Below are 71,255 nucleotides of genomic sequence, written 5' to 3'. Positions count from 1 at the left end.
GGGGATGCTGTGGGGAAGCAGGGGAGTGAGGGGAGGGAAGCCTGGTCCCAACTCACTTGGCATGGGCCTTCTCCAGCAGCACGCTCCAGAACTCACTGCCCTCTGCCAAGGGCACCAAGAGCAGCTCCCCGTTCTTGGTGGGCAGCCTGTCGTCCACCACCATGTCCACCCACTCCCAACACTGCCAGAACTGAGGGAAAGAGAGCACAAACATCCACCACTGATTTATTAAAAAAATATGGATATTGATCTAGTACTGATATCCAACTGTGACGGACAAAAACTCTCTAACAGTTTAAAGTTAGAAAGTGTGTGTTTGTTCGACGCCGGGCAGCATGTGGGATAGCTCCCAAATACACACTGCACCTTCCAGGTGATTACAGAGTCCTTTTATTCATACAAGTATTGAATACCCAAAATACAAATACATATTCATCATTTTGGTGCATCCTATTCCTCACTTCGTATGCTAATAATGTCAAAAGCTATTAAGCAGGTGTATTTGTCCCTTGAAATGGGTCGGTGGTCCCTTTCATGGGGAGGGGTCCCAAAATGAGGAAGTAAATGAAATCTTCCTTGTTCTGACCTTTCTACCTTTTCAATGCAAATATGACAAATGAACTCTTGGTAGAACTCCCATTCCTTGTCTTCAGTTGGTTTCAGAACAAAGGAGGCCCACAAATTGTCTTATGTTCCTAAAAGCTATTTGTCAGTTTCTATATTCTTCGTTATAAACCCAGCTAACTAAACATTGTGCTGACAAGCAATCAATTATTAGTTAACTACTATTTCTTAACTTCATCAAGGCCTACTCATTTATTTTAATTAACTCTAGTAAGGCTTACCTCTAACTAAAATCTTAGCTCCTCTGAAATCTCTAAATTCCTTAAATTTTACGTTTCATCACCACCCCATGCACTCCCATCACCAGCATGTTTATCTCTGAACATTGATTTCCCTGGGAAAAAACGATCCTGGTGTCCCAGCCAGCTTCACCCACCCTGTTCAGGGATGCACATACTCAGCTGGCTCTGCTCAGGGAGGAAGGACCACAGTGGCAGCCCCTGCTCCCAGATCTTTGATTAATGGCCTTGCTCCTTCCACCTCCCTTTTTAGATGTCTCCTTTTTTCTGTCTGGCTCTTTGACATCCCACAAAGCCATACCAGGAAACATCACACACGGATACATAGACAGCCACACTGGCTCCTGCCCAATAGCACAAAGGGGAAAAGGCTGTTTTCCCCATACCTGGAAGTGGAAAATTCCTGTATATTTATCCTGGAAGCTCTGGTCTTTGGGAACTACATGGGCCAGAATTTCTTCATTCAGGGTGAGAAAAGCAATGGCTGCCAAGAGCCAGCCTTCTGTAAAAAGAAAAGGAAACAAAAAAACAAGACAGCATTAATTATTCAAACTTTAGTTTTTGCACTGCATCATTCCCTCAGCTGGGATAGGATGATCCCTCCCATCACTTTATCTCTGAGACAGATCAAATACCCTCCAGATCCAGACAAGTGTTTCATCAAGACCAAAGTCATAAAAAAAAGTCAAAGCAGGCCTTTTCTGACCTACCACCACATGATCACCCATTCTGGCACTGTTTGAAAGAAAATTCAATATTCAGTTGAGTGCCTGTATGATAGGAAGAAGCACAGAGAAAAGGCAAAGAGCCTGTGGGTACACACAGGTACTTAGGGATGCAATTTCTCCTCAAAGGTGTTTTCTCAGGCATAGGTTGCATTCTTTTCCCTTCTCCATGTTTAATAAGCATGTCCTTTCACCTTACACATTTCTGGAGGCTCTTGCTCGAGGCCTCTCTCTTTAGTGCCATGTCTGGTCTCCAGCACAGTCACTGGAGAGCCAGGAAAGGCCTGAAGGCAGCCACTGTTTCCCAGTCCCACACACCTCCTCATCCTGCCCGGGATGGAGCCCTGCACACCACAGGCTGCCTGGACTGTGTTTTTCCACACCATCTCCTGCCACACAGAGAGAGGAAGACCCCAGCTCTATAAACATTAGACCTCTACTTTCTGCAATGCTTTTCAGAGCCTAAGAAAAAATCCCAAAAACAACAGACCAAAACAAAAACTTCAGAAGGCCAGAATAAAGGATAATCCAAATCCCAAGGGGCAGAATTTGGTGTCTGCAAATTTTCTGCACTAATAATCAGCTTGGCCTTATATGGATCACAGTTTCTTATAGTCCAGGTCAAAAGCAATTAAACAAATTTATGCACCGGGCCAAAGACTACTGAGCTAAAAGAAACCCTGCTCATTAGCTGAGCTGTTTGGTTACACATTCCCTGCCCAGAAGCTGCCATGCAGATGTGATGGGTCCATGTGCTCTGGATGCCCCATCTCTCCCTGCAGTACTCCCAGATGTTTTGAAGGGCTCAGCAACAGCAGTGACACTCCCCATGGGCACAGGTCTGTTGCTTTGTGATCAAGCCTTTTGGGGGATAAATGAGACTACAAAAGCTTCCTATAGAAAAGAAGCAGCATAACAAAAAATACAGGTTTCCAAAAGCACCCGACATCCTCCAATGCAATCTTCTCTACAACATCCTAAAATGTGATGGGACATGAACATTCAAAGTAAATGCAAAGTTCAAGTAAATGTAAGCTTAAGCAAATATATCAATACAAATGCTGGTGTCAGATAAGGCAGTGGAAAAAATTAAAAAAAAAAAAAAAAAGCGTTTCTACAGTGCATCTGCCAGCCCCATTGTGTAAAAGAGCAGAGATTCCATCCAGGCTCTTAGGAACTCAGTGGCTATACAGAGATAGGATCAAAAGCATCTAATTTTTAATCAACAATTGTCACACAAGACCAAAATCCTGCCCAGTTCATGAGAAGAAAGAAGAGTCATTGCAATATTTAGTTACAATGAAAGAGGAGATACAAACAAGAACACTGACAACTTCTGATTCAGATGTAGTCAGGAGGTACAAAAATACCAGCTGTGAGTCACTTCATATCCTCTGGTGATACCATACAGCCCCATGAGAACATCTGACTGGTCCAAAGACCACTAGAGCAGCAAATGTTTTCATCAATTTAAAAACAGTGTTTGGTATTAGCAACAGCAATTTCACAACTTGAAAATGAAGCTTCATATCTTTCATTCCTATGCTCTTGCTGCCACTGCATCTGTAGAGAAAAGCTGGAAAACCAGAAAGCAACTAAGTGACTCTAGAAACCAGCTAGAATACTACAGAAATGCCAGATGTTGAAATGGCATAACAGTAAACTTTAATTTTAATTTGAAGAACTTCTTACCAGAAAGTTTCACAATAAAAAAGAGATAACAGATGTCTGGCACATGTGTTTAAACACTGGGACATGCTTCATGCCAAAGCAGTCATGGTGTGAGACGTGGTATTGGATGGAGAGAGCACAGGAAGGAAGCTGGTGATGTGGTAACAACCCAAGGCACAACAGAGTCTGACCCACACCACCAATGATATTGGGACACAAGAACTGAGTTTATAATCTAATTATTTTTATTGTCATGGATTTTTTTATACAAATTGCATCTGGTTGTCAAAGCACTAACCTAAAAAATGTCTGAATGAAAACACAAGCATAAAATATAAGCTTCTCTGCCTGTCACATTTTTGGACATGAATCCACATATAGCAGCAGTGGGACTAGAAACTAAGAAGATGCAATGTGGTGAATATCTGAAAGCAAACAAACAGAATTTGGTTCCTTTGCCAAGTACAAAAGTACAGCAGGACAGCACAGTTCATATTATTAATGTTTCCTATGCGAGAGTTTCCCTTAACCACACTGTCTGTCCAATCCAAACCCCTCTCACTCACTACAGCAGTGGAGTAGGATCCTACTGCTTTCACTTCACTTCACTTCACTTCACTTCACTTCACTTCACTTCACTTCACTTCACTTCACTTCTCCTCATATCTCTGCAGACATCCTCCACCTAAAACCTTTCTGTCAGGCAAGGCAGGAGAGAGGCTTCCAGACTGGGATAGCTGTGCACTCTCAGCCAGGCTAAACCATTTGCTCCCCACTGTCCCCTGGCACTTCCCTGCAGCTCCCGGAGCTTCCCTGGAGAGCCCCACCGAGGGGTTGCCATTGCACAAACTGAGCAGAAGCCTTGGCAAAAGCAGAGGGCTCACAGGCTGGCCCATCCCTCCTGAAACACCCCAGTTTTGTGTTCCTCGAGAGCTGGCACCAGCAGGGTTGCCACACAACTTCTTTTCTCTCTACAACATCTCCCCAGGTTTCAGGAGATTCCTCCAGCCCAGCAGAACTCTCTCCCACTGGAGAAAGAGAAGTCCTGCTACACAAGGAAGTGCTCTTCCAAGCAGACTGTTAAAGGCAGAAATGAGTCAGGCTGCTCTCAGACACATGGGTTTGAATGTGAAAGGAGCAGGCCATGATCAGAAAAACCATCAGGAAATCAGTGTGTGCCACCCCTGCTTGGTGCGTTCAGAAAGGCCGAGCTCAGTAACCACACACACAGTCCCCACCTGCAAATGCCAAGGAAAGGTGAGAAAGGTCTGATTTGAAATGAATGGAGGTGGTAGGATGCAAAAGGAGGTATTAGAGTGAGTTACAGCTGTGTATAAACCATGTTGCCCTGGGGCAGCACCTGCATGGAAAACTCAGCTTTCTGCCCCACCTTACCTAGGGCCCCTTGGCAGATGTCCGTGAGAGTGGCTCCGCCAGCTATGAACTGGGGGTTGGGACACAGCTCCTGGGAACAAAACAGGCCTTGCATTACATGTAGCCACAGGTGAGGCAGGGAGCAAGGCCACACTTGCAGCAAATTAACCAAACCATTGACCTCGGCAGTTGAACATCACAGACACAGAGACGGAGCAGGGCAGGAGTGGGTGCAGGCACCAGACACACCAAGCACAGTGAGAACTGGAGCTGGTGACCAAAGCCAGCTCATTTCACAGGCTGTGCCAGGAGATGCACTGCATTTTCACACATGTGCACACACTCCTCTGCCATTACTTCTCCACCACTGATTACACCAAGGTCCTTCAGAAGTGCCTGGAGAGTCCACCTGACCCCATGGCTGCCATGGCTGGCGGGACTGCTTTGGGAATAAACGGTGGTTAACTCATGCCTCTGCTGGAGGAAAGAGTTATCAGAAGAGACAGCCCCAAGCGCTTACCCAGAGCGATTTGTCCACACGGAGAGTTCTGGACGGAGAGGAAAATTACTTTTCTGACTTGTTTGTTTTCCAGGCAGAGCGAGTCACGCTGCCAGGCTGTCCCCGGAGCAAAGGGGAGCCTGCGGTGCCCCGAGCATCCGCAGCTGCACCAGACGGGCGCGATTCTGCAGGAGGGGAGGGCTCGCACCGCGCTCGGCAGCCGAGCCCCGACCCGCCGCCCCCGCACCATCCAATCCACCCAAATTTAGGGGGTGAGGGAAGGAGGAAGCCGGGCGATACTGTGGAAAGATGCTACCGGGAATCCCCCGCTCCCCCGCCGTCCTACCGTGGTGTGCGCCAGACGATGCCCTGTGTCTTGTGCGAGCGGGGCCCCAGCTCCCGGCAGCCGAGGGCGGTGGGGCCGGCGGGGAAGGAGCGGTCCTGGAAGAGTCGCCCCTCCTGCAGGCGCTCCTGGAGCAGCGCCCCGAAACGCTGCTCCAGGTAGGGCACAGCGCGGCCGTGCCGCCACCGCCCGCTCCTTCGCCAGCGCCTCCGCCATCCCCGACATCCCTGCCATCCCTGGCACAGAACGGCTCGCCCGGCACAAAGCATCCCGGCCCGGTACATCCAGCCCCGCCTGTCATCCCTCCCCTCCGCCCGGCTGCTCAGCCCCGCCGCAGCCCCGGCTTGGCTCGAGTCGCTGTGTCCCGGCAGTCGCGGACGGAGAAGCTTCTCCTCCCGGCCCCTCCAGCTCGCTGCCCCGTGCAGGAGCATCTCTGCCTCACTGGGCGCCTCATCAGCTCCACACCTGCGCCATTCCTGGCTCGCCTATTGCCACGTGTACGCATCAATTCAAAAAAGTTGGTATTTTCCGTCTAAAAGCCAGTACTACCCATATCAATTCTCTAAGTTTAGGGGGAAAAAAAAAATCAAAACAAAAAAACCACCCAACAACCCCCCCCCCCCAAAAAAAAAAAAAAAAAACAAAAAACCAACAACAACCAACCAAACAAACAAAAACAAAAGAAGGGAAAACCTAATATGGCTCAAATCCCACTAAGGTACGTCTGTACCTGTGTTGTCACCTGGTTACAGCTGTGAACATCGCAGGTAACAGAGGTCACCTACAGCTCGATTTGCTGGTGCTCACCACAGCATACGTTTTGCCACTGCTGGTGTGGACCCACCTGCACTCCCCGCACAGCCCAAACCACAAACAGCGAGGTCCCCCCAAGCTTCCCCAAAACACACACACACATAGAGTGTGGGGGGAGAGAGTGTCTCTGTTTTGGCAGCGAGTTGCTGCCAAGAACGGCTGAAACACTGCTGCTGGCACCCGCATAGAACAGCAACTCTCTGAGGGAGAATTCAAACCATTTGTTTCATATTTTAATTCTGACTTAGGGTGTGCTGGCGCCAGGCAGTGTTCCCTGGGCTGCACACAGAGGCTGTGAGCCCTTCATGCTGCACCCACTGCCCACAGTGGCTGCCCAGCTGCCCTGGAAGGGCAGGCACCTCTTTCTGCAGAGTTTTTGAAGTCCTGGATGCATGAAAGACAACAGTGGTTTGGAGCCATCCTATCTGACTAAAATTAACACTATTGCTTGAAAAATGCTCAAAGAACCTAAAATTACTGGCAGTACCACTTGCTGAGATGTGATGGGAAGTTTTCCTTCATTGCTGGTACATGGTGCTCCAAACCATTGTGTACCACTGTCCATTTGCTTGCTAGTTTTGCACTTTCATAATTTATTATCCTTCTTCCTAAGCTCAGCACAGGTCCTACTTGCACAGTTCGTGGGAAGTCACTGCCATTAAACAGGAAAAAGAGCTAAGCATTGCCCATTCAGTTCCCAGTGTAGCAGAGGAGGCCCCCAAAATCTTTTTGAAGTTAGACATGAATGGTTGGAGCAGCACCCATTGTGTAGATCATGGCCATGCAAGAAGACAGCCCTGATCTCACCCAGTTGTCCAAACCTGGAAGGTACAGTCCAACTTTGCTGTGCTTTGAAGATACCTCCTGTCCCCTATAGGTCAGAAAGGTTCTCTTTATAAAGGGAATATTGGTATTTTTAGCAGCACATGGGAAATCAATCACACCTGGAAAGCTGGAAGCATATCCAGTAATGTTACATGCACTCAATTGAGGGTGTGCTTTTAGCCAAGGTCTCCAGCACGGCTGTGCTGAAGCTCGAGCAGGACACAGAGTGGCATTGGAGGAGGGTTTTGCTCAGCTGTTTAGATTTGTTAAGCACTGCTGAGCTGTCTCACAGGCAAGGCCATCTCCTGGACCAGGAGACAGCAGCACCTCCCCTCTCCACCTGGGAGTTTAACTGGCAGTGGGTGTGTTGCATCCTAACGTGAGGGATCTGGGAGCCGGAGAGCTGCTCAAAAAGTGTTTCTTTGGCTCCACACAGTGGCTCGAATCTGTACAGCTGCCACAGGTCAGACTTCTCTGGTTTTACAAGAGTCAGGGTTAAAGGAAAGCAGAGTTCAAAGCAATGGTGTTTACTCAGAGTTTTGGTTTGTGAACTCTTCTGCTCTAACTATTTTCCAGCAGATGCAGAAGTTTGGGCTGGGTTGAAAATTTGTCATATAATTACTTTGCTTTTCTTAGCTATCTCTTATGTGCCCCATAGATGATGCAGACCACACAGGGATCTGCTGGAGCTGAGAACCTCTGCTGGACAACAATCAAGACCAAGTGTGAGCAAGAACTCTTACGTGGCTGCTCTGCTCAGAGATACCACAGTTTTCTTAGAGTCTCTGTGGTACAATGAGGGTTGAGACTGAGCCAAACAAAAAATGAGATGAACAGAAGGGAACAAAGCCAGAAAGAAACTGAACCAGCAAGGATTCAATTAAGCAGGGGAAGAGTTACCTGGGCAATGTAGGTAAGGTGTATATTTGCCAGCCAGGCTTGTTAGACTGGTCCCAAACATATAGGGACCATGCTGTCCCATGTGGTTTATTGACAGGACAAAGATATATTGGTGTAATACAGAATTTATCTTGTTATCTGGAAAGTTGGCTGTCCCAGCAGCCATCTGAACAGCCCCTACACACCAAGTCCTCTGCAGCCAGGTAAGTCAACTGCTTCCACTGCCAGCCCAGCAGCAGATGTGGATGGGAGTCCACAGTTTGAGGGAAGTTCTTTTGAGCACTACGCCAGCCAATTCCTTCATTTTCTACATAGTCACACAATATGCCACTTTTCTTTAAAGAAAGAGGTAACTTCCATTTGACTGTGAGACCCATGTAATGCTCTTAAGTGAAAGCAGCAGTTCCACCAATAGTTACCCACTTCTGTCTCCCTAAAACCAAGCAATTTCAGAAGGATAAAGAAATCTGATTTCTTCTTAATCTTCCTGCACACCTGCAACTCTTCAAAGAAGTCACCAACTCCCATTTTGCAAGTGAGTGGTTTCAGCTGTTGCTGCAGCAGCTCATTCTGGCTCCTGATAAGGATCATCCAGCTCCCATTCACAGCATGGAGTTTCAGGCAGGATGGGCTTCTTCTTCCCTGTGCCCACACTCAGCAATTGTGAGTAACTCAGAGCTGCTGTGCTTTACATCATCCCTCCTCTCTCTTGCTCCTCTGTCCTTTCTCTGTACATGGATACTGGGGAACAAATGGCTAACAGCTCAGGAAGGGAGGAATGGGCCCGTGCACCTTCTGGGCTCCGGTTCTCCTTCCCAGGAACTGCCCCCTCCTCATTAGGATGAGGGTGGTTTCCCAGGGGAAGAGGCTTGCAGTAGCAGAAGTGATGTTTCATGAGGAAGGGAATTGCTTTCCTGTCTGAGGCTGGGATCTGGAGAGGTACTGAGCTTTCCTCAATGTCACAAGCTGGCTCCAGCCCTGGCCAGTTCAGTGGGAGGTGTCAGAAAGTTCTGGGTCATCCTGCAAAATCCAGCTATCCTTCCCAGCTTCCTTCCCAGCACTGAACCATCATTCTGGATCAGCCCAACTCATGTTGTGGAGCTCACATGTAGTGTGTAGACATTGCCTCTACAGGATATCATCTTCCTCCTCCTCAGGCACCAACAATTTCATGGCTTTTATAGGACAACCAAGAAGTATCAGAGCCAATTTTAGATGTGTTTCCCAATAGGGAAACTGCCAGGCTTCTTGTAGCAACCCTTCCCACCCCAAACATTCAGACAAAATACTGCAACCTCTAAAACAATAATTGAAGAGACAAACATTTAGGAACTTTCATAGCTCCCAATGGTCTTCCTGTTGATAGTCACTCCATTTTCACAGTAATAGGGTGGGTAGGAACCCATACATCTAGAATATGAGAAGATGAACTCTCAGAGTGAAACTGATCTGGTTTTGTGCTGCAGGGTCTACAGGACAGTGAAGCAGACTTAATCCTCATCAGCCAAGTGATGCAGTACAGGAGAGTCCTCCTTTTTCTCTTTAATGTACTATATCAGAAACATATCCGAAACTGCTGGGTAATTGGCAGTTATTTTCTTCTAAAGATTTCCCCATATACAGAACAGTCCTGACTGCATGGAATTTTCAGACTCTTCTTTGAAATTCAGGTGATGCATTTTTCTGGTTTAATTGGTTCTTCTTTATTCCCCCTCATTCTCTTACTATCATCAAGAAAGAGGGAAAGGGAAAGGAAAGCAGGAAGAGCCAGGCAAAAATATGCAAATCCCAGAGGCGACAAAAGTCAGAATAGTTGTTATAACTATTAACCCTAGAGGTTAATTCCACTTCAGCAGCAGTGTTTGAGTCATGGGGAACTTAAAACTTTTTCCTCCTATAATACAGCTGTCAGCTGTTGCTGTAGTCAACTAGTCATCATCATCTCCTTCATAGCCTCTAGATGGTGCTTGTGCATCACATTCTACACAAAATAAATCGTGCTGCTGCTACTCAATCTTTGAAATTGGATTTGAAGTGCTGTGACAAACCACTAGAATCAAATAGTTGTGGGCACACTGGATGGCCACCTGGTCCAAGCCTCCCCCAGAGAAAGGGTTGTCCTCAGCCTCTTTCCAAACATAAAAACTGAAATTCATTATTAAAATCTGATTGAATTATAGAATTATATCTTGTTCCAACCCCCCCACCATGGGCAGGGGCGCCTTTCACTAGAGCAAAGTGCCCAAAGGCTCATCCAGCCTGGCCTTGAACACTTCAGGGATGAGACCTCCACAGCTTCTCTGGGAAACCTGTTCCAGAGCATCACCATCCTCACAGTGAAGAATTTCTACTTAATGTTTCATCTGACCCTCCCATCTGTCAGTCTGAAGATACATTCCCCTTTGCTTTATCACTACAAACCCTGCAAAAATTCCCTCTCCAGCTTTCTGGTAGCTACCTTTAGGAACTGGAAGGTGCTCCAAGATCTTCCTGGAGCCTTTCCTTCTCTAGACTGCAAAACCCCTCTTCTCCCAGACTCTCTGCAGAGGGGAGGTGCTCCTACCTTTCATCTGGCTTTCCCTGTTACATTCTGGTGAGGCACAAGGGTTCATCCTGTTGAGCCTGCTCATCTCTACCTTCCAGGAGAAGAAACAAAATCTTGCCGTTTCAAGGAGGATCAAAGGGGCAGGCTTTGGTCCATAGCCCTGCACTTGCTGGCATGCCATGCCTTTTGCTGGCTTTGGCTTGGGCAGAGGCTTTTGTTTTTGTTTTTTTTCTTTCTCCATGTCATTTCACATCTGTCTTGCCCTGTATGTTCTCTGTTCCTCCTTGATTTTTCCCCTGATTTTGCAGCATTTCTGACTTTTGCTTTGGCATCTCTTGCTCCTTTGCACTGCACCTCATTAGCTCCCAGACAATTTTCTTCTGCTCACCGCATTTCCCAATTTCCTTTTTTTTCCTTTTTTTTTTTTTTTTTGCAACAAAACGAAATCTTGTGATTTCACTGAGGCAAATTTGACCTAGTTTCATCCATAGCCCTGCACTTGCTGGCATTCTATGCCTTTGGATGGATTTCACTTTGTTGAATTTTTTTTTTTCAGTATACATGCCATATCACTCCTATCTTCTCCTCAGTGTTCTCTCTTCCTTCTTGATTTTTTTCCCCGATATTTCAAGGTTTGTGATGTTAGTTTTGTCACGTTCTGGTCCTTTTCCCTATCCCTCATTTTTCAAACCATTTTCTTGTAATCAAGAAATATCCCAATTTTCTTTTTTTTTTTTTTTTCCAATTGCATTTCATTTGATCATATCTCCTTTCCCGAGTGTCTCTAAGTCCTTCTTTTCTGTTTCCAAGATTTCATTTCCATTCCTGAAAGGGTGTACCCGAGTCACAGATTTGCATGCAGAGAAGAATTCTCACTTTCTTGAATGTAGGGGGAAAGAGCAGGACTGGATGCAAACCCCCGCTTCCTCTTAGCACAACTGTGTCCTCAAACTAACTGTGCAAGTTAACTGCAGGTTTTTTCATTAAAGCTTTTTACAAAACCTGGATGGACACCTGTATTTCCCATTTGGCAAATTTCTTTGGCTCTTTGGGCTTTATGGGTTATTTGTTGGATTACGACCAATAATCCAACCAATAATCCAACAAATAATCCAAATTCCTTTACAGCAGAGTTTTCTGCTCTAAAGTCAGCTATTTCCTTTCCTATAAAAGCTCATCTGTGCTTTCATGTACACTTAGTGATTCTGTCTTGATAAAGGTCTCAATGAGATGATGACCATCAAGGATACTGACAGGCTGTCCCCATATAAGTACCACTTACTACCCTTTGTTATTTACTGTGCAGCTCTTTATGGAAATATTTGTTTTTTCAGAGTCTTGGATCCGTGTTGAATAAAGAGGGAAATAATAGTGAAGATAATAAAGGAGGAAAAAATTGCTGTGAGGTGTTACTGGCCAGGGAGGTAAACCAGAAAAGAAAACACTCATCCTTAAAGGCGTATGTTAAACTGTAGCTTCTTAAGAAGATAGTCTGGGGAGCAGGAAATGTGAAAGTTGTTGTATCTGTGGCATAAAGCAGTCCAGGACTGGTCAGTGTAGATTCCTCCAAGGATGAGTCACATTTATTTCTGTAGCTAAATAGCTAAAAGCTGATGGCCTGGAAAGTTGTTGCTCCACCTCAAGTATTCACAAGCCCCACTGAAATTAATGACAACAGGACAAGTATTGCTCATGGAAATGCTATGCAAACTACACCAAGGATCTCTACCTGAAATCTGAAAAGCTTAATCCGAATTTTACATTCACTGGCTTGATCTTCGGATCCTTCCACAACTGAAATGCCTTCTACATTTATTTGCTAGAATGCAATTTAAATTAATTTATTTTTCTAACCAGTAGAACTTTGTTTTTTTCTCACCTTCAGCTATAGACTTTTTCTGTGTACACACTGCTTAGCTACAGCATGGCCCCAGTACTTATTCCACATGAATCTTTGTCAGTTTGAATGACTTGGAATATGCAAAAAATATACCTATCTGCCTTAGCAAAAATCCTGTTTCTAATCCAGACTCACATAAACTGTGCCTCAAAATAAACTGATTATAATTTGTATCACAGTTTTAATTGTGACTTAATACAGCAAATGGAAATTCCTGACTTTGATCATTTATTGTTTTCCATTTCCACATTTTTTTTACCTCACAGAAAGAATTAGATTCTCATTGACTAGTAATGTAGTGTTCATTTGCAGCAGAATATAGTCTTTGTATTACATTGGGGCTTCATTTTGATAATCAGTACAACACTGTTCTTTTCATACACAATCATTTAACATGGCATGTATTTATTCAGATTTCTAATGTGTATATTTTATACTAGAAAAACATAGCTGCTATTAAGAGTCAATTTATTTTTGATTCCTGATTACTGTTAAGCTACGCTTACATGCCAATTGGAATTCAAATATATTAAAGACATTCAGAATACTAGAGTAGTGCTTTACTAGATTAATAAAATCAACTTGAATACCCAGCTATAGGAATAAAAAGGTTTTTCAAAATAAAATTTCCATTTAAAATGTCACCTTATTATCTTTGTGAGCTGGATGATTGTTCCTGGGCATTCCATCCTTCACAATGTTATGAAGGTAATGTTATTCTGAAACTGGAGGGAATTACGTTTCTCAGCTCCTTAACATCTCAGCTGTAAAATACCTTTACATGGACCCTGTTTACAGCTACTAGGCTCTGTTTCAGATGCAGTAGTGAATCTCCTATCAGTATTGCTGGGAAGTCATGCAAGCTTCAAGACCACAGTTTAGGAGCTCAGCGTTTGCTCGTTCTGATTTATGCCTAGACTGCTGTGGTCAGAGGCAACCCCGCAGATTTAGTTGGCACAGAAATCCCCTCTGCTCACTACTTTGTTTAAACATCACCTTTCCTCCTAGGATTCAGCACTTAGATCCTTTCTTTTTGCAGGTGCCTCCTTTGAGTCGTGACAAAACTGGCAGATAGAAAGCTCAGCCTTGCCTCCCAATCTGACAAAGAAAGGTGACCTTCAGGGAGCAGCTGCAAGGTACACGGGTGAAACTCCATCTCCACCTCAAGTTCTGAGAATATTTTCTCCTTCTTATAGCAGGCAAGGCTCTTTCACAGACAACAGGAACAGTGCCAATGATAGACTGCTATTTGTTTAGACCAGTAACAAAGATTATCTCAGATTTTTTTTTTTACAGTTTTCGTAATAAGATTTTATTGTAATTTAAATGGTAAATTGCAGCTTTTTACTGGGAGGGCTGTTTCATGCCAGAGAAATGCTATCATTTGTGACAGCATTTCTCAGTCAGACTTCTTGAAAGCTTGCACACAAAACACTTGCCATCATCTGCAACCAGAAAGATTGGCAGGAGGGTGTTCTGTGTGAGAAGTACTTAATTGAGGAGTTGGCATCTCACCCTGAACTGAAATAGCTTCAAGGGCATGCTGCGAATATTTTCCTATTGCCCAGACCTCTCAGTGGGCAGGACTTGGCAGGAAGCTGAGGCCTGTATGAAGAGTAAGTTCTGTGGTCTGCTTAGTGAAGACCTAACTACCATAAGTACATATTTTACTGGCAGCTGCTGATGGCCCTGCTGGGCATCTGCTAGGTTTGACAGATTACTTTTGCAAACAAACCAAGAATACCTGTAGCTTCTAGACTGGTGCCTCTTTCTGGGTAGAAAAAAAGATTTCTCACAATAGAGGAGCTCTACTTTCTGTTGAAGGGGATGATACTATCAAATAATGAGCATACTCCCCACACTTGAAAAAATGGTTCATATATCCAAGACCCAAAAGCAGCACTTGCCAGTGACCCTACTTTATTCCTACTGTAACTGCAACAAAGGGACTGTGATATTGGAGATTGCTTTATGACTGTGACAGCAAGGCCAATGATGCATTGGAAATAGATTACACTGGTAAAATAAGATCTCTTTGTTTTAGCTGACAGATACAGAAAAAAGTAAGGTTTTATGTTAACCTTAGAAGATTGTAAAATGTATTAATGTTTAAAGTATGTATTAAAGTAAGTGGGTGTTGCTTTAACTCTGGTCTCATAGGCTTGGCCACAGAGGAGTAGCAAATGGTTTCAGCCACAGCTGAGCTGCAGAAAGTTAGGCATGTGTTTCAATGGCTTATACAAATGGGACTGGGACTCCCTGATGCCTTCTTTGGATGCACCCCAGAACTGCCACAGCAGTCACATAATCCAAACTGTAACAGCAGCTGAGTATTTTTTAAACAAAAATACTTTGGGAGATAATTGTACAAAGAATATAGCAATGATAACTAGTACACAGGAAATTATGAATAGACCTGAATGCCTTTTTTGTCAAATTAGATATGGTGGTGTACAATAAATTGTATTCCCAGCCCTGTACTCCTCATTAGTACTACACTTACTGGTTTTTCAAAGCATTAAACAAATGCTTTTCACACAACAGCTCACTTCATTACTTGGTGTTCATATGTGATGGCATGTGCCTGGAGCACAGCAGGACCATCTCCATGCTACTCCATAAGTACAAGCTGCCAAAGCTGATTTTGGACCCAGATCCCATGACCTTGGTGAAGTCATTTGCAGCTAGATCCACTGAGGAGACAGAGGCGCTCCAGGGCTTAATTTTAGGCTAATTCACTAGTGGGATAGTCAGACTCGAGATGGGCACTGCTGCTTATCTTCACAAAAGTGCATTTCAGAGCTGTTCTCAAAAGTTAAGAATGATACTGCTGTGAACCTATGTGCAGACATAATATTCTAGAATATTAAATTCAGACTGAAGATTTAACAAATCACTGAATGGATGCATATGTGTTCTATTGTTCAGTGCTGACCAACAGCAGGACAGTCACCAGCATCATCAAGGGCAAATGGCCTGAAGTTGTGCCAAGGGAGGTTCAGGCTGGATATGAGGAAAAATGTCTTCACTGAAAGCATTTTAAGCATTGGAACAGCCTGCCCAGGGAAGTTGTGGAGTCACACTCCCTGGAAGTGCTCAAAAAACAAGCAGACCTAGTGCTTTGTTGTATGGTTTAGTGGGCATGGTGGTATTTGGTCAAAGTTTGGATATGAAGACCTTGAGGATTTTTCCACCCCTAATTGTTCTATGATTATTTTGCATTCTTGCAAGAAGATTCCAAATCCAAGGAAGAAATTTCTCATGCTGATCAAGAAGTAAATGGAAACAGACTCCAACATTTTGACAGCACCAACAGTAAAAACAATTGCCAGACACTAGGGCTTCCATATGTGGTGTTTGTGTTATGTTTGGAGAATCTCTATCAGAGAAACAGCTACTTCACAGCTTTGTTCTCATGTTCTGTTAACATCTTGCAATCTCCTAAAATTCCTGCTAGAGAATAAAAATATTTAATTCATAGCTACCCAACAAAAAAACAGATGAGCTATTCTCTCACTGTTCGCAGCATAATGCCACTGTAACATTTTACTGTCGGAGTCTAAAACCACCTACTCATTCCCACACAAGAAATCAAAACCAAACCAACTCATCCCACATACTAACAAAGTGTACAGAAGAAAAACTTAACTACATATTCCCAAAGACATGCAGGCAATAATCAGATGTCATGGAGAATTGGATAACCAAACATCCTTGAGGACTCGGATCACAAAGCCCTGCTCTTGAGGATTCAGCCCCACTTCAAAGGGTCCTATGGGTTGCTTTCTAAAAAATGCCTTGATTTATGTCATTGGAGAGACATTCTCCTCCAGAACTGCCCCTTTTCTCCACAGAAATGTTTCTGTATCTTGAAGTTAGGACTCTCTAATACATAGAAATGTTATGGAGCCTTCTGCAGAATCCAAAGAAGAGAACAAACCTGTATTTGTTTAGCCCTCAAGAAACATTTTTAATCCTTAACTGAAGTCAATTTTCTAGAACCGCTTGGAGAAGGGCTGAATGATACACTGTATCATGCAATGAAGTCCCATGCAATATATCAGTTCTGCATGTTCAGCCTGTTTCAACATATCAAAAAAGTTCAGTCGAGTTAACAGGCTGCCTCATTCCTCCAGTGAAGACAATTTATTTACCACTAGCTAGAAATTGCAGCTCTGAAGCAGTTTTGCACTTTTTGAAGGGGATACAGAACCAACAAGGTAATATGAAAAATCAGCTTCTATTGTATCACTATATACCCACTAATGGCAAACTGCATTTTTATTAATTTTTTTCTGGAAAGAAACCTGCAGTAACAGTAAATCAGATGCTGATGGTATATAAAAAATACTACTTGCTCTGATATGCCACATTTTGTACCTTACAAATACTGTGCAGTACCTTATTACACAGCTTGATGCCAGCATCCATTCTTAAGGAAATAAATTTAATGGGAATTAAGTCCCTAACTACCCTTAGATATTTTCACCTCTAAACCAAATGAGGAGAAATACCTGGGAGAAAGAGGTATTTTACTGCATTAAGAAGTGTGTCAAAATCTGACTGTTAATTTGAATTTGAATCAAAATCTTATCCTCTATAGATTTTGGTGTTTATTTTTCCCTATCAGATTATTGATTTATTCAGTATTCCTTGTTTTACCAGTTTTATGAATACAGCATTTTTCAAATGCAAATGTACTTTCATCAGATATAGTTGTTCTTCAAAGCTCTGTAATCCTGTTGACCCATCTTCTTGACAAATGCCCTACAACAAGCTGGATGTGCCTTAATCTTTGGCAGAACTGGGATAATATATAACAGCCTGCACATGTTCAAGTAAGAACAAATTGAACTGATAGTTTTATGTATGAAAAGTTCAATAAATATCAAAATTCCAATCTAACTTGAATCAATGCTGAAAGTTGACCAGTTATACAGGGGAAATGTTTACACAAATGAAACAGCTGCATAGCCCAAAGTACTAAATACTGGAATGAATCTTATACACACACACATAAAATGTTATGAAAAACTGTTTGAATGGACCTTGAGGGGAAAAAATCCCATATGAAAATTCTGCTGTATTGGTTTCTCAAACTAACTCCTTCACTAAAACACTTCTTGTGTCAAACTCCTGTCTTACTGTCTTACTGGTCATACAGGTACCAAAAGATTGCACGTGGAAAGGGCACACAGAGACAAGGCATCTCCCAGCAAACTACACATGCCACAGCTCTTTTCAGTCAGTTCCTACCCCAACCTGACACCAACTTCCTCATCAGCCTTGGACAAATCAGCTGAGTGGTTCTGATTTATCCACCTGGTGTGGGATTGTAAGGGAAAATGAATGTTTACTGAGTGGTCAGTGACAGAAGTGTGCACTTGTGTTCCACACACTTTTACTGGTCCTGGCATTTCATGGTTGAACAGTGCTTATAGAATTGCATTTCACAGCTAGCATGTGGCAAGTACACTTGTCAAAACCTGGCTAACCTATATATTCACCTCTAATGAATCTTCATGACCTTGCCATACACAGCCTTATACTGGAAAGGATTTGAAACTTTTAATTATTTGCTTAAGTAAGAATAAACTTTAAAAAATGTCCCTGGTCCCCACCTGTTTCTCAAAAAGACCAAACCAAAACAACACAATCTTCAGAAATATTTCATAGAATAAAAAAGTATGGAGATTGCAAGCTGGTTCTTAACCTTAATATTTGCATGACCATTTGTTTTTAATTCAGCTAAGATAAATAATTTTTAAAGGTTTCTTTTTTATAATGAATATGACAGTCTTTAAAAACTTTTTTTTTCTTTTTAATTCATGTGTCATAATACCTGGTCATCTATTTTTCCTTAGTGCAACTATGAGTACTGCACTTACTCAAAGTCCACCAGTAACAAATGCTTGTATGTTACCCAGGAAATCTGGATCCCAAAAAAAAAGAGTGGCTGGGGGGAGGAGGGTTGTGAATATTAGCAGCAAAAACTTGAGAATGAATTTCATTTGCTGTTCTCTACAAAGGTTTCCTAGAAGCCTCAAATATTCACTCACACAGTTCACTGTAACATTTTAGAATTTGCCATATAAATTAAATTTTAATACTTTGACTTCTACAACCTGAATTCTGTTGCCCTCACTAGCAGACACATTTTTCTTTAGCTACTGCCAGGAGTTCCTCTGCCTGGAGCCTCCACAACAGCACTGCAGGATGCCACATGGATTGTGTACATGATGCCCCCTTCTTTTGTCTCCAGGGCAGCCCTACCAAATTTATGTAAATTTATACTTATCTACTTACCTGGCCACTATTTCTAAGATAGGCTGGGAAATGTGCTAGTTTGGTGAGTCTCTGAATTTATATTTCACATATTCTGATGACAAGGCAGCAAAAACAAAGTTCTATTTTAAGGCAGAGCGACTCAGTCACAGCTTCAGGCTCACTTCAAACTCAGGCTGACATCACTGTATAAACAAAATATGCCTGATCTTTCAAAGATTTCTTTGGAACTCTAATAACAAACAAACCAAACCAATCTGAAAATCAGTAGAAGAACTGTTCCCTTATATCAGTATGCTTGCCTTCCCATCCTTTAGGAAACAATGCTTTTGAAAGCCATAAAAATGAAGGCTATTCATCACTGAAATGTCATGTCATCACTTTTTCAAAAGCCTCCCACAGAAAGACAATGTAAGATGTCAAAGTAAAGTCTTTGCTTAATCCAATTAGCATTTAAATATTTTAATCAATAAAATATGACAATTAGACCAGGCTAGAAGCCAACTCCCTGAGATCCATGCCTTTTGTCACACCTAGTCTTATTTGCACTGCTGAGTTACTGAACAGTAGTAAACATATCAGAACTGTAGATATCCATGACACAATCTGGGAGCTGTATCAACTTAAAATCTTTACCTTCTATGGCAGCAAAAGGAGCAACCAAAAATCAACAGCAAGTAATGATTTCCTGGAGACTGAGCTGGTAACGATATATTTAAGATGCATGTGATGGGACCCATTAGCCAGCAGAAAATGGCAAATGGGAGTTCTGTGTGTTTGCATGTGACCTGAAACAGTTAACAATACTGATATTGAATCATCAGCACCCTCCTCAACAATTGTTTTCCCAATGGCACTTGGCAGATGAGCACACAGCAAGTGCATTAGCTGGAAGCGCTGATGCCTAATGAGTCACTAACATTGCAAAGTTCAGTTTGCATCTTTTAGTGCAAAGAGAGGACAGAAAGGAAGGAGTGGTTTTGAGAAGTTTTCTACTAGAAAGCCAGTCTGAAAATGGCTGCCTAATTAGGTAGGTATTTGGTCATCGAGTCACCAGTGTCTGAAAAATCTACTTACTGTTCATCACAAATGGCATTAAGGCAAAAAATCAAATGTCAGTAGTGTCTTTCTGAACCATGTAACAAAGTAACTTTTTACTAGCAATACCCACATGAAGAATACTTTATCCATCCATTCCTTTATTCAGTTGCTTGGCAAGATTTCAGATTCTTCCAGGATCCTTGAACACAGCTTTTTCTGTTGCCCTTAAGTGCAAGAAGTAAGCACTCCCTGTCAACAGAGCACTTGCATTTTCTGCATTAGCCATACACAATTAACACACGTTCTGCAAAACGAACTAGGGCCCCTCCCATAAAAGTTGATAAAAAACCAGTGCCTGACAAATTTCAGATGACAGCTTTGTCCATAAAAGCACACATCTGAGAGGAAGACAAGCAGTTAAAAAGCAACTGGTCTTCACATGAGGCACAGCTATAACCCCCACGAAAACACTTGGGTCTGTTTTTCTAAGCGCTGCCATCAGGCTTTCTCACACTGTCCAACCAGCTCTGCTGATTGGGAGAGCAAAAATACTTTTGCTTAATAACAAACTTCAGCTGTGATGCAGCAATGTTGTCATTCTCTCATGATATTCAGAGAGAGTTTTCCTGGTACCACTATTCCCTTTTGCACCTAGTCATGTTTATTTATTTTCTAAACCAGTGATCTTGTGAGAAACTCATAAGCAAAGGAGGTATGTTCATGTCCCCATGCTGAACCAGTGCTCATTGAATAGACAGTTCTATTAAGCAACTGGTAGGTCAGTGCCGAAAACCACTCTTGGATTCTTCAACAGCCAAGGCAAATGACAGAAAAAGGCACATCCTTTAGGCTTGATATACTTACATGAAATCATGAAGCCCAGTTCCAATCCAAGAAAAGCAGTTTTGTCAAGGGGAATTTTAAAGACTTTGGTAGCTTCAGAATTTTATTCACCGCATAGAGACCCTATCATAAACTAAATTTTGTCATTATAGATGTAAAGAGCTTGTCTCTTGGCTATCATCCTTCAATGAATAATGAATCTCTCATGCTGGGGAAACTTGTGTATCTAGGAAACTTACAGCTTTGTATTAGGAAAATAAAGCACCGTGGTTCATTGCACTACTTTGAACAGCTGTGTTTCAACTTTTGCATATAGCTTTAATGACCACTGATAATACAAAAGCACCAGCCGTCCTTGCCCAGGACTGTGGGGAGATTGGCAGAGGGTCATGGCCTCAGCATCTACAGGCAGAGCAGAACTGGAAGATTTGCACAATCTGAAGCACTGCAGAGAGATGGGCTGATGATAGGAGTGATGCCAGAACTAGCAGGTGCAACAACAGACTTAGCATTTGAAACCTGCACATCTCTTATTTTGAAGAAAAAAAAAAAAAAAAAAGCAACATTTAGTCTGGTCCATTTTCAAGAAAAACTGAGCGCAACATGGTCAATAATGCCCTTGTATAGAAGACAAAGTCTTTCTGGTTGTTTTTTCTGCTGATGACGGAACAGAAAGAACAAAAGAGGGAAAAAACCACCACATTTCTATAAGTAAACAATTAAAACAGTCTTAATGCTTTGGAACAGTATTGCCAAATGATCATTCTTGGATGGTCCTTTCTCCAGCTTCTGCAGCAGGAAGAGCAGGGTTAAAAAACTAAAACAACATAGGAATGAATGGGAGAACACCCTAACACAACAAGGACCCTTCAATAGCTGCTGTTTAATTTTCAGCTGATTGGCTTCTCCAGTCACAGTGACATTATGTAGCTAATTTGTTGTCTTCAAACTCTGCACCAAAATGTTGCTTACACTTAGCTCAGTAATAGTTCTGGCCAACAAACACACAAAGGAACAGCAAGGACTGTATATAATAAGAATTCAGCAGTACCGAGGAAAATTCTAATCCTAAATTTGGCAGCACAAATCTCTTATGTAACCTGTGATTTAGAAGACAGGCTGATCATCTCTGGGAATATTCCTGTGTTCTTCTCAGTACATTAAACAAAATTGGCAATTTTTCATTACAAATTTTGGTTTTCACCACATATTGTCTCAGGAAGGACATCCCATGCTTACAAAACAATTTTAGCATCAACAATATGCTTTTATATATGACAATTCAATTATACAGAGGGTGGATATAAGTTTAATAGCTTAAGTGCTTCTCTGCCAAGGCTGCCTTGAACTGTGGTACATCTCTGAGGTTCAGGAGATGGATGGCTTGTGATCTAAATTTAAAGCAGTGAGACTTCAAAATAATGCTTGGAAGATGAGCTTTTCTGAAAGTTGAGTGTTACAGCAACAAAATTTACAGATCTCAGGAACTGATACTCTCATGAAGCCAAGGACCTTTGAGAACTACAGATGAAAGATCCTAAATATGTAAAAACGACCACAAAAACAGAACAGTTTGTATCTACCATTAAAAAAACCCCACCAAATCAAAACATGTCCTTTTACAACAAAAATAGATTCTAACATGCAAAAGCAGCTGTCCAGTAATAGTACACATATGCAAAAAAGCTCGGTTCACAAAATAATTATGAACCAAGCATCATATTCTTTAAATTCCTGTTGTTCTTCAATCTTCAATACCTCCTTCAAAAGGAGGTATTCATTCATTCAATGTCAATATTTACAGAATGCAATAAACATTCAATTCATGCCAATTTATTCAAGAATTATGATGCCATGCTTTTGAAATAGAGATACTGGCCTGTTTTAGGGAGAGAAGTTTTATTCACTGAACAGCAAAAACCAATCAATCTTACAGCACATATCCATAAAGGGTGAAGAGTTCAGGGATTATTGGAGAACCTGCCACCTGAAATTGTCACACACACTGCTGACAAGATTTGCTGTGAAACTTGAAGCCAATTACAGACATTTTCTTCTCACCCATATAAAGGTGAGAAGTTTGTAGTGATATACACTAATATGGGAATTTCTTGATGTGTTTGGAAACCAAGTTATCACCAGCTAGCTAATCCGTGTACCTCCATGCAGTTGTTACAGTAGGAGAAGCTTTTGCAATAAAAAGCAGCAGCAGCAATCCTCTATTCTTTGGGGAAGCCCAGCTCATTCCACTATCCTGACAAAGCTTCTCAGCAAATATAAAATGTCAAAAATAATTACGTCTTTAGCAACTGCAGGAAGCCAACACATTTGAATGAGAAAATTTGGTGATAAATGCCCAAAAATGGATAGATAAGGATGACATGAAATGTTAGTCAATTCCCTTTAAAGGGCTAATTACAGCACAACTACTGCATGGTAGGAAGGCAACAGCAACTATAAGCCCAGTGTTCTTTATTTTGCCCTACAGAAAGAACAGCAATTTTGTCAGTTTCCATTAGTCATGTAGTTTCCTCTGTAATAAAGTGAGAACAAAAGGAAACCCAAAACAGAATTTGTACTTAGGGAAATTCCCATTGATAGTTTTTCTGTTACAGTTGAAAGACAGTTGCAAAAGCGTGAAATTGCAAGGGAATAAACACTTAAATAGGTCTAGTAAAAACTTCACCATGCATTAAGAATTAATAATTCTTTGCCCTAAATTAAGAATGAATTAAAAATTAACCATGAATTAAGAATGAATAATTCTTTTTCTTAAAATACATGCAAAGGGAGTAGTTATTATGCTCCATAACAGAAATTGTTTTCATATGTAGAAACTAAGCAAAAGCCAAAGAATTGCAGAGCCACAGTCAGCCTCTCATGTTCAGAGATTAACTCCTTGTATCAAACCAGAGCTGAAAAAATCAGCCCGCTTTGATCTTCTATATTTGACATATATATAAGCAATTACATCATAGAATTTAAACCCAATATTTAAAAGACAGACTAACTTAGAAAATTGTGAGACTGAGATATTTAGAAAGTGATGCTCATTATTTTATTGCTTTGGGCCACCTGATACCATATGTAAAGACTCCCTGGAGGCTAACAAGGGAATAGCTGATAAGTCCTAATGCCTGTGCTGGTTTTGGATGGGGTGGAGTTTGTTTTCTTCGCTGTTAGTGGGTTATTGGGGTTTTGTCTTGGATTTGTGTTGAGCACAGAGTTGATAATACAAAGACGTTTTTGTTATTGCTGAGCAGGGCTTACACAGAGCCAAGGCCTTTTCTGCCTTTTGCACTGCCACAATTGGAAGGAAGTTGGGGTATTTGGGGAGTTGGGAGGAGACACAGCCAGGACAGGTGACCCCAACTAATCAAAGGGATATTCCAGAGCATATGACACCATCCTCAGTGTACGAAGTGGGAGGAAGAGAAGGAAGGGGGGACATTCTGAGTGATGAGTTAGTCTTCCCAAGAAGCCATAATGTGTGATGGGGCCCTGCTCTCCTGAAGATGGCTGAACACCCACCTGCCTATGGGAAGTACTGAATTAATTCTATGTTTTGTTTTCCCTATTAAACTGTCTTTATCCCACATTTTCAAGCTTTTACCCTTCCAGTTCTCTCCCCAATTCTGATGGTGGGGGAGTGAGGGAGCAGCTCTGTGGGACTTGATTGCTGGCTGGGGCTAAACCACAACAATGCCACAGAAAGAACTGGCAGGGCAACACACTAGATTTCACTAGCTTAAAAAATTGTGATTTAACCAACCATACTGTAGGCAGAAACAAAATACAACAGGACAATTGCATTAAAATCCGAAGAGCAAGGTCACAATAGTTTGGGATGAGAATAATTATAAATACTTATAGGCATATAACTAAATGAAGATACTTTAATGAGGTGATGCAAGTTCATATTTAATCTACAAACCATTACCATGAAACAAGCAGAAGACTTGTGATAAGGAAAAAAAAAGTATTCATCTCAAAGATCTGTGTTCTGATGGTAATTTAGTTTCAACTTATCCACTTGCATCTTCTCCTTTCCTCTGAACTCTAAGAGTTGCTGAAAGCCATTACCTTTAAATACCAGTTAATATTAGTGCTAAAACAACAATAAAATATTATGTACATTTTAGGCAAGCAGGCTGTCTTTACCTCTCATTCCAAATACTATCTTCCAGAAAGTAATATTCACAAATGATTTTAGATAAAAGTTACTGTACAAAGACACAGAAGCTAAAATTCATAAAAAGACTAGTCAGTACAATTAGACAGATGTTTGTTTGTAGTTCTTCGTATCCAAGACCTTCTTGCCACACATCGAGCAGATGCCTATAAGCACAGAAAAAGTGTGTACATTATTTCAAAATTATTACAATTTTTTCTCAAAAACACAGTTACTATGTTTTTGTAAGCATCTTTTTCAAGAAATTATCCAAATGAGCTCTTATTAGCAATCTATCCATTCTTAGACATGTCCTCAACAGATACTACAAACTTAGAAGTAATATTGTAACTCCTAATACAAATTAATATGTGCAGTGTGTGTGTAAGCCTTCCACTGAAGAAAATAAGCTTCACTTTGAGAGCATTATTATTCACAATACTGCTGGAAGCCTCTACAATTTGCTGGAATGCCTGAAGGTAGCCAGGAAAGGCTCACTTCTGACAAAAGGTAAAAATAGTGTATTGTTAATTGGTTTACATCCTGTAGCCAAACGAGGCTTGAGATGGACAGAAAGTAGCAGGGCTAAGAAAATACAGTTACCAACAAACTGACTGCTAAATGGGTCATTCACAAGTGGGGTGCTTCAGAGAACTGAGAAAGTTTAGATTATGTTTTCATAGAACTAAGGTATTTATAGAGCAGGAGTGAAAAACAATAAACACCAAGAATACTGGAGATTGAAGTCATGAACACTGATGTCCTAAACTCTAAGAGTGTCAAGTCAAAAGACCAGAGCACCAGAATATATACAAGTTTGGCAGAGGGGTGGATTGTCTCAATCTTTCCCTCTCCTATCACAGCAGAAAGGTGCTAAATCTTTTATCTGGTAGGACCACACCTCAATTTACACAAACATTCAGCTGCAGACAAAAAATGTCAAGTGGCATCTACTCCTGCTTTCTCCAAATTGTGTGCTTTCATATACTGACATCATGACTATCATATCTAGCAGTCCATTAGGGAAGAGAACAGCAGGGAACACGGCACACGATTTACTCTGGAGACCAAAATTCAGCCCACTAAATATTGACTTCAGGTCTAAACTAAGGATTAATTAACTTGAGATTGCTTCTCAATTTCAGAAATATGCAAAAGCTGAAGCACTGAGCTGTATGAATGCATTTGCTTCAAGAAGGATGCCCTAATGACATCTTTGATGGTCAGAGCTAGAACCTAAAGCACTTAGAAAGTTCTTAATTTTATGAAGATAACAGGTTTAACCTGAAAAGATACACAAAGATCAAATCCTGAAGTCCACCCAAACCAGACATAAATTTAAGAGAGAGTACAAGGTTCTACTGAATGGGGTTCAGTCTGGGAAGGACCTAGCAGGCAACATTCCTACAGCAGGCTGCTAAACCACTGACTCAGTGACACAGCACATATTTATTGAACATTTAATTTCATAAACAAAACTTACTATTGGTGAGCTGTAGGTCTACACTCAAAAAACAGTTCACCTCATGTGCTATAATAAAATTCTTTGGCATCAAATCACGTAACTGACTTTATGATAAGCTTTTTTCCATCTAGGAATTTTAGATTTAGCTATTATAAAAAGGGAAGAGGAGAGAAGGGATGAGAAAAGGGACTGCAACAAGCAATTGAGTTTTAGAACTTGTTAGATGAGAGTTCTCTATGCAATTGCCTAGATTAAGTTTCCAAATGTACTATTTCAGACACTGGAAACATTATAAAATAAGCAGAATTACAGAATGACAAGGGTTTAAAATAATCTCCTTCAGTCTCTAGTCCTGCCCCACTTAAAACAGCCAACTTGGATAAGGCTGGCTCAGGACTGTTCAAGCCATTCTCTGAATACCAGATTTAAAGATTTCACAACCACTGATGGTACCTGCTACTAGAGTATTTGATCACCCCCAGACTGAAAAATTGCTTTCCTTGCATGAAATTAGAATTTTCCACATTCTAACCTGTGTACATTATTTCTTATTCTATTTCTGTGTACCTAAGAGTCTGACTCCATGTTCCCTGTGCCTGCCTATCAGTAGCTGAAGATAGCAATTAAATCTCATCTTAACCTTCTCTTCACAAATACAAATTTAAGTGTTGTACCTCCTCTCTTGACCAAGCCAAAGTGGAGTATTTTGGCACTCAATGAAGCTCACCTTTTTTATAGGCACATCCTTGACAATAGTGGGACCCTGGCTGATGGACAGAACTCTTACAAATCCGACATATTGCAAATTTATTCTTTCCATAAGGATCAAACCTGGGAAAAAGGAAAAGTACTTTATTTATACTCCTTGAAACGAAGTATTTTTTCTGCCTCATTTTAAAAGTCTAAGCCAGAGGGTGCAGTCAGAAACTCCAGCAAAAACTGTAATTTAGAAAAGAGACATGCAAGAATTATTTCTAACAGGCTACACAAAGTATGCAGAAAAGCTCCCACTTTCCCTATTGAGAGACATTTCTTCCACCACAGACAACTTCATGAAAGCAGAACAAAAAATATTTATTTTTATTAAGATACTAAATGACTTTGAAGTTAAACACCTCCCAGCAGCATCTTGCCCCCTTGCAAACAGAAAGTCCTGCAGACATGCAGGAAATGCTCAAGAGATTATCCTGGCAATATTAGCACAGAAAATAAGTATTCTCAGCTTCTCTCCTACAAAAGCATCAAATCCTAGCAATTCCAGTGAGAACTGCAGCAAAATACTCCATGACTGAGCAGAAAGCACCCATGAAATATGTATGGACATATTTTTACCGACAAATCAAATACCTTAAGTCTGCAATTTTAATTTATTAAGTGTATTTGGACAAGTTTGGAGTAGCTGCCCAGCTATGTAGGAAACAGGTCTCAGTTAGTTTGCTAAATGATGTTCTTGGCCAAAATCAGTATTAAGGACTAACCTTGCCTTCTTTGAGGTCAATGCCTTGTTTTCATTTAATTTGCGACCACCGCTTTCTAAAAAAAAAAAAAAAATCAATAACCCCATTCCAACATTCCAAGCATACTTTAAAAATCCTCATTTACAACTTTTACACATATGCAAATAAAGTCACGAAGAGAGATTAAATATTCAGCACAGCATTGGAGACAGGGTAACAGAACACTTTATGCTCTGTTTAAATACTCTATGTATTGTCCTCCCATGCAAGAAAGAAAAAAACTCCAGAAAACAAAACCAGACCAATTCAATACCAAAGAGTTCTGGACAAATAAATTCCCAATGCATTAAATCAGCATGGGAGGGAAAGTACATGACTTAATATTTAACATGATTAGTAATATAAAGTTTTGGTCTTAAGATGTTAACATAGCTCAGGTGCACAGCTGGCTTTATAATACCTCAAAACCAAGCTGCTAAACCTTGCTGAGGTTACCTGTAGTGTTTCTTGCACCATCTTTCCATGTATCAGGAGTGATCACTGTTCCAAGCTTCTTCTCACCTACATAAGGAAACATTACAAAGGAAAAAGCTAAGAATCACGGAGTCAATTACGTTGGAAAAGCCCTCTGAATTTGTCAAGTCCAACCTGTGACCAATTACCAGCATGTACCTCGACCTTGGCACCGAGTGCCACATCCAGTCTTTCTTTAAGCACCTTCAGGGATGGTGACTCCACCACCTTCCTGGGCAGCCCATTCCAAGTCTCCATGACTAGGAAAGAATTCTGAATGTCCAACCTAAACGCGCCCTGGTCCAGTTTAAGACTGAGTCCTCTTGTCCTGTCACTGGTAGCCTGGCAGAAGAGGCCCGTCCCCACCTGCCTACAACCTCCTTTCAGGGACTTGAGGAGGGTGATGAGGCCATCCCTGAGTCTCCTTCTTTTCAGACTAAAAAACCCCTACAACCTCGGCTGCTCCTCATCACATCTTCTGTTCCAGACCCTTCACCAGCACTGCTGCCCTTCTGTGGCCTTGCTTTGCCACCTCAATGTCTTTTTGTAGCGAGGTGCCCAGAGCTGAACAGAGCACCTGAGGTGCGGCTTCACCAGTGCCGAGCACAGTGGGACAATCCCTTCCCTGGCCTTGCTGCTCACGCTAGTGATGATACAGGACAGAATAATTTAAACGATGCACATCGATATGTGCCACAGGCGGAGAAGGACAGCTCACACAGAGGAGAAGGACAGCTCACACAGGGGAGAACCACAGCTCACACAGGGGAGAACCACAGCTCACACAGGGGAGAAGGACAGCTCACACAGGGGAGAAGGACTGCTCACACAGAGGAGAAGGACAGCTCACACAGGGGAGAAGGACAGCTCACACAGGGGAGAAGGACTGCTCACACAGGGGAGAAGGACTGCTCACACAGGGGAGAAGGACTGCTCAACAGGGGAGAACCACAGCTCACACAGGGGAGAAGGACTGCTCACACAGGGGAGAAGGACAGCTCACACAGAGGAGAAGGACAGCTCACACAGGGGAGAAGGACAGCTCACACAGGGGAGAAGGACAGCTCACACAGAGGAGAAGGACAGCTCACACAGAGGAGAAGGACAGCTCACACAGGGGAGAAGGACTGCTCACACAGGGGAGAAGGACTGCTCACACAGGGGAGAAGGACAGCTCACACAGAGGAGAAGGACAGCTCACACAGGGGAGAAGGACAGCTCACACAGGGGAGAAGGACTGCTCAACAGGGGAGAACCACAGCTCACACAGGGGAGAAGGACAGCTCACACAGGGGAGAAGGACAGCTCACACAGGGGAGAACCACAGCTCACATAGGGGAGAACCACAGCTCACACAGGGGAGAAGGACAGCTCACACAGGGGAGAACCACAGCTCACACAGGGGAGAAGGACTGCTCACACAGGGGAGAAGGACAGCTCACACAGGCGAGAAGGACAGCTCACACAGGGGAGAAGGACAGCTCACACAGGGGAGAAGGACTGCTCACACAGGGGAGAAGGACAGCTCACACAGGGGAGAAGGACTGCTCACACAGGCGAGAAGGACAGCTCACACAGGCGAGAAGGACAGCTCACACAGGCGAGAAGGACAGCTCACACAGGGGAGAAGGACAGCTCACACAGGGGAGAACCACAGCTCACACAGAGGAGAAGGACAGCTCACATAGGGGAGAACCACAGCTCACACAGGGCCCTGCCGGGACCGCCCCCCGCGGCCTGCCCTGAGCAGCCCGGGACCCGCGGCTGCCGCTCCGCTCAGGGCAGCCCTGGATCCGCTCAGGGCAGCCCTGGATCCGCTCAGGGCAGCCCTGGATGCCCTCGGGCAGGCCCAGGCGGTCGGGCAGCCCTGGATCCCCTCCGCCCCGTACTCACACTTGTCGCACACCATGGCGCCCCTCCGCCGCCGCTTCCGGCACCGCCCCGGAGGTGCCGCCGGCCGGGCCCCGCCGCCTTCCGCTGCCGGGCGGGGTTTGGCTTTTCGAACGGGCGCTGCTTCCTGCCCCAGCACCCTCCCCTTCTCCCGCCGCCGGGCCCGGAGCTCCGTCCCGGGCCGGGGCGATGCTGCGGCGCTGCCCGGCGCCATGAGCGGGGCGGAGGTCGGGCGGCTGCTGGCTGCCAACCTGCTCCGCGCTCTGGCCGTCGTCCTGGCCGCCCTGGCCCCGGCTTTCCTCCTGGACGGATTCAGCGTCCTGGGAACGCACCTCACCTGGCTGTGTGTTTGTTCTGTCTGTGTTGCTGCCCTCGATATAATCTTGCACTTAGTCCTTAAACCAAACCAGTCTCCTAAGAGACGTTCCTTTGCTCACAAGGTAAGACTTTTAAAAAAAATTCTTACGTTGTTGCCAGTCAATCCAGAGGGGAAGCAAATTCTCTATCTCATTTAAAATAATCAAATGAAAAAAAACCAACCGATTTTTGATGGTGAATTCTCATTTTCTATCAGTGAGTTGAGTGTAGCATCTCTTGAAACAAATTTTTCAGTATTTTCATGATGTTAAACTTTCCCTACCTGTAAGTAACCTGTTCAGATGAGTGAGTCTATGCTTTCCTGATTCTTGCCAATGCAATATTGTTTATTGTCCCAGGAATTTGCGTGGTGGCAAAACCTGGCAAAATTAAATGGCACAGAACTAATTTTGTAGTCCAGGCCTGACTCATCTTCTTGGTAAGTGGATATACCAGGAAGAAATGTCATCACACGTTCCTCATGTGGAGTTGTAAGTTTGTAATAACTTTAAGAGGAAAAAAAATAAATTCAGAATCTGACACATAAAAGAGATACTATGCTACATTTCAACAACTGAAAAAAAAATTACATGGAAAGGTATTAAAATGCCTGCATTTCCTCGTATGATGAAATTTGCATACAGATCTTAATTTGGGAGAAGCTTTTTGTAGTTAGTTTGCAACGGGGAGTGTTAAAGGTGTGAATCCCAATGAAATACTTTGGAACAGAGTGGTTTTGGAGCAGCACACGACTTGCCCAGCAGTGGAGGAATACCCCAGGGTTTTGAAATCGGGTGGGGATAGTCTCACTCCTGACATGCTGAGCCAGGCAAGATGTAGTGCTCTGAGGTGGTTCTTAAATGTTTAAGTGATCTTCCCTGCCAGCATCTCTTTGTGTGCAAAGCTTGTGTATAGTTTTGCTGACTGAGGAGGATATGAAATGCACAAAACCATGATGGAAAGCAAGTATTTTAACCATCCATAATTTAAAAATGAAGCACACATCATGTTCTAGGTGAGATTTTATCCTAGGAAGAAAAAATAGGTAGGAGTAAATATAGAAAAATAAGGGAAGTTACAGATTCAGAACAGACCTGATCAAAACAGACCTCACCAGAACTGTGTATAAAGTGTTTTTGCCTCTACGTGATACAGTGAGTACCCAGAAACTGTTAAGTTCATAGAAAAGTGTATATATATAACTTACAGAAAGTTATGGATATTTCTCAAATATATTCAGAATTTAAGATGCCAAGTTCAAAATGTAGTTTTAGTTAATGTAATTTTGAATCTTTGTTTAGCAGACTTTTAATATATTGTATGTTTTCTTGCTTTTAAATTTTTTTCACTTTTTGTGAGAGTTGCTTTTTAATGAATGGATATGACAGATGTAAAACAGAAGTGTAAAAATGTCCAATAAAATTACTTCTGCTTATCTTGTAATTTCTGGTTATATTTTTTGTATGTTTTCCCTGTTTTAATGGGATGCGTGAAAAAAAAAATTGTAGGTGGATTGTGATGATTTTAAATTAATTATTTCAAGTACTAATATATGGAAAACTGTTTTGAAATATGCCATGCTATTATATTGTGCTTCAGCTGAAATTAAAGTACTAATCAGAATACAATGCACTTGATAAAGATTTAGAGGGTGTGTGTTACTTATGTTCTGTTTTGAAGCATTATTCTGATATTTCATTGCTCTTTTTTAGATATCCAGATTTCTAAAATGCTGTATATACTTTTTCATGTCTTGCATACTATTTCATGCGATTATTGTTCTTTATGGAGCACCTCTCATAGAGTAAGTCAAAAGACCCTCTCTTTCTCTAAATATTCTAAGGGGCAGCTCTCCCTGCAGATGTTGGTATAAATACTTGTGTATTTTCTCGTACACTAGAAGTTAAGGGATAAGCTCCTAGCTGGGGGAAGAAAGGTGGCTGTTTCAGCTTTCTCTTGGTTTTGGGTTGGTGGTTGGTTTTTTTGGGGGTTTTTTTTGGGTTTTTTTTGCTTGTTCAGTTGTTTTGTTTGGAAGCCAGCTTTTAAATGAGACTTCTATAAATAAAAACTGTAATACAGTTACAAACAGCTTCTTTAATTTTTATGTTCGACATATGGGCACAAATATTTTTTGTAGCTTTATTTAGTCATTTTCCCTATATGATTCTAAACCACATGGCTTGTCTTTCATCCTTTTGATGTTAGTGTTTTAACTTTTTTGAAAGTTTAATGAAAGAAGTGTGAAGCAACCTGGGTTTTGAAAGATATACTAAGTTGTTGACTAACAGTAGTTTAATGTAGTTTGGTTTCATGGTTGCTGTTACAACTGGAAAAATGGAATCATTAAATTGGTAAATATCCAAGAATACTTCAGTTTAGAACTAATGATCTATGTGAAGTACACCTGTGGTTTTTTAAAAATATTACAGGTCTCAGCCATTTCAAAAAATTACTACATCTCACTCTTGAGATAACAGCAGAACTCTTTCAAGCTTCCTTTACTATTCTACAGAGTAAGAAAAAAATATTTTATTCCTTTATATGAAGTTTAAGAAAGCGAACATGCTTTCACAAGTTGAATGAGAGGGACTTTGTTCTTCCTAAATCTTGGAACTTTTAGAAAAACCACCTCACTTAATTTTGTAATATTCTTTTTCTTTTTGTAGGTTAGTGACTGAGACATTTTTGTTTGCAGTTCTTCTGTCTACATACACTACTTTACAATGCTTGTGTTTGCTGGGACCAAACATACAGGCATGGATACGGGTATTTAGCAAAAATGGGTAAGTCCTAATCTAAAGTTTCTGATATTTCTCTGAATAGAAATGGACAGAATTGGTACAAAAAATATATAATAGAATTTTTTGTAAAGAAAACTTCCTGGATGATGGGTGGATTTTGTATTTGTGATTACAGACATATGAGAGCTCTTCTGACAAAAAGATTTATTTGAAGACACCGATTCAGAAAAATGGCTTTTTTTTTTTGGTGTTCAGATGCTAAATCTCACTTTATATGTGTTTGAAGGAAGTAATGTTTCCAGCCCATATTCTACTGGAGTAAAAGCATTGTGCAATCCTGTATGATGGTTGACAAATAAAGGGGAGACCTGACACTGAGCTATGCATGGAGAATCTTACACATGATCCAGTAGTACCTTCATAAATGCAACTTTTAAAGTAGGAAAAGGAAGTCAAAACAAGCACTGTTTGAAACTTGAGTGTAATGTTGAAAATTATACTATGTTCTTAAGTATGTATTATTAACCCATACTATTTTCAGTTTCAAAGAAAGCTGTTTTGAGTGTCAGAGTTTTCAGGCATTAATTTTTGCAGGAGTATGTTTAAAGTAAAACAAGCCTTCTAACCACATTTTCACCTCCAGTGGCAGCCATGGCATTAGCATGTATCAAGGATAATGTATTTTTCAGAAGATTTCAATTTCTTCTGCCTTTTTTCATTCCATAAATAATAGCATGTTGAAAGACTGGGACACTGAAGCATAAAGAGGCTTCTATGCTTGAGATCTGGTGAGATTTTAGTATTCATTCCCTTTTAAAAGTTCATAATGGCAAAGTCTTATCTCAGAAGACAGTGAAAGGTTGTATTACACTACTGACCTATGGAATTTTTTTTCGTTTGCACTCCTGTAGAGGAGAAGACTTAAATACTACTTTCAGGTATTAAATTTTGGTTTATCTCAGTTGTCAACTTACTGAAAAATATCTTGGATCCTTATTCAAGTAATTTACACTTTTTTTTTTCAGTGGCAGTGTAAATACAATAATAATAATACAGTAATAAAAGCAAGGAGTTGTTTAGACAAAATGACCAATTACTTGGTCATCTTTGTAGGTTTTGTATCTGGAAGCAGCAGCTAAATTAAAATAACAGATGTATGACAATATCAGTTTGTCTTTGTGCCAGATAGATTTTGAATGCCTGTTGATTTATTTTTTTCCTAGTTTGGATATTAATGCAGTTTCAGCACAATCATTGCATAGGAAACAGTTGTCTTGTTTTGACACTTCTGCTGTGAGGACTTGTTAGTACTTCTTACTAGTGAGCCATGTCACATTATTTGAGAAAAATGTTTATTGTTGATGTTTGTTTACACTTTGAGTATAGACTACAAAGAAATATTGTAACAGGTTTCTTTATGGATTGTAGCAAGCTGCTCATTTAAAAATAATCCTGTGTTTTTTCATTTGACCTCGTGAAATTAGAACATCTTAGGTCTGGGCATGAGATGAGTGTAGACATGATACATTAAAAGGTGTCTAACTTAACCATGTGGAATGAGGTGGGACTGGTTAAATGGAGGAAAAGGATGGTTAGGTAAAATCAATAGAGCTGTTTTCCTTGAAAGCAGAGTTTAGGGAATTGAATTTCACTGGAACAGTTATCTTGAAAGTTCTAATCAAGTGTATAGCTTAGTATGAAAAAGTACCTGAGTGCAGTTTAGACTTAAGTAACCTTAAGCCTATGTGCACATAGAATATGTGAGAAAAGTAAGTCTATGTCTTCTACATCACAAACCCTTCCATTCTTAGTTGGTTATAAACAGGGCCCTTTTCACTAATTCTGCATTTGGAAAGGAGTGGTCTCACATCAGCATCTCTGGGCTCCTTACTCCGACATCTGGAGTTGTGACTGATGTCAGGGCCATGACAATGTGCTGCCATGTGCTGCTGGGAGTGGTTAGATGGAAGTAAAGGCTACGGAAAGGGTTATCAGCACTAATGGCAGCATGTGGCTGTTTTTCAAATAGTGTTTCAGTAACTTAGCTGAAATAGCCTCCTGCATAAAAGTCTTTAAGAAAGAGGTTTTCAATTGCCTTTTTCCCCCCTCTCTCTCCTTTTGGAGACTGTTTATTTCAAATCACTACTCTGAGAAAGCAGTTGAAATTTCTGTTATAATATCAATGATCAGGTGTTACCTAGGTAGAAAAGAGATTTTATTTGGATATTGCAAAAAAAATAGTAAAAAACCATGATGTTAGGGCTCCTTCCTGTTTTCATTATGCCTATTTTATCACCTTGTGAGCTGCATACTCTTACAGACTTGAAATGTTCCTTGTAAATGGAAGCATCATCACACACCAAGGGCTGCTTACTATTTAGTCCTGCTGCAGTCAAGAATTCCAAAACTTGTCTGTAAAGGAGCTGTCTCAGTAGATTATTTATGTCTGCTGACATCTTAATTCAAACATTATTTACAGCTGAACTGAATTTATTTTATTATTTAAAAGAGTTAAATAATTACTTTAGGCTTTAAAGACCTTTCTGCCACTAGTGTTCATTTATTATCTTAAACATTGCTACTTTTGTCTGTGGGATTATCTTAGTTTAAAATGAAAGAAATGTGGAAAATGCAAAGTTTAGAAACATTTCTGCAGCTGTTAGTCTTATGCAAATGAGGCATTTGTGGTGGAATAAAGAATATCTTCAAAAATCCCAATAAGTGTCAGTCATTCCAAGAAGAAAAGTGAGTACTTAAGTAATGACTTACTTAAAAAAAGTAAGTAATTCAGGATAATGCTGGAGGACAAGTCAGGTTGTCTTTGGGTAGCCAGTTCATGCTACAGAGGGGTTCAATTAGCAGCTGAAACTGGCTCTTTTTCACTTGGGCACGTGCCTTGCTAATTCTCTTGTTTTGCTTTTGGACTCAGTCTGATACCTCCATATGGTACAGCAGTCTCTGCTGAATCTGCCATACACACAAGATGTCTTGTGAGGTATAACTGTACCTCAGTCAGTCCTACCTCAGTCAGAAAGTATTTTAAATGGATTTAGATCAGTTTGTGGAAATGGTATAGCCAAAGCACTGTACTAAACACTTGGTGTATTCTGTTGTCTGTTTTGCTGATTTAAAACTGCAGTGAATGTTCTCTTCCTCGTTCTGCCGGACAGGTCTCTGCTCAGTTATTCAGCTTTTGAAAACAATTTAAAAGAATTTTCTGTGTGCAGTTTTCCAGTTACATCAAGACTTTTCTCTTCAAGAATAAGAATAGAATGTGAACTGGAGTATTTTAAGTTAAAGGGGTCTTGTTATTGTAGAAGAAACAGTTCTACTCAAACTGTCAGCCTTGCACTGTCAGTACTGTGGTCTGCAAGACATATTTTTTCTGCAAATATTGAAAAATGTTTGCTTTAAACTTGGGAGCTGTTTGGTCAATAGCAAGTGCAGCAGTGTGTACTTACAAGTAAAGAAATTTTATTCTCTTCAAAACCAAGTGTTCATGTAATGTAACCTAATGACATGCAAAATTCAGAGTTTACTGTGCATCTAATGTTCAAGATGCTAAAAATGGTCATATTTTTTCCTATGTTAGCTGAAGCTAGGTGTACATTTATAATCTGAAATGTAGCAAACTTTAAATTCAGATCTCCTATTGTACTGATTCGGGGCAGTGACTCTAGTCTGGTCCTCCTGTCTTGAAACTGTGCCCTACTGCATTCTGAACTTCTGTTGCTCATTTCTTAGTTGGTACCAAGCACCCAAATGTTCATGGCCTGAGCAAAGCAGAGTGATCAGTTGGTACATTGATGGTAGTAAGTGCTCATCTGCTAAACAGAAGTCCAACTTTTCAAAAACTTTTGAAATCAGTAGTGGCAGAAGGCTATAAACTGAGAACTGAAGTAATTTAACATCTCTTAAAATGTGTGCAATGTAAGAGTTCTTTAGTGTGCAAAAATTTTATCTTGCAGCCAGTGTATTTGGACTTGGATGCACTGCTACCAAAGGGCTCCAATGTGCAGTTACATTTACTTGCAATGTTTCTTTTCAGTTGATGGGAAGTTGTTTTGAAATATTCTCATACTGGATTTCTGTGTTAAATTTTGAATTGTTGTAGTCATTAAATATGTCTGCACCACAGAGTCCTTTGTGACTGTTCTTGGGCTTTTCTGTACAATCCCACAGTACTTCCATGCCTGCCTCTCCCTGCCATGCACACAGTTGTCAAGATAGATTTATTTGCTCAGTCTAACAGTGTTTCAAGGTAACATAAATTAGCTTTTGCAGTAAACATCTCAAGGAAATAAAATCCTGAAAGTGTGATATAAAAAGATTGTAACTATAGCTCAAATGTGCAACTTAGATTTTACTTCTAGTTTGTGTATTTTAGGAGAAACCTGCATACTATTTATCAAATATGTGAAATTTTCTGTCTGTTTGTAGCCTCAATAATTTTGCAAGAAATCTGATCTAGCTGTCTGCCGTGGTAACTTCTACTGTTATTGAAAACTTCTAACACACTTTTTACAGAGCTATGTCCATATGGGAAAGCAGTCTCCAGATTACTTCCATGTGCAGTATACTTGGAGCTTGGCTTGGAGCATTTCCCATTCCTCTTGACTGGGATCGGCCTTGGCAGGTCAGTATGTATACCCTTACCATAAAGGTACAATATATTAACTTTCTGGAGATGCACACTACACAGAATTGCTCTGAAGCTGTTCAGGTGTATTGTACTTGGTCATAAGCTGTTCCTTCAGAGTTATGCCAGACTTTTAAAAACTCATTGGAAACATCTCTGCCTAGGGTGTAAGGAAGTCAAATGCATTAGTTTTACTTCCAGTTTAAATAGGTTCTTTATTACAGACTTGCATGTGTTGCATGCATTACACTTGAGTGTCTGTTGCCTGCAAATTTTATAATGGAATAGAGCTCTTAATGATTTGATAAGAAGAAGCTAGACAAGTTGGAGGAGAAATGTGAAATTATGAAGATAGGTTCAAGTTTGCCTTCAGTCTAGTAGCTTTTATTGTTCACAGGTAGGAAAAGAAAGATGCTTTCCTGGTGTTTTAGCTCCCCTCTGTCTTCCACAAAAGCACTTTACAGAAGGTATTTTAAATGGATTTGGATCAGTTTATGGAAATGGTATAGCCAAAGCACTGTACTAAACACTTCTGATTTCAAAGAAAGGCAACCAGTAGCTTTTTAGTTGAACAAGAAAAAATGTGAAGCTGACATTGCAGATTCTATCTTTATGAATTCCAGTGTTTATGCTAATTTCTTACTATGTTTTTTGGCATGGAGAAGTGATTCAATTAAACGTAACTGAAGTTTGCAATTGACATAAAATGATGGCACTAATAACAGCTTCTTCCTACATGTGCTCAGTGTTTCGTAAATTTGTCTGGTTACCAAACTCATACACTCTTGGCTGAGTAGTGTCTACCAGGCCTATTCTTAAGCAGATGGTTTCAGAGGTTTCTTCCAGAAATCAGTGTAACATATTTTCCTCTGTGATATTGTAGAGATGCTGTGGCTTGCAGCTGCACCTAAAATTTTTCTTCCGTAAGTAGCTCACAACCCGCTTTTATGCCATTAGTCTTTCATTGCAGGAGTGTAATTGGACATTAGAATTTGTATTTCAAAAATAATGGAGGAGTAGCTTAATATTTTAAGCAAAACATCTTCTTCCCTGAAAACACTTGGTTTTATTCCTGCAAGATGCTTCACCATCAGTCTGGCATTGGTATGTGTTGGCACTAAGTAATTGTGGACAGACATGAATGTAACCCAAAACTCAAGGGTTTCACTGAAATGCAATCTCTTATCTCCTTTCCAAGTCTTACTCACTTCCCTGCTTGCCTGATAAGAGACAAGCACTCTTTCCTTGCTCAGATGGGATTTTAAAGTAGCATGTGTCATCTGGCAGGTTTTGTTTTATTCCCAAAATCTCAGACTTTGCCAATACACTGTGTATAAAACCTTCACCTTTCATGCACCAATGATATGAGGAAAACTTAGGTCAGGGAGTTCTGTAACAAAAAAGACACTAATAGCTAAAGACAGATACTTTAGGTAGAGTTTATTTTTAGCTTTTGGTCCATTCCCACATGTTCCAGTAGTGGGAGACACAAGATTGATAATGGTCTGAAAACTTGCTGTTTTGAAAACTCTTCCAAGTTAATAAAAGCCAAACATGATTGAAAATTTAGCTCTATAATCTACACTTAAACATCTAAAATGATACTATATGACTCCTCAGAACAGCAAAGCATCTGCAGAAACTTCAGATACCCAGACTTGTCACTGGCTTTTTCTGGGTGTGAAAGCTCCCCAGTGCTCCTTGTATGTCTGCAATTTCCCTTTTCTTTCACCATCTCCACCCGCATTTCTGACATATTTCTGATACCGAAGTTAGCAAGGGAAGGTTTATGACTCAAGTTCTACATCAAAGATCGTTTGCCTACATCTACAGCATTTGCTACTGTTCGTTCCCTTCCCCTCATTTTTCCCATCTTCACTTCTCCATCTTACACATTATAGTTTTAAATAGTGGGATGGGAGAAGGAATTTTTTGTTCCACTTTGAGTCTGTCCTGCTTGATCTTTAATGATGTGGGCAGTTCAGGAGCAGCCCGAGAGTTTGCTTATCAGTCCTGCAGTCTGCCACCACAACAGTCTTTGAAAACTGCAGTTTTAAAGGCTATTTTTTTTAAGATCTGCTGCATTAGGGAGGATGAAAGAAGTTCTTGTTAAAAATGTAATGTAGTTTTTACAAGTCCAGTTGTTTCAGCAAAGCAAAACAGTGAAGTACTAAAATTGTAACAGATCTTCAAGGCAGAAATCAACCTCTTTAAAATAGCTTGTCCAGGATCCTGCTCACAACTCTCGTAAGTCTTCAATCACCTATTAATAATCTAATATTTTTCTGAAGGTCATCTCTTAAATATTGGTCACTAAACCATAGAACTGGGGGCAGTGTCCTGGCCAGGCATTTTCAGTATTTGCCCAGGAGACACTGCTTCCTAGCTTGCCCAGCTCAGCTAAGATCTCACAGCATTGAGATATTTGTGATAGATTGTGAATCAGGTTCTGGGGAAACACCACTTCATGCAACAGCTGATGTCTTTTGTCTTTCTATTCCTACTGAACAGTATGGATTCAGCAACCCAGGTATTGCATGTAGTAGCTGCATGGCTGTCTCAGGAATCTTCAGAACCAAGAGACATTTCTGTTCTTCAGAAGTTCACTGAGCACTGGCACAAAGCCCCTTTTGGCAAGAGAATTCCTTTTGATACATGATATTGGGTGATTACAGAAACTCATAGTAACTTCTTTCACTGTAACAATAAAAGAGAAGTGCTTTCTGTGTTGTCTTTAACCTCAGACAGGGGAAAGAAGAATGATCTTCATAAAAGAATCTGCTGTTGTTGCAGATCTGTTTAGTTTGGGAAGAAAATCTTTAGTGCTGATTGCCCCGAGTGATCTAACCACTTACGGAACATCAGAATACCTGCACATAATACAGCTGCAGGATTAATAATATTTTTTAATCTCCCCCAAATACAAGAACTACTAGTGTTTTGCATAGAACTCCATAGAACTTCAGCTGGTATGTTTAAGGGAATACCTACAGACTAAGTCCCAAGTAAGGTCTGAAAGAAATCATGTAGATCTTAATGTAGACTTAGAAGTAATCAGAACCCAGTCAAAACCAAATTACTTATAGGCATCTGCATGAGTAAAGTATTAAGTTGTCGTGTTTCTGACATCAGCTGTTTCTTGTATTAGCCTAAAACCAGAGAGCTTAAGGATTACAGTTTTGGATTTACCCTTTTCCTATCCAAAAATGGACTCAGATGGAACAGCTTAGTCTTTGAACTCAAGAACAGCATTTGAGATAAAAAGAGGTTTCATTAGTGATTGTTTTCCTTTTTGCATTTTAGCCTTTAGGCTGTAAACAATTTTTTTTTAATCTGTAGTGGAAGTGGTTCTGCTTTAAAGCAGAAAGTGTGGTTTAAATCTTATTACTTAGGGGAAGACTAAAGTGGTATTATTTTAGAGAGCAGTGTTAAGGCCTTGAAACCTGTTTATTTTAAAATCTAGTTCTGCTGTTTGTATTAATTATATTTAGTATTTGTGATGTAACAGCATGCAATGGAAACACAGCTGCATTGCTACCTGTAACTTCAGACAATTCATTATTGGCAGATTGTCACAGAAAAGGTGAAATTGGTACTACAAGAACTGGATGGATCAAAAATAATTGAGAAATATCACATGATAAAGCAAACCAAAGGGTTTTTGTTGCTGCCCTTGGGCTCTGTTGGTAGCCCTGGAATATCAAAAGTTGTTAAAACCACAAAGATATCCATCTGGTACAGAAATGTGCTGTGAGTTTGGGATGAAAAATGCTATTGATTTAGCTTTGTTAGAACAATATAATATGAGACAAGGTTCACAGAAAGTCACTGTGTCTTGAATTGGCATATTTTGCCACTTAATTGGGATTTAGCACTTAATCAAATCTGGTGTCTACACTTTAAACTGTAGACAGTTTAAGAATGTCTGCAGTCAACTTTTAAATTGACCAATCATTCAGAAAGGAGAGAATGTAAACCTGCTTCTGTGAAGTTCTGGTTTGTTCATAGAAATGGCTTCAAATGGAAATGGTCTGTAGTCACTCACCTAAAGCAAACAAAGTGGTTGAAGGTAGTACTGAGAATTCTGGAATCCCAGCAGAATATTAAATAAAGCTATCTGCACTGTTCTGTAAGATACTTGTCTGAATTGCCAGGCTCATACCTACCACAGTTCTTCTGCTTTGTGTCCTTCAAAGAAAAAGCAACAATGGTTTCATTTTCTGCTATTGTTTCCCTTGCCCTTGGCAGTCTGTTTTGGGTCTAGCATATTTTCCTGCAAACTTAATAGAAGAACTGAAAAATTACCTGGTAGTCATTGCTTTACACTGTGGTTGAGATGTATCAGTAGAAGTTGAGAAGTCTTTTATACCATTACCTGGATCTTACCTGGTCAGAAATCAGATGTCAGCATCCTATATCTTTCACTAGAAATTGTTTTTACTTCTGAGTACTTCAGAGTTCTGTGGAGTAAACCTGAGGATGAATTTCATAACAAGGGCTCCAGCTCATGTGCTAATGACTAAAGTCCAATGCTAGTTCATCCTGCCTTATTTACAAACCAAGGGAAACATTGCTTCTTTATACATACATGTTGTGATATGCAACAAAACTGAGATAAATACAGATGTCTCAGAAAATCTTCACTTTATTTTCCATGTTTATGTTTGACAAATATTGCATACAGGGGATATTCAGATTAGTGTGCCTCTCTACCCTTAAAAATAATAATGTTAATTGCATTTTTTTAAAGCATACAACAACTTCTATGCTAAGTAAATACTATTTAAAAGGAACATTGTTTCAGAAATAAACTAACATTAATTATTTGAATAATGTTTGAGAATGGAGATGAAAAATATATAAAGCATTTGTCTTAGAAGTATAAAATATATTGCTGAAAGTCAGTTTGTGTTCTATGGTTCAGTTTTTTTTCATTATTCTGCTGTTGTTCTTAAAGCAACTTTTAAGCATGCCATATATGTTACTCCTCTGCTAGCTTTAAGAAAGATTTTGTAACTATGTAAAACAATTGGTCAGGGAGGCCTAGTCTGTTGTTACTCCTAGTTGTAGGTCTGTAGAATTCAGCTTATCTCAGACAAAGGTAAAGATAATTGCCTTACAGAAATGCAGGTTAGGCACTACAGTAGTTACATTTCTGTGTTGTATTGGGTTTTTGTTTGTTTTTAATAAACTTTCCAGGACTTGTTCTGCCAGGCATGTTTCAGTTAGACTGGTAGACTTATTTTGCCAGTGTTTTGAGATTGTTACCTTATTTTTCAGCAATTTTTAAAACAGTTTTCAACACTTAATTGTGATGATTTAAATAAGGCTATTCTAGACCATTTAGAGTTGTACATCCACATTAGATGCCTCTAGGCCACTGAAGCACAATGGGTATGTAAGGGTTACAGTTAGCTAGGACAGTTCTACAAAGAAAAAGAAAATAACTTCCTTTATTACAGTTGCTTTGTTTTTCCAGATTGCCTGTTTCAAGCTGATGGTGTGCTTTTAATAACCATATGTGTTCAGGATCCTGGCTTCACGTGTCACTGAGAAGTGGAATCTTAAACACACCACCACTGAAACAGAAGGGGATGATGTAGGAGTTACTAGGCACATCCTTTGTCTACTCAGCTTGAGGAAAATAGTTGCAGAACAACATGGTATAGTTAAAGACCACAACTTTATCAGCACACTTTATATGTGATGGAACTATTATTCCAGACACAGCATTTGCCACTGACAACAACTGGATTTAGCTCACTGAGGAGTTCCTGGGTTTATTGCATGTTTTGATAACAGACTTTTAAATCATGTCTCTGTGTTTGTTGTGTGCATGCCCTCCCATACATCCGGGGTTTTTTTGTAGTATAATTCTGATCTGTAGTACCTGTTGCTAGTGGTAAAAAGTTACTTTGAAACAATATTCTGCTTACACTGTTGTCATTAGGTAGAAGTAAAATTGCTATATTCCTACTTCATAGTGGCTACTGCAAGCATAATAGGTAGTGCTGATATAGCTCACCTAGGCTGACTGACTGCCATGTAATTTGGCCAATATGACTGTAAATATTAGTCCCAGACATTTGTAGCCTGAAAAATAATCCAGAGAATCTTGGGTACAGTTCTTGGTGCTTACTCAAGTGAGTAAATGGGACTACGAACTTTCATTCTACTTTGGTTCTTCTTAACACAGCTCAGTTGCCTTCTTGTATTCATTTTTGGGTCTACTACCTACTGCGAAAGTTCTGTTATAAAAGAAGTTGCTTAATATGAGAAGGGATAATACACAGTTGGAGTTGTTTTAAACAGAGGTAGAAGCTTGTTCCACTTTAGTGTGGTTATCATTGTTTATTTAATAATATGTTTTCTCAGTGTAAACCTTAATGGTGAGATCAAAGGCTGTTATGCTTGCTAAAACTTTAGAACACAAATCCATTAAACCAACTTCTAGTTACAAATGCCAGCCTGAAAAAAACCTCATACTTTCTTCTTGGTGTGTGCTTGTCAACACACACATTCTGTACAATGTGATAAGACACTTGTAGTTAACATGTGCATGCAACCAAAATAGATTAAAGGCATGTACTGAAGTTTTTAAGACAGCACAGACTAAACAATCAGGAATTTAAGGCATGTTAGAAACAGGGAGGGAAAATAATTGTGCTCATTTATTCAATTTTAAAATGAAACAAAAATTATTACATAGCCTTCTAATTGACAGTCAGAAATTAGTCTTTTGAAACAGTAAGCATACAAAAAATCATGTTTAGGAATATGAGAAAAACACTCTTAAGTTTACTGAAAAGTAAATACAATAGATTGCCCCACTCTATTTGCATTTGTATAATGAAAATTCCAGCAGGCAGCTGCTTACTTCATAATATCTTTAAAAACTTTGTGTTGCTCCTCTGGTCTATAAGAATCTGGCCCTTATGTCCTTATCAATGTCTATGTAATTCCCTTGCATGGGATGCAAGACTGGTAATAGATGAAAAAACTGTCATGCAGTCAGAATTCTGGTTTAGCTAGTTACATGCACAGTCCAGCAGAGCTAATACCTTGCTGGGATCCTGCAGCATGCTCTGCTTTCCATGCAATATGCTAAGCATTCTGACATCATAGAATCTTAGGTGCCCTAAAGAGCACTGAGGAAAACTAGCTCATTTGTGTCCTGAAAGGTTGGCAATTCCTATTTTGAGTCATTATTCTTAAAATTAGTTCTAATATTGACTAAAATCCTTGCAGTTCTGCAGTGTCTATTTAGCTAGCCTAAAGAAATTCCTGTGAAGTCCTAACACTGCTGCCAGATGAAAAGGCAAAAAGAAAATTTCAATGAATAGCAGAAATCAGAATAATTTTGCATTAAACACTGGCTCATGCTCTGTCCATTAAAAAGAATTTTTTGTTCTTGTTAAAATTTGTTTTTGCCAAGCTGCTATTCAGGTTCCTAGTAATCATCTACATACATGTTGTTAACAATTGCCCTTTTCATCATGCATTTGATATGCAAACTGATTCTTCTTGTGTTAGACTGTGAGAATGGTAGCTGATGTGTCCCATCTGCTGAGATAGATAAGGCATTTCATGACAGTTTAATGAAAAATGTTCTGTTCTATCTCCTGCGCTCCCCACACTTTTCTCCTTATCGGCCTTTTTTCCCCTCAACAAAAATGCAGCCAGGCCATGTGGCCTAACATCTTATTCCCCTGCTGCTGACCCAGCCCAGACATGACATCAGTACTGGGGCAGGATATGTCAGCTTCCTCAGGGCAGAAGGGAGCATGGTGTAGGAGGAGCTGAGCTGAAAAGTTCTCAGGGGATGAGAGGGGTGTATTACAAGTTGCATATTTTAAGCAAGCAGAATGGAATCTCTTAAAACAGATATTGCTGCTTAGATTTTTATCACTTACAGGCAGTTCATACCAAGTCAAGGACTTTAAACCAAGTTTGAGATAATATAAAAAAGAGGGCAAAAGCGGGCCAATTGAGTAAGTCAAAGTCATTTAAAAAGGTCCAGAAGAAAGTGATTGTGTCTCAGAAAAATGAGGCCAGCAGCTAATACAAAATAAAGCAACCCACTTCCACAGAAAGAAGCAACCCATTTTGTAGACAGTCAAAAGCATGTGAAAGCAGTGTTATTTTAGTGCAGCTGATGTGCTTAAGAACCATATCTTAATCTGTCTTTGATAACTTGCTGCTTTAGATATACCCATGGGTGCTTCAGGCTATATGTAGCCTAAAAGTCAACAGACAAGAATAAAAGGTGCAAAACTGGTATTATGACCTGTTAGGGGGTTTTGCCCAGTCTTGAGGATTAGAGAAAATGGCAGAAGGACAGCAACACTCTTAAGTCCAGGCTTTTAACTGCTGTGTTTGGGGAGTTTTCAAAAGACCAATCAAACTGCCCTCAAAACTACTTTGGGCTGTCCAAGCAGCACAGTAAGAATAAGTGCCCAGCCTAGCACCTCTCTGTTCCATGCCACTAGAAGGGATGAGGTGGTGTCTCTTTATGTCTTATTCATAGATGGGGAGATGGCATGTTTTATGTTTTCTTCCCTTTGTTCCCTGTCTTTTCCACCTGCCATTTGTGAGTGTTCAGAGGTCAGAGATTCAACTGTTAAAGAGAGAGAGCCTGAAACTTATGTAAGGTAACACTGACTTTTAAAAACCAAAGCAAAAATTGAAGGTTTTAGAAGACCGACAGAGGCATAACTAATATTAAAAGTTACATAGCTATTGAAAAAACAAATCACAAGTTGCAGTTCAGTCAGGTGAAAGAGGATACAACAATCATCAGAGATCTTTTTAATCATACCAATAAATCACCCACTATACACAAAATATCACAATATACAGGGTCATTGGGTCATCAGAGGTATTTGCTCTCTAGTTAGGAGAATATGATCAATTCAGAGTCCATTGTCTACCATAGTTCTAGAAAGCAAATAGGCAACTACAAATTCACCTAATGTAGGTAAAAATTTAATGAAGGATTGATCATTGATCACTCAGCAAATATGATGTAAAAGCACCACCGAGTTAAGAAGCCTTTGTCCATACTTTTGTGGACATTAGAGTGGTATTTGACTTCATCAGTGGATAAAAAAGTATGACTTGTGTTCCATATGGATGTTACTGAGTGAGTGGAAAGGTATCAGGGATTTTTTAAATTGTTATTTAGACATGTGTAATATGCAAAATGCTAGAAATAATTACATTTAATTTAAAAGTTGAAAAGATCCACCTGAAGTGTAAGTTTAGCCAAGGCCACAAACTTATGTGAGTTTCAAATGTAGTACTTACCATGCCAAAGCCTCTCAAGGCTTTTTATAGATGATCTACAATACACAGTAAATGAATGAAAACAAGCAAATCTTTGGCTTGTGAGGCAACTACTGAAATACTCAGCAACAAAAACAAGCAGCAGAGATAGAATGCATGAAAGTGAAAGAATGAAACAAGGTCAATAAAGAGTACCTAAGGCACCTTGTTTAATAATCATCTTTGCTACACTCCTTAAGACCTCCAAATAACATAAATCTGTAAATGCTAAGGAATGTGAAGATGAAACAACTGAGGAGATTAAAGATGAAAAAGCAGAGGACAAAATACATTACTCTTATTTGTAGTTAAAATTCCCATGATCAAAGGATGTGAATAAATATATTCTTTTAAGTTATAATGAAGTAAAGAGAAGAATCAGAGCTAGGAAAATGAATGAAGGAGGAACCAGTACCGTTAAGAGTAAGTTCATTTGATATTCATGAATTGCAAGTCAAAGCGAAGTAGAAAACAAGGCTGGAGATTGGGATATTTCCTCTATTGTCTAGTGCATTTCTCAGTCTCAAGTGAGACTATGGCAGGGGGGAATATCCCCCTTAATTTAAAAAACAAAAGAATAGGAGAGTCCAGTCCATCTTTGCTTTAGGAATATGCACTGTACAGCAGGAATTGCAAAACTGTCCTTGCAAAAAAAGAAAAAAAATGCAAAGGAGAATTTTAAAGAGGCCTGGGAATTCTGTTTATTCTAAAGTAAATAAATTAATTACCACCTTAGTTGAGACTTTCATCAAATGCGGTATGGAGTGGACTGGTATTATAAGCTACATCTGATGACAAACTAGTTAAGTCTTGGTTTGGCCACTCCTCCCTGCAAATCAATGCCAATTAAAAAAAAAAAAGGCAGGGAAGAATTCCATTACTACTCTGGCTTATTACACAAGATGGTTTGTTAAAGTGAGTCAGATATATTGAGTCGGCTTCCTTTTCTTATACTAGAAAATAGAGCATTTAATTAAAGCTCTCTTTGACATAACTGGCTTACTACAAGTTTGATGACCTGGGTGCAAGATGTTCAGTCAGCTTCCAAATTTGTGTTCCTTCCCTACTGCTAGCTAAACGGAAATTTATCCTTCTACATACTTTTCAGGAAAAAAAAAGCCAACAAACCTCTATCCATCTCAGTCTCTGGCCTTATTTGAATACTAGTTTCTCTATACACATCTAAAAGTTTCAAAACACCATGAGAGATTGAAAGGAGCAATTGCTGAGAAATTTGTAGGTATCCAAATGTGTGCAGCAGAGTAGGAAGTTAGGTCAGCTGAATGTCAGGAAATATAAATCCTTCTGAGGGTTTTTTGTTTCCACATAGTTTTTGGACTATCAAACGAAAGTCTGCAATAGCCAGAAGCCTGCTTACATTTTAATGCATATTAATTATAAACTGTACAACAGCATTTAGTGTTCATGAAGATGATTGTTACGCTTTTGGTGTTTTTAGGAAAGCACATCAAGCTTTAAAATAGAATAAGACTGCTGTCTTTCAGTACCTAGACTTTGTGCTCATGAAGTACAAAAAACCACATTTTCCTCATTGCTTTTACCTTGCGTTCTCCCCTCAGGTATGGCCCATTTCCTGTTCCCTCGGAGCTACCTTTGGCTATATGGCTGGTCTGATTATTGCACCTCTGTGGATACACTGGAACCGGAAGCAGCTTACATACAAAAGCAGATAACTGGAGCAAAAAGAGACAAGGTATTTCTTTGTGCAGATTCCATACAGACTGTGCAAAAGTTGGGTTTTTTTAAGAGCTATATATATATAATCAAAGCAGAAGACTGTCCAAATTCAGTTAGAATATTTTAGGCCAAGCATCTCCATTCAGTAAAATCACATTGATGCCATTTCAGCATGGTGCAGTTTTTGCTTCCTCTAGACTGCGTAACCCTGAGAGATTGTACCTTCCAGTCTGAATAAAATATTTGTAACAGATATGGTGGCTTCTTAATACAAGTTCATCGAGTTTGATTTTATTCCTCTGGATTTCACTGGTTGTAGAAGGCAGAAACGTAGGTTTAACTTTCAAACCTGGAACAAATTCACTATGTACTTAATGCATTGTATTTAAAATCAGTAGAATTTCACAGTAAGCCTGGCCATTGTCAAATGTTTCTCACGTGATCAAACAGCAGTTTATGCATCTTGAGCCTATTCTCTTCTTCACTGTGTGTTTCTTTGGAGTTAGAATGGCTATAATAGCTTCATCAAAAACAGTCTTCAGTCCTTTCTGTGTTAAAGCTGAACACTCCACATAACAGTAGGCTCCTATCTGTCAAGAAAATAAGTTAATTCAATAGCAGTATGTCTCAGCTGTTCAATTCCATTTGGGCACTTCTGCTTTTCCCCCCACTTCACCCCACATAGCAACATTGCAGTGTTTGGCTGCAATCTAAAAGTCATCTGAATGTGTACCCCCCTGTAGGAGAAAATAAGATTTGTCTTTTGTCCAGAAATTTGGAACGTATTTAAGTTGATTGGCCTCTTATGGGAAACAAAAAAGTTCTTTAGATTGGCAGTGGAAGCCTAAGATATGGTTGATAATTAAAGAGCAAAAAATAATTAGGTGACTCATTTGTGTTTCAAAAATAAACGTTCTGTAAGTGTCCTGATAAGCATTATCCATGCAGGAGTTACAGTGGTAGTATAACATTCTCAGATAATGTCTAAAAGATGCTTCCAACATTTTGCTTGAGCAGGAGAGGTCCCTTCCAACCTCAACCAGTATGTGGATTTTATTTATCTTTGATTAATATTTATGTAGCTTGTATAACTTTTATAAGTGTCTACACTGAAAATTACAACTAATGCTGACAAGAAAGTGTAATTACATAGGTCTCCTTGTTACCTATATTTGTTAATGTAAGTAAGTGTTGTTAACTGGTAAGCAGTCATAAGATTTCATATGTGATCTGCTAAAAGATATGCAAAAAGTGGTAAAGGAAGACAAAGTCAAGTAGAAATAGGGGTGCTTTGTTGTTGTTCTTTGTTACTTGGTTTCATTTAGGAGTATCCAGTTTACCTCTTTTGCTAACTTCTGTCCTTGCTCCACAGATACGGGCTTCTCTTTCATATCATTCAGTCTTGCCAGAGTTTTTGGGTCATCACGGAGATCAATCTAGCAAGAAAGATTGAAGTCATGTTGGAATACTTTCTCTAAACAAAAGTCTGCAGGCAATATGATACCCTCTTTTTAAAGGAGAATTATTCAATGGACTATTATCTCTGTAAAAATGGAGTCATGTCATGATTCAGATTGTGGACCCTTCCTGATTCAAAACCCTAAATTTAAACTGTGAGCCTTTAATCCAGAAGGAGGAAGCATTTATTCTGTAACTCAGCACTTCAATTAGATGTGATCATCTTAGAACACCAAATGCAGTGGCAGAAAGATTAACCCAAAGGTAACACCAGCATGTGGGTCACTTCGTAAATAAAGCCCAGTCCACTACCCACAAGAAGCAAGAGGAAATTGTCTCGCTTCTCCCCTTTTCCTTTGCTTCAGCAAATATTTCATGTGACTAATAGTTGTAAACCCAAGTAATTCCAGTAACATGGGCATGAGCAGACACTTTTATTCAGTAAGTCCCATGACTTTTTAGAAAGTCACATGGGAGACATACAGCCCATCTTGCCAGCCACTGTATTTCAAATGGATATAGGTTTTTTTAACAAAACTGAGATAGATAATTGGAGAACAACACATATCTGTGTTTTTCTGCCATCTGTAAGGGTTGTTCCTTCAAAGGCAGGAGGAGTTGCTGCTCAGGTCCTGTTGGACCTCAACTTCCAGCCCAAAGAAAAGGCACTGTACAATGATCCTAATTGTTTAAATAAGGTAGAACAGAACCAAATATACCTGTGTTCCTACTAGTAAAAAGGGAACATTAGGTGCATATTCCTTCAACTCCGGTACCCACTCTTCCTTCACATTTTGAAATGAAGCAGGGTTTACCACTGAGAAGCAGATAAGGAAGACATCGGTCATAGGGTAAGATAAAGGTCTCAGACGATCATAGTCTTCCTAAGGAAGAAAAATTCTGTTATCTGCAATATTAAATTGTTGCCTGTATTTTAACAGTTATATTCAGAAACTGTATTTGTATTTCAGGAAGGTTGTTGAGGCAAACTTTCTGAATGTTTAAAACTATTCCAGGTTACTTAGTGTCACTGTTAGAGCAAAATCTACATATGAAGATAAGTATATATGAATATAAATATTTTGAAAAATGTGTTAATACTGATAGAAACTTGCTTCTCTATGAGAATATACAGAAGATTACCATTCAAAAAGTTTTCACTTAAGGAAAAAACCAATATTTGCAGATCAAAGATTAGTATTTGTAGAGAAATGAGCAGGTGTGCCTGCTGTAGAGTCATCCAGGTTATACAAAGCTAGACTAGATTAAGGCTGTTTGATGCACTTAAATGTTCTGTTTTGGATCATACACAGAGGTGATATTTAAAGCCCTCCTTAGAATTTTCTTTGTTTCTTAGAAACCTTACAGTCCTATTCTTAGTGTTCAGGGCAGTAGGAAGGATCAGAAGGGACCTCTTTTGTCTAGACTGTGCTTTCTACTAGCAAGCCCAGCAAAGGATCAGATGGAACAGAAATTCAGGATCAAGAACACTATCAGTGGAATATTAATGCCTCTCTTTGTTGGGAGTGCTGGGGAAGAGTTAGTGTGAAAAGATTATTTAGGACATTTAGAGCCCCGGCATTTAAAGTCAGCAGTCCTACTGCCAGGGCATACAACACAAGTACCTAGGAGCATTGCCCCTCTTGTAAATCAGAGTTCTGTCTAGCAAGGGAGAAAGTGGAATTTTGCCCTATGTTTTAGCTAACATCCGGAGGGAACATGCCTCAGCTTCTCTCTGTAAGGCTTCCTTTGGTCTTTGGCAGTGAACCAATGCCTTATCATTCCTGCTATAGAATTTTGGTGGTTTTTGCAACATAGATAACTAAGACTGAGCCCAGGCATTGCAGAGACTCTGACAAATGCTGGATTTATACCTTCCACAGTAAACACCAATTTATTAGGGCTGCTGCAGCAGTTTCCCTCTTTCCCATGTAAACTGCCCATATTAATTAAGTCTCACAAATAATGCAATTATTTGTTCACTAAACATGGAGACAGAAATGTAATTCAAGTCCATGTTTGAAATGAGACAGAAAATTAAATTTCTGTTTCCTTGGCAACAGCCACATTACCAGATTATTAACCTGTAGTCACACCCTCAAAAATGCCCTTCATTGATTTGTTAGGTTTTAAACATGAATTTCAGAAAAACTGTGAGAACTTCTTCAGAACAGTTTCTGCTTGGCTCATCTTTCCATTTGGAAGTCAACAGCTGTGGAAAGAGAGCTGTTATTCTCATGAACTGGAGGAAAGACAAGCACAGACAGAAATTCTGCAGTAGCAAGGAAGTGATCATCATTGTCATACTCTTATGACATTTTGAGTATCCACTCTAGTTTTGTAAACAGGCTTGTCAATTAGCTAGAGCATGCTTAATTGTTGACATGGCTTCCCAATTTCCCAACCACAGTAACTGATGCCACTTTGAAGCTACAACATTTGACAGGCCTTTTCCCTGCCTGTGTCAAGCTCTTGCCCTGATTCAGAAGAAACAATAACCATGTCTCTTCCAAATCTGTGGACATTCATCATAGAAAGCAGAAATAACTTCAAAACACCAAACACAGGAAGTTCAAACTCTTTTAACATTCAGGTTTTTTAGGCATGTATTTTATGTTTCATTTCTACTACTTTATATAGCTGGATCCTGCTCAGTCTTGCACTCTGTTTTCTGGGGTGGAGACTTAAAATCCTAAAAGAAGCTTCTCAACTACCAATTACTCTGTTCCCTGGGGTACAAAATCTGCATGAAATAACACAAAGTGGATCTGTCAGTTGCTCTCAAATTCAGCTCTAAATCATATGTGGGGTATTAGTGAATAAGTTGTGTTTTTAAAAAATCTAGTTAAAAGCTATAATTTGTTCCTACCACCAAAGAGCTGCCCTCCCTATACTCTACATTTTCTAAAAATCTCATACCTGGATTAGCATAACTAGAATACTGCCTGCACTACATGCTGGAATGAAGAAAGCATTTCACTGTCACCAGAAATTACTGTTAGTCCATTGACCTTAAAATAGCTCTTTAGTTAATCCATTTCAAATTACAGTTGGACCTTTTATTTATAGCAAATATAAATAATTTTCTTAAAGCTAGTCTCAGGTCTGAACTCCTTTCCTGCTCCTGCATTTGTTTATATGCCTTTTGATTTATACCCTATCCCACTTCCACTGGGCAAGCTGCGGGCAAGTGTAATTAAGAGTTAAATGGAAGACAAGTAAAATGTGATTGGATACACAGTGGATACATCATGTACCACAGCCAAAGATGCGTGTGGTATTTGCTGCCGTGGCTTCACTGCATTTAAGCTTCTGTAAATTATCAGAGAATTTGTCTATACCCACCAGTCCTGCTGCTTGAAACATGACAGCACTCCCAGGCACTCCTTTAAACCTTGTCTGTGCTCTGAACATTAGGTGTGCACTGATACTAATAGTGGCAGTAGTTCTAACAAAGCCTCCCACCACATGATTGGACTGGTCCTGAGTCGTCCTGGGAGAAACTGCTTCAATTTTGTCAGCATCTAGTAGGCCATCTGTGCTTAAAGACTCCTTCTGCCTCCTAACAGCCCCTCAGAAACAGCAATAAAACCTGTAAACTTTCTCTGATGTACTGGGCTAGCATAACTGCTACAAGCAGTAGAAGAAGCTGAAATACCAAATTAATTTAGACTGAATATTAGAGAAGTCTGGGAAAATCTTACTGTTTCAACTATTATTTATTTCCTGAATCTAGTGTAAGGGAAATAAATGTGGTTTATTCTAAAATTACATGCAATGGCAAAATTGATTATACTAGCCAGTCAACAAATTCCAATTTGAGTACACGTACATACCACACTATACAGCAATTAGACTAATTAGACAATCTGATTGGGGGAGGCACTACATATATATTTAGGCTTTAAAAATATCTAAGGATATTAGCAAAAATATTTTAAGAATGTGAATAAGATGGGCAAGAAAGCCCCCAAGGATTGAAATATTCAGCATAAGTCTCAAAAACTTGAGGCTATAATAGTGAAACAGCTCATTCTCCAACATACTCTGGAGGTTAAAAAAAATTGTTTGCTGAAGCAGGTGAATACAGAAAATATGAGGGCTGTAGTAACTTCAAAATAATTGGACAGAAGAATGTTGACTTAATTAATGTTCTATGGAACTGTGATCCTTCTAGAAGACATGACACAGCAGGGCTGTTCATAACTTCTCTAGTATCCCTGTGGAAACCCAGGGCAGCTACCAGTACACAACAGACATGAAGAAGGAGATGAGATGAAGGACCTAAGGACTTGGCTTCTCAACTGCAAATGGGGGCTTTTGTTTTTAAAGTGCAGAATGGAAATTGAGACTTCAAAATTACCATGTCTTCTTATGGTAGGCTGCAGGTATGTCTAGCATTGCCTTTATCTTGGTTCCTTGAAATCTGTCCTTTAGGTCTCCTTTTCCATGTGCAGTACCTAATAATCTGCCTGAGATTTTGTGCTGCCTTATATTTGAATACTGTATTTTGGATGATGAAGAAGATTTGCTCTAACATGTCCAAAATCTGGCTATTTCCAGCATTTACCTGTTCAGAAACAGAGGGCTTGAGAAACTTTTTGTATGCAGACTAAAGACTGGTATTGCAATTCCACAGCATTATAATATTCTTCATTTAATAGGTTTGCTCAGACCAAAAGCAGAACACAGTGTCCCATTTCAAGTCATGCATTTGATTTTGAATTGATACTTTTGCCTAATTCTATGGATATCAGCTGAAACACAGCTAAAAACATGGAAACTGTATTCCAAATTCTGCCACTGACACAGTATGTAGTCCTGAGCAAATCATTATCCTCTCTCTGCATCCTCCCATCTGTAGGGGTTTGCTAGCTTAATGCATTAGTCTTTGGAAAGCACTCCAAAAGCCTTTGATGTACACAGCTTATGTGCAGTGGAATATTTAAAAAATGAAATAAACTCGGACAAAATGGAGTATAATAATTTCTGGACAACCTTCTTGACCCACAGAAAGCACTATTTCCTTATATTTATTAGAACTGAAGTGAGAGGCGCAGACATACAGGGATTCTGTATGTAGAGCCCTTGTAGCTCCCAGATCCATGGTATCGCGCTCCTCCCGGCTCGAGTTGAAGTGCTGGACACAGCGACAGAGGTCCTTACCCCCCTGTCAGCAGTGTGAGACCACAGGCCTCCTGCTCCTCTGGAATGGTATTAGGGCCTCTCTGTCTGAGAGATGAAAGGCACTTAGTCCTTTGCAGCCAGTACCTTCCCATACCTTGACCAAGATCTATGAGGAAGTCCAGGTCTCTCAGATCTGCCATTTCAAGTTGTGAAGGTTGTGAAGACAATGTTAACCTAGATCTGTCTGGTTGATTTTTATTTCCTTGCTAGTGTTTTTAAGAAAATAGGAGAAACCAAATTCTGATGTGTCACTAACGCTGACGCAAGGGGCCTAAGATGTGTCATGTTTTAATCCACACTCAGTATCTTGTTCTGACAGAACCAAAGTAATGAATTCTTGTCACTATTGAGAAAGAAAGCGGCACAGACTTCAAGAAGGCTGTTCTGCACAACAACTGCTCTAATGCGAAAACCTCTCCTCTTTATAGACTGACTGGACACGTTCTACCTGATTGGCTAATTAACAAAACACTTTTCTCACAATCCCTGAGAAGAACAGAAAAACCAAGAGTAGAAAAACACCACCTGCAGGTTGTTTACAATAACAAGCTATCATCATTTCTCTACAACGCCCTAAAAGTCTCACAAGTCCGCCGTGAGAAAACTTACCTCGTTTTCTTGCTCTGTGACCAGGCCGTCATATCCACAAATTATTTTATGTGTTTTGCAGTTTAGGAATGAAATTTTAACAATGCATTTTCAGTTGTTTTACTGACATATCCTTGATAAACCTATTTCTATTCTAAGAGGTATAAAGTGAATGGGTGGAAACAAAATAAAGCTTGCACCACTGGAAGAAAAACTGGAGCTCAAAACCTCTGCATTTGTGATCTCTGTGTTAGCAACCATCTGTTGCTTTCACAGCTTACAACAGCAATCGTAAAGAGAGGTTCTCACTCCCAACCATCTGTTTTTAGAGGGGAAGCCAAAAATAGACATCAGGCAGAGTTGCTAGAGGAATCCAACCTTCATGCAGCAAAGGGTAATCACTACTGCTCAGAGGGGCTCAGTGAGACAGAGTTTTGAAGAGTAAAATCCCTGGTAAAAGTCTAAGTTTTAACCACTTCATAGTAACAAGAGTCACAAGTTCTCTCTCATTATGAACTGTCATATTTCAATTTTTAAAATGCATTTCAAAGCTGTCCTTCAAGACTGCATTTTTCAGTTTTCCTTCCTGAAAATAAGTTTCTGTTTCAGAAGGCCCCCTGTAATATTTTGGAAAACAGGACAAGTGAACCATAATGACTGATGTACATAATATGTGGACTTAGTAACAACTCAGAGCTGCCTCTGGACTCATCTGTTCATCTCCCCCAAATTGTTTGGAATTAAAGGCTGACCTGCAGCTTTGCCATAAAGCAGCAGGCAAAGCCTCTGTCTGAAGGTTTTGAAAGCAGCTGCTTAACTCCAGAAGCACACCAGGAAACGGACTTCACTCCGCTGAATCACCCTGTGGTTTCTGATTCTACAAGACGCTTGGTGGGGGAAGGGAGAGAGGGAAGTGGCCTGTACTGCCCCATGCCAAGCACAAATTGCTTCCTTGGCTAAAAGACACTCTTCAAATTTTTCAGTCTGGGCTGTGTAACACTGTAACCCTTTGCAAGAAGGAGGGTGGAGTGTCCCCCAGGATGCTGGTTTCCTGGCACTGCCACTCACAAGGCACCACTAATGCAGGACCATTTGGCATAAAGCTGCAGTTTGGACTGACAGTGCATTGCCATAAAACATCTGCTTATCCAATTCCACGACCCAAGCTCTGCTACGCTGATGACTGCATTTGATTTTTCAGTTGCCTACATCTGTAGCCCCTAGCTTTTGAACACACAAAACAAGAAAGTCACAGTGATTATTCCCTGGCTGCAGGGGAAAAGTGCACTACAGACCCTCTGTCTCTTCACAGGCTTCTGAGGATGCAGCTTGCATTGCTAAAGAAAGCAGAATTGTCCTGTTGTGGTTTATTTGCACAGGTTTCACAGAGAGTGCAAAAAGCTGTTGGTTTCGGCCCAGCATCTATTTTTAATTTATAAAAAAGGCTGCAAGTTTGCAGAGTAAGTGCTCTTCCATTGTATTCTAAAAATGAAGTAAACGGATCTAAATCCATTTCTGAATTCCTGTGAGGAGGACTGTTCAAAGGACATATGAATTATACATTGAAAAAGCCCAGGGTTTTTGAATTACCTTTTTTTATAATAACAAAACTTTCCTCCTGGCATATTTGAGAACTGTGCAGCTGCTTACATGTCTGAAAAGCTTTTCTGGATAGAGAGAAATAACTAGCTGGAAGATGGAGCCTAGTAAGATGAATTTTACATCATTAGAGACAGGAAGGACAGCATATTTCTTTTATTATACACAAAATTGCCTTTAAGTGATCAGATTTAATCCTATCCTTAATACGGGATTCAGTACTGTCCAAATGCTACATCTTTCCATGTGGTAATGCTAAACTGCTTTCCTAGATGGTCTCAATAGCACACTCCCTTCTCTCCATCACCATGAGAACTTCACCTTGCTGGTTGGTTTTCTAGAAGTGAAAGCCCCTGTATTTTCTCTATAGGGTTTATTATTTCAGCATCTGTATCAACAGAACATGTATTCAGCTGTCTGCAGGCACAGTTTCACTTGAACACTTCACCTAAACCTGTTGTCTACCCACTATGGAGCTGCTGAGAATTGTCAGAGTAGCTGGTGTGGACAAACCCTTTCACTCCTTGCCCATAAGAAATCTCAGTCCTGCCGTGCATTTCTTTCTCACTGTCAGTGACTTATGAACAGCATTCTTTCTACACTGGATTTCCATTTTCCCCAGGAAAGGAATTCACCCCAGTTGCGTCTGCAGCCATGAACAATCAGGATTTACCATTCTTTCAGGTACAGCAAATTAAAGTTAAAAAACAAAATGCACCCTGACACAGAAGACCTGGACAGATCCTCTGCAGAACTTGGTCTTTGGAAAGATGGGTTCTCTGCCTTTATTTTCACAGAAGAATATAACCTGTTCTCACAGGCAAAACAGTCTACAGAGCAGAGTTGTTTTAAGAGAGTTATCCATATAATATCAGATATGTCTTTTCATTTGCTACCTGTATAAAGACTGATCAGACAAACAAGACTGATCAGTTAGTTACCTTTTACAAATAAACCCCAAAAGCACATTTTTCAGACCAGTGTTGAGGAACACACAGAAGATTACAGCTTTACTGCCTCCTCAAGATTAGCTCCCATCACACAACTTTCTCAGGGGGTGCCAGGGCCATTATGTGCACCTTGAATGAGCACATCACAGTGAAAGAGTTTCTGGAAAGAAAGGAGTTCCTAAGAGTCTTCTGCACCTTTTTTTATATCAATTCCCATTTGCTAGGGCTAACAGCTCCCACTGAAGAATGTGATAAACACTTAGCAGATGTAAAGGCAATTGAAAAACCATAGGCAGTTTTTCTTAAGTGAGAAATTCTTAAGCCATCTCACTGCCTGTGGCTGGCCTATCTGTTGGTCATAACTAAAGATGCATCCCAGGTCACACCTGGCATCCATCCCTTGTTGACTCCAACACTGAATCCCAACTGGAAATTAGACCAACCAGGAAGTAGCATTAAGTCGTAATGATGATCCTAAAGCATTCGTGACTGCATCTAATTTAGAGCACAAGCTGCCTGAGGTACTCTGAATCTGTGTTTTATTCATGTGAAGCAATATACTCACCTAGGATGCTGACAGATGTTGCTTTGCTCTGGAGAATAATGCTGCCACCTGCATTTTTATGTGCACACCAGTGAGTGCCTGGCATAGCAAAGAATTATTGCACACGTGCCACAGCACAGATGCAGCATGTAGCGGGATTAAAACAGACTGGGGACAGTAACTGTAAAGTGTCAAATTACACAACCTCTTCAGAACTGCTGAAAGTGTCATGTAGCATTCATACATTTTTCTTAACACAACTCACCCAATCACCAATTCAAAGAAATAGACTCCTTATAAAAACCACAGAACAGAGCAGTAAAAAGACACAGTTATTCTCTGTGTCCTTATTTTTCATTTTTTCTCATTAGAGGAGGAACAATTTTGTTAGAAATGCAACTGCTACTTTGGAAGCTTAAAAAAAAAGTCCTGAAGTTCTGCCCCAAAGCATCAATGTTTGAGTTGTTGAAATTTATAATTCACAATAGAACTGCAGGATTTTGAATCAGTGTGCTTTATATTATTAATTACCGGGTTCCTGGAGTTTCTATAAAGAAAAACCACACCCTTTTCACCTTTAAATGAAAGATTAATTTCTAGTGCCCCACAGATACAGAGAAAGATTGATACGTGAAGATAGATGAAGGCCAAAGATTTGAAGAAAACCCACGTACAGCAAAGGGCAAAACCATTTTAATGTCCTAGATTTTTTAGGTAGTGGTGTATGTGGGTAGGAAGAGCTGGCTCATCATTTTGAATATCCAGGATTAACCTAAAAAAAAAAAAAAAATAAACAACAAAACCCCAAAAACCAAACCTTGCTGAAGTAGGTTTTGTATCCACTTTGTCCATGTGTTGTTAAAAAAGGAACTGGAACAAAGTTTACTGAAATCAGCAGTAGGGTGCCAGTTAACACAGAACTTTGGATCAGACCCTAACACACCCTTCTTCTTTGTAGGTCCGTGCTATGGAGACAGTGTTCTCATCTAATTTTGTTTACTTTCTTTTAAGATGTAGTTTGGAGGCTGAATCAGGAGTTAGGCTATAAATGAAAACTGCATTTTTTTATACTTCTCCTATTTACCAAAATATGTAGAGTTCTTTGCAAAGAAAACAGATTTCAATGGAGAAGTCTAAGTATGGATCTGACAAAAATTCCCAGGGTCTCATATGTTCTCATTCAGAAAAACTCCAGTAATGCTACCTTACCCAGTTGTCCCATTCCATCACTGGTGCCTCCTGCAGCACAGCTGTAGATTATATGATACTCAGCTGAGTGCAGGTGCACACACCACCTTAAAATGAACTCGGGAAGTAAGAGGATATGCAATAACAATGTCCTGGAAGAGCAGTAACGATTTGTACTCAGTGTTGCCTTTTTAGTTGGTCATGTTTACCTAGCATTGTACAATGCTGCCATGCGTCAAAGACATTAAAGATTAGTAAAATTCAGACAGCACTCTGTCACAAACTAAAAGAATATCTGCTGACTTAACCTGGGAAAAAAGGGCTTTTTACTTGGCCATGTAATCAGTGTTTAGCAAGGGTCCATCAGTAGTCAGTAGTCTTCATAAAAATGTGCTTTTAATATAACAAAAATTGAAATTTCAGAGAACTTGTCAAACTTGGTTTGCTTTGTATTCTTTCTTTTGGTCTGCCATTAACTTGCTGTTAAAGTGGCAGATATTCTGGATCTACATTTTCAAATGCATCCCTTAGATTTGATTTTAACATAACTCAGCGTCACTACTCAGAAGTACCATGGAGCTTTCGGCACTCACAAAATGAAATGTACCTGTTTTGAGTTTCCAACATCTATCTAGTGGATGCTTCTGGGAACTCAGAACACCAGTTCCCATTCCACAACTCCCCATCTGGTGATAACAGTGCTTACCTATCCTTCTAGGAAAGCTGCCGTGCTTTCAAAGCATGAGTCACAGCTTGTGAAGAGGCGTTTAGATGCAGGCTTTGCACTGAGAGTATTATTGTTGCAAGGCCATTTTAATAACCAATCTGAAGGTATAAGTCCTTTTCCTTTTAAAGAGAAAGTCTGTCTTTGCTTAAACCCTTATCTAGAGAGCTCTAAACAGAGATTGTTAGCTCAGGCACTTCGCCTCTTCTTACACTGAAAAACGTAAATTCCAAAGGGAGAATCTAGGCATGTTTTTATTTTATCTGCACACATCCAGTTGTTAAATCTACGTGGCTGGCAACATCCTGAGGCATAGAGCAGCTTCAGCGGAGGCTGAGCTATTCATAGGCCAGCACGCTGGGCTGGGAGTGAGCTCATGAGCTCACAGCCTCTCAGTGCCAGCTGCCAGCTCGGCTGGGACATGGGAGCGAGGGGAAAATGCATGTGGGAGGAGGAAGGCACTGGGGGGGGGGGGGGGGCTGGGGGGTAGAAAGGGGACAGGATGTTAGTTGCTAACATTACATGTTTAGATCTGCCAAAATTATGTTGGAGGTCTCGGTGTTTACACCTCTGCAGTAAAGGGTGGCAGGCTTTGCATTGTGTGAGACTGCTTCACTCCAGGCTGACATTTGGAGCTACGGCTGCCTGGCAGGGGCAACTCAGAAGGAGCAGTGTGCTCTGAGGAGGGACGTTTCTATTTTGCTACAGACCAGCAGCTGCCTCTCTTCTCAGTAAGATACTGGAGTGGTACCTAGGGCTAGACCAGGGCTACCTACCAAAGCCAAGGCAAAGAGCCAGCAAGGAGTATAGAGATTACTGCTATTTATTTAAAGCAACCACCACAGGTTTGGGAACTATCCATTTTAATAACCACACCTCACACACAGACACCTTCATATTTATAACCATTTCTTTTTACACCACTCATTAATGCAAACAGTCATCTCCCTAATAACTGAGTTAGCTTTATACACTTCAGCAGCCTGACCAACTTAAAATTACTTTAGCATCAGGGCTTCTGTTACAACCAAAAAGATCAGTGTATCTCAATTAAGATGGCTGTGGCTGCAACCAATGTGACCATCTGAGCTGAGATGTAGAAAGAAGTGGATTGTTCTGTGCTTGTGAATACCATGTTTTGTGGTACTGTTCTCGGAACAGGTGAGAAGGCACCAAGAGCTTCATTGTACCAGACCCTGTATTAGGGTGTTTTAGGCAGAGATATAAAAGCAGAGAGCCAAGGAACACAGTTCACCTCAGCTCTGTCCAACCAGGCCCCACTAGTATCAACAGTAAGTGATGCTGAGGGATATAAATGTTATTATGAGGCACTGCACCGTAGTAAGATTCACCATACCCTGCTGTGGCTTGCTGCCCATCTGCACCAAACAGCCATGCCATGCCTCAGCACCTCTCTTCCCAGAGCAAGACAAGCAGTACAGGTTCTGCTACTGCAGATTCCCCATTCTTCCTCTAGATACCAACCATTCTTTTACAGCAAAGATACAGAAACAGAGCACAAGATTTCCCCTGTATGTGGTCAACACACCCTGGAAGAAAGGGACACAATGAAATAAAATCCTACACCAAAATAAACTGGCAGAAGGATAGACTCCAACTGTCATTTTAAACAACAACATGGAATAAAGAATGAAATCCTCAAAAGGCAACTCCTGTATGTCCTATCACTTATTCCAACTAATTGGGGCATGGCAAAGGGACATGTGCCACCCCTTTGTTAGTGCTTGTAGACATTCCTCCAAAAATGTTAACATCTTGAGAGCTGGCAGTATTACTTCTGATATCTTTGAAGAGCAAAATGATAATCACTTGCCAGCAGTTCAAAACCACTGTGACATGGTGATCTTAACAGACCCGTGATGAAGTCATGGTTCTCTTCCCAAGCTGATTTTGCCATGTACCCTGTTCAATGAAGTGCAGAATTGACACACAGTCTTCCAGAAGAGGCTGCTGCAAAGTCAGGCCTCCAAACATCAGTATCACAAGCACCTCCTGTTCAAACTTCAGTGCATTGATGTGTCTTCAGTGTAGGTAGGTTGCACAGTTCTCATCTTCTGGGGAAACCAAGACCTGCTCTATACCCACCCAGTACACACAGCAAGGCTAAAAGGAGCTGCTAGCTCCACCTCTGGGAGGAATTGCTGAAGGAATGGCACCAAATTCCCACCCGCCTCCCTGATATGGGAGGCTGCCTCCACAGCTGCAAACCCAAATGGGCTCTCAGAGCCTCCACAGCCCAGCAGCTGTAGTGGCTATTTTCTGCTGAACCAGGGCCTCAGTATTTTCAGCTGGAGAAAAGCCTTCTTGAACTCACACACACTCAAAGGCCTGTGTACAAACTGAACTTTGTGAACCACTAGTGGTATTCTTCCTTGCTATATATATTACCAGGGAAAAAACGGGACTTTTAATAGATTTATTTTCAACCTACTTTAAACTCATGAAGATATGAGGCCTTATGTCATCATTATAGTTACTACATGTGATCCTGTGTGTGTTGTGAGGAAGCAAGATAGAAATGAGTACTGGATGAACTTAAAAGCTTGCAACTCCTCTGCCAAAGCAAAGTCTGTCACAAGTTGCTAAATACATAACCACGCAAGTTAAAGAGACCCACACACTGATAAGCCAGTATTTCAGGGTGATGAGCCTGCTGTGCACCAGCTATGAATCAAAATCTTATCTCTAATCTTTCTTCTGCTATGAGCTTTCTGCATGGATAGTAAGTCACTATCTGAACTTTCATTAACCCTCTTCACTCCTCTTCCCCCTGAACGGAGATCTGTAGAAATCTCTACCTATTTACTTTGTCCAGGGCTGGAAGTATAAACATGCTGATGATTGTGAGCTGCTTAGATACCACAGCGATCACACACAGACAAGTTTTACAAAACTATACTATCAGGCCAATATTTTACAGTAAAATTATTTGGGGGTGACAGAATTAGAGACAAAAGCATTGATGTATGCTGGCACAGAAATCCCTGCTTTGGGCAGCAATGTATCTGATCCATATGTAAGTCTGTGGAAGCAGCAGGCATGCACCAGGTACAGCATGCTGTTTCCCCAACACAGAGAAGACATCATCAACTCATGTCTTTTCTGCTCTTTACTGTATATATTTAAGCTTTAATGTAAGTTTTCTATTATTGTGTAGCTTTGGGAAGACAGGCTTGTCAGCTGCTCTGACAAAACAGCTTTTAATTGAATGAAGTTGCTAGACTGGCATCTTGATACAGACTCCCTTCTTTAGTTGTACTGGATGTTGGGATGGGGCTCCCGTGGGCAGTCTCTGACATCCACCAGTTCCCCAAACATGCTGAAGTGGGATGGGGGTAGAGGTAAAGATTTTATTAGTACCACAGATCTGACTAAAAGGGGAGTTTCACCAAGACCAGATACATCTGCAAATGCAGCCTCATTAAAACACTCTATGTGAACTGAGGGTCCTTTGAATCAGGCCAACAAGATCTATTTCTAGGTGCCTCAGAAACTGCCCTGGAATTCAAAATGAGGATTTCAGCTTTTCAGAAACTGGGAAAAAAAATCTCTATATACAGCTTCACATGGAAAAGTTTTTCTTAGTGTAACAGGAACACCTTCATTTGCTGTTTGTTGTAAACTGGCCAGTTTACCCTACTGACTTTTGAGGAGGCCAAAGATCACCTGTGTTTGCTGTCAGCACATTCTGGCAGAGTGGGGTACCACAAAGCCACCTTAGTTAAGGTTATGCAGAGCTAACAACACATACATTGATAGTAACAAGCCCAGAACAAGCAGTTTGAGACAGCATCCCCAAATAAACCGTGCATAGGTACAGAAGTGCTAGGCTCACTTTCACACTTTCCAATGCTCATTATAAAAAAAATATTAGTTGCACACTAACCAAATACTTTGTCTGAGCACTAGATCCTCACTTTGCAACCTACTTAAGCAATATTTTAAAGCTGTGTTCTGAACTAACTACTATTCAAAAACAGGACTATGATAGCAACAAGAAATGCACTTAGCAGGCATAAATTTGACTAGCTTGTGTTTATATCAGGGAGATGACAAGCATTAAGTCAGTCTTTGTGGGAAGAGTCTCATCTTCAGGGTATCAGCTTTCTAGAAATGGTGCTGTTTCGTACAATTCTCATGGAATTAATTTTTTTACTGATTTCAGGCCTAACAAAGATATAAGACTGGTAAAATGCTGATTCCCTAACTCAAGGCTATATACAGATCTAAAAAGGTACAATAATTCAGGCAGCAGTTGTTCAATTAAGTATAGGAACAACATGGTTAAAAATTACAGCTTCAATCTATGCGACTTCAGTGAGATTGTCTAACGAGTTGCTCTTTACAACAAGGAAGCTTGTCTGAGGTCATGTGAGACTAAAGCACATGCTCACGCTGCAAGAAGAAGTTTAATATAGGGAATACACAACTTTACAGAAACCCCTGCTGCATTTCCGTATATGCTCTGCACCTCCTTGGGAGATGCCTGCACCTCCTGGGGTCAGGCTCTTCACAAACTCTTTCAAATAAGCGATCCCCAGAAAGTACTCTCACCCTGGAGACCATAATTGGCTCGTGGCATGCAAGTTAAACTAAGGAAGAGATTATTTGAATCATGGAGCCCTTTAGAAACCACTAGACCAGTGACCCCTCTAAACATCCAGTATTTTATCCATCATTAAAGTTACTTAAGAGCCATGCTGACATCACAGTATCTTTCACAACTATTGTAATGATCTTAACCAAATGAATCACTTGAGTTGTCTGGGACAGCAAAATAAATCCAGGTTATCTCATAGGCAGTGGATAAGAATTGCATGTTATTATTTTCCACCTTTAGTTCGAACAACTCTTTGTAGCTATTTGAGTGCTGTAAACCACAAACAAGGCAAACTGCGGCAGCCTGGCTCTCCATCGGAGCCGAGGCGGCTGAGGCAGCGTGTGCCCTCTGTGCTGAACGGGGCACATTCCTCACCTGAAGGCCGGCGAGAGGGTCGGAACCCCGGAGAAGGGGGATCTGGCCAGTGGCCATGCCCGGCCCGGAGCACTGCCCCGCAGGCGCCAGGCATCCCCCACCCCAGCGCCGGGCGATGCCGTGGCGCCTCGGCCCCAGCGCCGCTAAAAATAAAGCCCGTCTCCGCCTGCCCGCCCTCGGGAATCGAGGCTGGATCGATGGTTTTCTTTTAAAGCCGGATTTTATCAATCGCCCCCCACCCCCGCCAACCCGCCTCTGAACCGCCCAGCCCGGACCACAGCCCTGCGAATAACTTCAGCGCCGGGATCGCCGGCGGGCGGGGGGACGGGGCCGAGGATCCGCGGAGCGCTCGGCACTCACCTGGCCGGCGGTGTCGTACAGCCCCAGCAGGTACTGCTTGCCCCCGACGGTGACGCTGACTGCGAGGGGAGAGAAACGCAGCGGATGAAGGGGGGGCAAGCCCGGCCGACCCCTCTGCCCGCCCCCCCCGGCAGGGCAAGGCCAGGGGATGGAGGGAGGAGGGAGGGGAGAAAGCGGCCGCCGCCCCCAGCGGTCGCGGGACCCCCCGCCCGCTCACCTGCGTAGTGGTCGAAGACGGTGGGCACGTACTCCTCGGGGAAGGCGTCGTTGGCGTAGCTCATCAGCAGGCACGTCTTGCCCACGGCGCCGTCCCCCACCACCACGCACTTCAGCATGACCGCCGCGCTGCCATGGGCCATGGCCGGAGCCCGCCCTCATGGCCCCGCGGGCGCGCCCCGCCGAGCCGGGCCCCTCGGCATCGCCGCCGCCGCCGCCGCTCAGCGGGCGCCCCCGCCGGCCCCCGCCGGGCGCGGCCCCCCCGCCATCCGCCGCCGCGCTGGGCCCGGCGGGAGCCGCCTTCCCCGGCCGCGCCGCGCCGCGCACGGAGCGCCCGCCGGGCGCGGGGCCGGAGCGGGAGCGGGAGGGGCGGCCCGCGGGGCTGCAGGGCCGGGGCGAGGGCCGCTCTCGCACAGCGCCCCGGCCCCGCCGCCCGCGCACGCACGCACGGCAGCGCCCGGCGCCTCCCCGCCCCGCAAGTTACTTGGGCGCTGCGGACACCCCCTGCCCCGCGCGAGCTGCGGAGCCGCGTTGATTCCGTGGTGATCCCCCAGCATCGCCCTGCGCGTACAAAGGGAGCTCCGGTAGCATCCTCTGGTATTAGCCCCTAACTGTGCCGGTAAGCGTGAAAATAATCAACGGGATGCAAAAGGATTTTGTTCTGCGCTGAGTTTGTTGTCTCTGGGTCTAAATTCAGTAGTGGGAACAGATTTAAGAACGCCAACGTGTGTCATTTGAACAGGCTTGAGTATCCTTTCACAAGGACCAGAAGACAAGACTTAGAAAGAGATGCTGCATGAAAAATGCTGCGTGAAATCATACTCCCACTAGTGTCAGTAGCAAAAGTCCCACTGTTCAGTGGCACCAGGCTGTCACCTTAGCAAGCTGTTTCCAACTTCACATTTTCAAATGGTGTGAAATACGTCTACAGTCAGACAGAAACAATTGCCTTTCTGAGTTTACAATTTTTCCAGATTTGTGCTATAAGCCCTATCCAATTACAGCAAAACCAGCACACAGCAGTGCAAGCCATAAGGAGACCTCTGTGTTGTGTAGTTTGTATTTCTATTTGATCTGACATGCGTCAGGGAGAAAATAAATGCAAATCCCACATTGCACAAAGCTTATCTGAATATTCAATGAAACACATTTCCAAACCAGGACAAAATACAGAAGTTATTACTTTGCAAGTTTTTCAGCTTAGTCAATCAAGCTTTCATGCCTTCAGACCACAGAGGGTGTGAGCAGGACATCCAAGACCGCTTGCTCCGGTGCAATCACATCACAGTTCATCCAGAGAGCATCAAAGCCATGAAGAGATAGAAGCTGCCCCAGGAGGTATTTCCTCAGCCCTTGGAAAATGCCAACTATAAAGGAAAGCTGGATTTACCAAGAAGTCAGTCAACTGGTAGCCAGCACAGGACTCAGTACACAGGTCTCTCAGACAACAACTTTTCCTAGTGAGCATATATGTCCTGCAGGAACATCTGTTTCCACATTCAGGAAAACTGCTTTAGAGGTCTCCAGGTAGCCATGAGGGACTTGAAATCATGGAGATACTCAGTGGCCCAGGTGACATCCACTTCCCTTTTTCTTGCCAATGTATACATTTAGGGGTACCCAACACATCCTTGAGCACGAGCAGCCCAGGCTGCCATCTGCACAACTGATGGGAAGTATGCTTCCTCCACTCTGCTGCTTGCTTAATTGCTAGTGTTGCTTCCCAAATCCTGTAATCATCATTTTGAACTTGCACAATCTCAGCCAAATGATTCTCATCCAATCCTCCATCTTGCTCAGACAATGCATAACCAATTAGTCTGTGCTAAATATTTAGAGAAAATGAAGATACAGAACTGGCAAACTGAAACTCTCACCTTGGCTCTCTCCTCACTAGTTTGGCTGGTTGTACAGCCAGGGAATCACATAGCTGAAAGACTGGGACCTCGCAAAACCTAACAAGTGTCCTAAAAAGAGTGATATGGCTCTGTGGAATCACCTATAGGATGATAGGTGATCCATGTAGGACTGTTGTTTCATCCACAGCATAATTACTTGGTTTGTTTTTCACCCTTTGCAGGTGTCATTTTCCAGCCAGCAGCCACAGGAGTGGGATAAGGATGGTGCAGCTCTAAGGAAAATACACATTTTGAAAGTTCCTGGGTATTTGTTTATTGTCTTCAACTTCTCTAGCTTTCAACAGCTCCTCAAGAATGTATTATAATCTGCTCAGTGAAGGTTTTCAATTCAGCTGTATCAGCACAATGGATAACTTCTCACATCCTTCTTTCACATAGATTAACAATCTGTCCTGTGTAATATACTTCCATTTTTCAGCAGTACAAATATAGAGTTAAAATAATTGCCTATAACAAATATTATTTTCAATATCTTTATTAAAGACACTCAATCTAGCCATTTCCCCTAACTTCTTTCATAAGGTTGTAAAATAAACCAGTATGAAGTGTTCAAAAGAAACACTTGCCATCTTAGTGATATTTAAAATGTATTTTTATTCCTCATTGTTTGCTATAAAGTTATAGGACATGAGAAAACAGTTCCTTCTAATTTTTCACAAAAGGGACACTTTCTGACTAGTTCTAGGCTATGTGCTGAATGGTTACTTTGGTATCATATATGCATACTAAACAGTCAATTTTTTTCATTTAAGGAATTAAAATTTTGCTTTCTAGGATTTTTGTAAGATTTCTATATGCATATGAGGCTGAACACTCATTGGGAGGAAGAAATGTAAATAGATTACCCTTAGAAAGAAGTCCTGTTCCAAATAATTCAGGTCAGTAATGGAGGAAAGTGTGTAGAGGAGAAGGTCTAATAAATGATGGGAAGCTTATGAGGACACAAGTCTAGTGAAACTCCATAATGGTTGTGCAGCTGAACATATCTTGGAAGAAATTTCAGGGTTATTCAGACTTTTCAACTGGGAAAATGGCACAGGACAATGAAGTAGGATCAAAAAACCTTCACCTGCGTTACCAGCAGAAACTAGAAGAGAAAGGAATGGAGCCAGGCCTCAGTACAAGCATCAAAAGACCTGTTTGGTCTACGGGACCAGGAAATAAGTGGTATTAATAATGTAATCAACACATTTTGAAATTACAGATCTGTCCGTGTCCATTATTAATATGTCTATTTATTTAACCTAGAAATTTACACAAATTTGTTACTTTCTTCAACTGTGCTGCCACTCTGTGTTGTGAGTACACTCCAGCAAGTCTCTGTCCCAGTTCTTCTGTTCAGCTGCCAGATAAAATGCAGTGCCTCGCTTTGTCACTGGGGTGTTGTGCATCACTAGCATGTGGCCATGCATCTCACCACAGAGGTGGACATCTTTCATCTGGGTGAAATGACTTTATGGAAATAGCCAATATTTGAGGAAACACCCCTAAAAATGCCAAGTCTCAATTGAAGCTCAAATCAATGTATGAAAAAAAAACCCTGAATTATTCCCACTAAGTCCATCAGAGGATTATTTTCTTTTTAGGCATCCCTGCCTGTGGAAAATTGGAGCCATGGTTCTCTAGTTCTCTGAAAAACCTTCTAGACTTACACGGAATGTTAAGTCTTTAGGAAAGTCAGTGAAAAGGGCAATGCCATCTAACTCCTTGTTTGTACCATATTGTCTTTCAGACCAATCAATCTCTCATCCTCAATACAGATGTCCCTAAGCAGAAGGTAACACCTGAGTGAACATAACACAATCCCAGTTTTTAGTCTGAATAATTTACTGTTTCCATAAGTGGTGAGAACACAATTTTTACAGTTTATGAATCATTACACTTTGTCTTTCTGCCCAATATTAGGTAAATCTGAGAATGGGACTATATTTCAGCTAAAACAGAGGAAAGAAATCACATATTTCTAATGTGCCAAAAAAGAATAGGCAAATTGATAGCTGCCAATCCAATTCCTTCTGAATGTCAGTTACCACTCTAATTTTCTCTCAATTCTAAAGGGTGACAGCTGCGAGTTAGCCTTCCCTGTGTTTTTCAAGAACATGGTGGTATCTCCAAGCAAGGGCAAGCACTATATGAAAACAGAACGACAGGATGACACACTTTAGGTCATCTGCAGTGTTCATCTGCTAAAGCACACTGGCTCTATACTGCACCTGTAGTGGCCTGCATCTCCGAATGGGGATGAGTTTTGCAAATAGGAGAAGGAAGCATCACTGGTTTTCTTCAGGGAGCAGCCTAGTGTGCTGCCCTACCTGGAAAGCTCCTCCACAGGTCTGATCTCATTCTGTTATGCTGTTGCAGCTTGTGATTCTTTATCAATATTTCCTTTCTTTTTTGCACGGATGTAACTGAGATGGGAGTTCTCACAAAAGCAACATAGTAGCAAAATAGCAAGCGTGAAATAGTAGCACCAGGATAAAAACTATAATGCATTGCTGAGAATGAGATACAATGTTTTAAAAATAAATTTGTACTACCCACTGCAAAGTGTCACAATCACTACTCTGTGATTTTCCTTAATAATTCTAGTACAAGTGAAAAGTGGTCAAAGAAAATACATCAGCAGAAATATTTTCTCTGATAA

General features: G+C 40.9%; 3 protein-coding genes and 1 long non-coding RNA gene across 7 annotated transcripts; 2 read left to right on the top strand and 2 right to left on the bottom strand.

Moving 5' to 3' along the window:
* Positions 1 to 22,509: 22,509 nt before the first annotated feature.
* CRIPT (CXXC repeat containing interactor of PDZ3 domain) lies at positions 22,510 to 30,200 on the bottom strand. The gene is made up of 5 exons (XM_021544315.3): positions 30,127 to 30,200; positions 28,216 to 28,281; positions 27,742 to 27,796; positions 26,991 to 27,094; positions 22,510 to 24,965 (listed from the first exon to the last, which is right to left on the bottom strand). The coding sequence occupies exons 1-5, from the start codon at positions 30,140 to 30,142 to the stop codon at positions 24,901 to 24,903; spliced, it is 306 nt and encodes a 101-aa protein (XP_021399990.1). The 5' UTR covers positions 30,143 to 30,200; the 3' UTR covers positions 22,510 to 24,900.
* A 24-nt stretch (positions 30,201 to 30,224) lies between these two features.
* PIGF (phosphatidylinositol glycan anchor biosynthesis class F) lies at positions 30,225 to 56,342 on the top strand. Of its 3 annotated transcripts, XR_004147978.2 has the most exons (7): positions 30,226 to 30,563; positions 32,193 to 32,284; positions 33,147 to 33,263; positions 37,749 to 37,857; positions 48,765 to 48,898; positions 50,255 to 54,728; positions 55,956 to 56,342. XR_004147978.2 is itself a non-coding variant. In XM_021544317.3 (6 exons), exons 1-5 carry the CDS (start codon positions 30,336 to 30,338, stop codon positions 48,876 to 48,878), a joined length of 660 nt encoding a protein of 219 aa, XP_021399992.2. In that variant the 5' UTR covers positions 30,226 to 30,335; the 3' UTR covers positions 48,879 to 48,898; positions 50,255 to 55,326. The 3 variants fall into 3 exon arrangements, 2 of the variants coding, with proteins under 2 accessions (XP_077638036.1, XP_021399992.2); XM_021544317.3 differs by lacking the exon at positions 55,956 to 56,342 and having other exon boundaries at positions 50,255 to 55,326; XM_077781910.1 differs by lacking the exons at positions 50,255 to 54,728; positions 55,956 to 56,342 and having other exon boundaries at positions 30,225 to 30,563; positions 48,765 to 49,135.
* Positions 44,512 to 66,894, bottom strand: RHOQ (ras homolog family member Q). 2 transcript variants are annotated; one of them, XM_021544319.3, is made up of 5 exons: positions 66,694 to 66,894; positions 66,477 to 66,535; positions 51,060 to 51,224; positions 50,223 to 50,318; positions 44,512 to 49,472 (listed from the first exon to the last, which is right to left on the bottom strand). In XM_021544319.3, the coding sequence occupies exons 1-5, from the start codon at positions 66,833 to 66,835 to the stop codon at positions 49,317 to 49,319; spliced, it is 618 nt and encodes a 205-aa protein (XP_021399994.1). In that variant the 5' UTR covers positions 66,836 to 66,894; the 3' UTR covers positions 44,512 to 49,316. The 2 variants fall into 2 exon arrangements, with proteins under 2 accessions (XP_021399994.1, XP_021399995.1); XM_021544320.3 differs by having other exon boundaries at positions 51,060 to 51,157.
* Positions 66,895 to 67,138: 244 nt separating this feature from the next.
* On the top strand, positions 67,139 to 69,170 carry LOC110478028 (uncharacterized). Its single transcript, XR_002466688.2, has 2 exons — positions 67,139 to 67,311; positions 68,773 to 69,170. It is a non-coding gene; the product is annotated as an uncharacterized LOC110478028 (long non-coding RNA).
* Positions 69,171 to 71,255: the final 2,085 nt, after the last annotated feature.

This window comes from Lonchura striata, chromosome 3 (genome assembly GCF_046129695.1).
Source record: "Lonchura striata isolate bLonStr1 chromosome 3, bLonStr1.mat, whole genome shotgun sequence".
NCBI classification, from domain to species: Eukaryota; Metazoa; Chordata; class Aves; order Passeriformes; family Estrildidae; genus Lonchura; species Lonchura striata.
The sequence above is the reverse complement of the archived record's forward strand: the minus strand, read 5'-3'. Positions and strand labels throughout refer to the sequence as shown.

Excerpts from the sequence above, each read along its gene's own strand:
- CRIPT (XM_021544315.3), bottom strand. Across the intron at positions 27,797-28,215 it reads TGGTGCAAGAAACACTACAG|AAAGCGGTGGTCGCAAATTA; the intron begins GTAACCTCAGCA and ends TTTTTTTTTTAG. Across the intron at positions 24,966-26,990 it reads AGGATGTGCCTATAAAAAAG|GCATCTGCTCGATGTGTGGC; the intron begins GTGAGCTTCATT and ends CTGTGCTTATAG.
- PIGF (XM_021544317.3), top strand. The coding sequence starts at position 30,336 with ATGAGCGGGGCGGAGGTCGGGCGGCTGCTGGCTGCCAACCTGCTCCGC. Across the intron at positions 32,285-33,146 it reads TATGGAGCACCTCTCATAGA|GTTAGTGACTGAGACATTTT; the intron begins GTAAGTCAAAAG and ends TTCTTTTTGTAG. Across the intron at positions 37,858-48,764 it reads ACTGGGATCGGCCTTGGCAG|GTATGGCCCATTTCCTGTTC; the intron begins GTCAGTATGTAT and ends TTCTCCCCTCAG.
- RHOQ (XM_021544319.3), bottom strand. The coding sequence starts at position 66,835 with ATGGCCCATGGCAGCGCGGCGGTCATGCTGAAGTGCGTGGTGGTGGGG. Across the intron at positions 66,536-66,693 it reads CGTCTTCGACCACTACGCAG|TCAGCGTCACCGTCGGGGGC; the intron begins GTGAGCGGGCGG and ends CTCCCCTCGCAG. Across the intron at positions 51,225-66,476 it reads TGTACGACACCGCCGGCCAG|GAAGACTATGATCGTCTGAG; the intron begins GTGAGTGCCGAG and ends TTTCTTCCTTAG.